Source organism: Glycine max, chromosome 14, assembly GCF_000004515.6.
Source record: "Glycine max cultivar Williams 82 chromosome 14, Glycine_max_v4.0, whole genome shotgun sequence".
In the NCBI taxonomy this organism is placed as follows: domain Eukaryota; kingdom Viridiplantae; phylum Streptophyta; class Magnoliopsida; order Fabales; family Fabaceae; genus Glycine; species Glycine max.
In genome coordinates, this window is record NC_038250.2 from 47,648,641 (window position 1) to 47,720,023 (window position 71,383).

Sequence of the window (71,383 nt, forward strand, 5' to 3'; positions counted from 1 at the left end):
AGTTCTTAAAATAAAATTTTGAGAGGTTCCTAAGTTTTTTCAAAATTTAGATTTTAGTTTTAGAACAAAAGTTTAACCTGTTAAAACCTTTGAACTTTTTAAAAATTATATTTTTATTCTCTAAAATTTTTTAAAAAATAATTTTTAGTCCTTGAATTAATGAGATTTCAAGGATTAAAAATTAAATTTTAAAAAAAATTAAAAGACTAAAAACTGAAATTTAAAAATAATTTTAGAACCATAATTGGTGAAGAAATAAAAATTAAATTTTTAAAAAGTTTAACTAATAAAAACTTAGTTAACCTGTACTCAAAAGAGTATGACTAAAGAACCAAAAAAATAAAAATAAAAGAGTATGACTAAAAAATATTCTTGTTAATTTTGTTTTGCAGATCAATCCACAGGTCCTAGGAACTCCATCAGAATTCCAACATCTGGACCTGATAACCTCAACCTACACTCCATATGATGAACACGCATCACCCCTTTCCAATTGCAATGCAACTTCACATTTCTTCCACTCAACAACAATTAATTAAATTCAATACCAAGGACCACCGTAGACGTGGATAAATTGTTTTAATTTAACTAGAAGTATCATGATCAAGTCTCTGATGTGTAGCTGTATTAAACATTTAGAAGGAAAACTTTATCATTTATAATAATTTTATTTGGCTTAAATATGAAAATACATGTGATTTATATAAAAAGAATTTCAATATGAAGGTTGTGAGGTGAAGTTTGATCCTAATCCTATGCTGGCATTTGAGAAACTTTGAAGACCTTCCATCGGTACGGAGCACACTATATGGTCGCGTGAAGGAATAAAACAACAACATAATTTCTTACCTTTTGGGAAGCTAGGGACAACCCCATTAAAAGTTAGAACTAATTAAAACATGGGGCTGCTATTCACACTATCAATTTTGTTGTTGGCACTACCAACACATGCAAAATTCCTCCTTTGTCCACTCAATTGGTAACGATGGCCCTTTACCCCTAGTTTATTTTGTTATAGGTCTTGTTCAGGGGTTTCTAAGTTTGGGGATGATGTTGAATTTGTGTTGTTGTTGTCAATGGATTTGGGATGGTGACTTTGGAATGTCTGAGAATGGTGAGCCAACAATAGAAATATGATTTTATTGTTGTACACTGTAAAATTAAATCATATTTATGTTACACACATGGGATGTAAAAAAAATAGAAATACAATTCAGTTGTACAATATAAACAACAAAATCATATTTGTTACACATAAGGGGGTAAAAAAAAAAATGGAAATGTAATTCTATTGTACAGTGTGTATAATAGAATCATATTTAACGGAAACACGATTCCATTGCATCTTGTATAACATAAACGTATTTCTGTTGCGATTTTCTTTTTTCACCCCATTCTAATAACAACTTCCTTAACATACACAATAGATGAGCTTAAGTGTGTGTTTCGGCCTAAAAGAAAAAGGAAAGGAGAGAAATGGGCTTATTGGGCTAATTAGTTATTGGACCAGATTTTTGAATAATTAAGAATTTAAAAACTGCAAGTAAAAAAAATATAATAAAATTATTCTCCTAAATTAAATTAATTTTAAATTTCAAATCACATGGAAATAGATTTATTCTTCACTACGGGCTACGGAGTACAATTTATTGTGTCATTTTTTTAACTCAGTACTATTATTTTTTATCTTAAGTTTCTAAAATTTCAATTATTTTGAGCAATATATATTGGTATTATTACATATATTAATGCAATAACGAAAAAATAATTCCAAGAGAGGGGATGTAAATTATTAATATACGTGTGTATATATATATGTATCTTTAAATTGAAAAAAATAATTATTTTTAATAGTAATATCACTACAATAAATTTACTTTGTGTTTAATCAGAAACAAAAAAAATCCTTAACAATTGTGAGGATAAATAAGTCAAAAAAACTATTTTTTTTGACAAAAAATGCAAAATATATAATTTAAAAAAAATCCAAAAGATGCTTGAATGATTGGATGGATTTAAATTGGGAAAAATAAATTTAAATATTTTTTTTGAATTATCAAATTTGGCGAATCAATCACATTTGATGAACACTCTTAATTTTAATATTAAAATTATAGTTCTAGAGGGTTTTATTTTAATTTAATTATATACTTACATGTGAACTTGTCTTTTTATTTTTGTATCGTTAAATTACAATTATACAGTTTATTAGATCAGACAATATTAATAAAGTAAGTTTTAAATTAATTCCATCAACTAAATTCTATATGCGAATTATTAAAATTTTGATTTATGAGTAATTTAATTACCTATATAAATCAATTCTTAAATACATGACTTGCATTTGACACAATTTTATCTTTTAAAAAACATACATAGAAGCCTAAAATAAATTCAACAAAACACTACAACCAAATCTATGATGTAGAAGGAAGTGATGTGGTGTCCAAATTCTGCTTTGAACTTTCAAACAAACTCCATGTTTGTTTGTTTATTTATGTATTATTTCGAGTGAACTCCTTTGTCCCATAATTGAAGCATCACCTTCCTAAGGTTGAGTGTGGGTCCTATTTTGCCCAATCTTGGCCTGTTCATGGCTTGTGATCTTGACATTTTCACTTGAGTTACTTTTAGAACCATTTATTGGTCATTTCTTTCGAAAATTGATTTGCTTCACTTAAAGTATGTAGAGTCCATTTCAGATGAAAAACCTATTATAATTTGTTTGTTGATTTATTGTATCCAAATAATTAAAAAACAACAACAACTCATATACAAACATATCGATTTTTCTTTTATTTTTTGACCAAACATACCTTTTTTTTTTCTTGAACTTTCACTTTCAAATTTGTAGAGTTTTATAACCTTTATTTATGATGAAATGTTGTCTAAAAAGTGAAGTAAAATGAAAGTAAAAGCTTATTTTGAGCATATATATATCTTGCAGGTGGTAAGGTATTACACATAATCAACATACGCGAATAGAAGAGAAAAAATAGATTAAATATATGATTCTCCTTCATGTCATATATACCTTTCTTTTCTGTCACATACTTTTATTTTTTTTTTATAAATTTTTTAATAATGAGTTATTAACTACGGTGCATCTTATTTATTGAAAATTAGTCATTTTAACTCATCATTTCTATAAACTTATCTAGTATTGCAGAAAACAAATTGTGTTCAAGAGATTCATATATATAGCCAGATCGATCCAAGAGTAAAATAATTAAATTTTGAACTGTAGGTCTATCAACAATTATAATTAGTTTTTTTTAAAGTAAAAAACATTACACATATTGATTAAAAGGTTTCACATATCACTCTTTTCTCTAAAGTAATTTTTTATTATCAATTTTTGCTTTAACTTCACTTTCTGTTGCGCCAACCTTGTGTGTAGATTTGTATAATGATAAATTAATTTTTAATCACTATAATAAAATGAGACTTTTAATTTGTAACTTTTATTTTGGTTTACACTCTTTCAAAATTTGAAATTATTATTTGTTTTAACATGAAACTACTAATTTTAGTGGTTGTAAAAAAAATTGATTTTCATTCCTTTAAAATCTGATATAGCTGTTTTAATTTTGATTTTTATCAATTATTTTAAAGTAAATAAATAACATTGACCTAACAAATTTTTTTTAGGAATATCTTATATACATGATACCACATATACAAGTACTCAAGTAGGTGCTACGTACTTGTGATGATAAATTGATAATTTAACTTTCTGTTAAACACATAAGTATATAATGAATATCACATGACATTAGAGACAAAAAAAAAATTAGATTTTTGAAAGATGAAAATTATTTTTTATTTACGAAAACTAGAGCCACAATCCGTTTATTTTATAGGGACAAAAATATATTTAACTCTGATTACTTTCATAAAATGTTGACAATAGGATTGCACTGCACAATTGTGGGGGCATTTGCCCTCACTAGGATTTCACTCAGTTTGAAATATCATATATATAATCCAATAGCCCTTTAACCAAAAATATAATCCATTATCTTTGCACCCATAAAGCTTAGGACGTGATCTAGGAATGCCCTCATAAATGATAAATCATGCCATCCTATATGAATATCTAATCATGTTTCTTTCTTAACTCTTCACTTTTACTATTATATTCTTTTAAAAAATACATCTAAAATTTTTAATGTCATTTTTAAGAGAACAAAGAGGACTGGTTAACATAAATACCAAGAGTGTGAAATTGAGGACATTTAAATTTTAAAATAAAACTATAAATAACTAAATATGATCCTTTTACTATATTGATTAGAGTGAAGACGGGTTTTAGCATAGAAACTGCCATTTTAATTTTTCTTCTTCTTTCACGTGAAATCAGTAGCAAAATGTTTAAATATATCTTGTTCTGTATTAAGGAATAACATGCAATTGAAAGCCGAAATATTTTGTACCATTTTATATATTTCACTCTACTTGTAATCTTTCACTTTTTTTTTTTTATCTTTCTCACCGTACATATTGGGAGATTAATAATTAAATGATCATTTAGTTACTTAGAGAGAGGGGGAGAGATTTTTATAATATTAGAAATAAGAAAATTACTCAATATTTTTTAGAATATGAAAACTTAAATAATATTAATGTTTTCAAAAATAATAATTATGTTTTTTAATGCTACAAATTTTTTTATATAAATATTATCTTCACTAATTAAATTTACTGAATCTGTCACCGTACATCTTCGATATAGAATTTTGTCACGGATTACAAGAAGTGGTTGTTGTTGTTACCTGCAGAGACAAGGTTTTGTAAAGGATAATACAGTTATATCTTAAGCATGATTATTTTATAGTGTCTTAATTAATTAAGTAATATGTATACCATTATATCACAAATAACTAGTTTTTACTTAATACTGAAGCATCTGACAACTATCAAACACCATCATTGTAACAACCAAAATTCTGTTAATAATATCATGTCACCTATCATGTCTTTCAGGTTGCACGTGAAGTTTTGCATTCTATATATTCCATCCAGAAACCTTTAGTATGATATTGTCCTTCCTTCCCATTTGTGTGATTTGTTGCTACATCAATCTATTTTAAATTTTGCTCAGTACAATTTCAATATGTTGATGCACCAAATTAATATCTCCAATATGAAATTGAAAAAGAATTATATATATACAAATCAAGCCAAGAGGAATAAAACTAGAAGAAACTAAAAGAGCAGACAACAGTACTACTTTCAGATTCAGACCACACCACATTCTGGCAACCTAAAACGAACTGACACTGCAAAATGGGCCTATATTGAATGAACTAGTCCTCACAGATTCCCTCAATTAATGCATTAATTAAACAATTCAATAAAATTGAACATCAAACAACCGAGAGTAAAAAGAAAATCCAAGCAACATATAGCCAAATTCAGTAACATAACTTTACTGTTACTAACATTAATCCATTATCAGTGTGAAGATATTATATATTTCACATCAAATCAAGTTCTGTACCCTCTTTTTTCCATATCCAATATCCACCACAAGCTAAAGCTAACGTAACACATCAAAGAGATGAGAGAGTCTTTATAGTCAATAAAATGAACTATATATTAGACCCAACAAAAATACATCATCATACTTAGAGAAAATTATGTTCATTATGGCATGTACAACTTGTTGCCACACTTGCATCTCCATGCCTCCGGGTAGTACTCAGCCGTAACCCGCATCCCCGGCGGCACCGGCACATGAACCGGTCTGCAGGGTGTACATCTGCCACACTTGGAGGTGCACCGAGGTGGCGATGACCCAGGCCCACCTAGAAGCCTCCTATCCCACCCCATTGATGAGACCTCTATTTTACCTCCAAACACCAACCCTTGTCCATTTTCCTCCTTGAGTTCCTGCCCATCAATCATAATCAAGTAATTAACCGATAATTAGTGTTAAATTAAGAAACAATGCAAATTAATAATAAATATTCAACTATTCATAAAATAACAATAATTAAAAATAATAATCTAGATGAACTTTTGGTAAGCTTTTTAAGCATGACATGCACTCTATTTAACAAGTTAACTTTTTTTTTTAAGAAAAATATTTGATGGACACCACCCACAATACTATCTAACACATGTTGGTGGAGTGTTTTGAATGAAATGTGGATATATCATTACTCTTTTTCTAATACACAACTGAAATTGAATCTCTTGATCGCCCAATTAAAAAACATACTTATCTGTCAACTATCCCACACTATGTTAATATATATTATTGAAGTTGAAGAATGTTTTCTAGTATGGTTTTGGTTGTGATAATGTGGGGCAACATCCAAGTCAGCAATATATGTATTGTACAAGACTAGGCTAACATGCACCATCATGACCATGATAATAGAAACTGTAACTGTGTTTTTGCGGTGAAAGCGCTGCGCTGAGAGCATTGTACTACTGTACGCGCACGTTACCGAGACTCGTGTGGCTGTGAGAAAACAAAACAAACACGACAGCTAGGTTTCCTGCCTCATTCTAACGTGCGCCGGTGATGTCAAGGCACCCGGCTGAACATGATTGAATAATGGTAAAAAGATTTCCTGCGTTCACCAATTCAACAATCGTGAATATGTATCGTTGGATGAAACACAGGATAATTTATCAGTCAAATGTTCACAAGTGCTTTTAAGGAATTAAAAGATCAAATATTTTTATTGAAATGTGTAAAATTATCTAATATATAATTTTTTTATGCTATCATATTATTTTCTCAATTAATAATTTTTTCTTTTAATTTCTTAACCAATATTTCAAGAGATTCTAACGACACTTGTTAACAAGATACTTGATATTAAAATGTGTATTTTTATAAGGCCTATGATTTTCATCCAACGATTCTGATTGATGAATTGATGAATTCCATGACCGTAGAGAATCCGGCTCAACAAGGATGGAAGCAATGGGGGAGGCACATGGTACCACCACCACGTGTGTGTTCCTAATCACAGTGGAGGAGTCCATGCATCTGACGGCTCACACTGAAGTGGGTCCCACCACACCCCTGCACCTATTCTGGTGCATGCATGTTAGCCACTATCAGTTTTGTTCCTGCAGTGTGTCTGTGTAACTCTGAGGCCAAAGGGTGTGTGTGTGTGACTGATTTTGGATACTGTCACCATCCAAACCTTGTTCCAGTTAGTTCACTTAGTTGCATATCACACTCTCACACAACCACAACCATGTTCTGAATTAATTTATTTTTTCCAAAAGGGAGAACCCTTTTTTAATTATCACTAAATCAATTGAAAAGTTGTGTCCAAAATCAAATAATGTTCATTGTTCACCATGCAGTACAGTGAGAGTTAGACCTAGGTAGGTTGATTTTATAATTACATGATGTGGTTATTTTTAATTAGATGCTACATGCAATAACTGAACATAAGCCAAGGACATAGAAAAAATAGTACGAAATTAAATGATGTGTATGGACAAAGAATAGAACCAGTAGTCTATACCTGAAAATCTCTGCCAGCTTTGGCAAACATGGGACACCTGGTATCTGAATTGTTGAAAGGACCAATTAGATGAAGATAACATAAATTTATGATAACATAGGGTTAAGTGGAATTAGAGAGATGAAAAATTGTGGAAATGTAGAGAAATTAACAAGGGTGTGTGTGGAAGAATTGCATACCTAAACATGGAATGGCAGAGGCACTAGTAGTTCTACTGAAGAAGATGAGTGTGCAAATTGAGAGCAAGAAAAAGAAGGAGATACTAGTAGGGGTGGTTCTCTTCCTCTCCATGAACAAATAGAAACTTCCTTCAAAACAACAACACTGGGAAGGTTGCAGATATAGGACAGAAACACACACACTCACACTCTCACTCTTTGACCCTATGAAGAGTAGTGTTTGAAGCTGAGTCAATAATAGGGTTTGCAACACAGGGCTTGCACGTTCCATGCAAAAAAGAGCTAAACAAATACCTAACACTTAGCCCATTTGTCTAAGATAGACAAAGTCACACCCCTTTTGTGCTTTTCAACTCTCTCTCTCTCTCTCTCAACTTTTTTATTATTATTTTGTCGCAGTGCAGTGCAGTGAGTAATAGAGGTAGAGAGAGTGGAAATTTTGGATGGAGTATTAGTAGTGGTACGGTTTATCTGATGAGGTGTGTGTGTGTGTGTGTGTGTTGTGGCAGAGAGGTTAAAAAAAAGAGAGAGAAGCAAGAAAAACAAAGGTGAATCAATCTATGCAGATCAACACTTCCTAAGCTTTACCATGTTTAGGTCTTGGATTCTCTTGCAGGCTTTCTCCATTGTCTTTCAACGATTCCCAAACCCAGAAAAACTAAAGCAACCCCAACCCCCTTCTCACTCTGATGCTTCTGCTCTCACCCCACTCACTCTGTTTTTCCTCTGCCTTTTTCTCCTTCTGTATATAGTTTTTGTTCTCTATGAGAAACTTGGGGCAAGGCTCTTTCTTAAATTTTAACCACCTTCGGTTTTTAACTATGTCTTCCATGTCATTTCATTAATAGTTCTTAGCTTTCTATGTAATGTCAAGATACTATAAATTATTGGTGCCAGCAGTTTGTTATTTGGATACATGATAACCACTAATCCCTTTCTTAAAAGGACACAGACTATCTTTAAGCATGCTTTCTTTATTTTTAATTTTTTTAGTATCAACCAATCATTTGCATGGTTCTCTTGTTTTTGAGCAATTATTAATTTATTATAGGGTATGAGACTATGTAATTATGATAAATTTCTATCGAACACTTGTTTTTTTATAAATTCAAAAATGTGATATTGATTAAGATTACTTAGTCTCAAGTTATATAATAGTTTCTCCTTTTTTATGTGTTTAAATAAGATAAATATTAGTAGCATATTTTTTTAACAAAACTTTTTAATATGTTTTTGCTTATTAAAAATTACATAATTATGGATGAAATTATTATTTTAAATAAAGAGTAAAAGCCATATAATTGTGTGATTTTTAATTAATTTCAGTTAATAATGAAAAATATATTTAAAAAAGTGTGCTTTTAATACTTAAAATAATTGGTTCAAAGCCTGAAAAAAATTATATTTAAACTGCTGCTTCAATTTTCAACCCCCCTTTGAGATATGAAAAAGCTTTGGAATATCTTGGTACTTGCATTAAAGATTCATTATGTACTTAATAATTCACATAAATACAATATTTTGGTTCACCATGCTTCTAACTTGGACTTTTTGGGAATGGAAAAAAGTACAATATGTTGAAAATGTACTGCACATCCGGTTGCATTAATATGCTCTAGCAGCTAGGTACCTTAGAATGTGGGCCATCTCTCACACGGAGGAACCACCCATGTAATTACAAGAATAGCCTCTGGGGATGCACGTGTGAACATGATGGGTACTAGTAGTTGTTAGGAACACTCAAGCCATTGATATCTGACCAATATGACACATAAGAGAAAATGATGTAATGGGCTTTGGTCAAAATGACTGTTTAAAAAGTCCATCAATTTGCTCAGATTCCAAAAGCAAAAGGGTATAGACAAACATTATGTAAGAAAATGGTGTTTTCTTTGACAGATACATCTATGAGCTCCATGGCCTCAGTTCCCATTAATGCAAAATCAAATCTGCATTGGTGCTATAGGGTCTTCAATTTCAACTGCATAGTACCAATAATTGGACTCAAAATTTTGCAACTTTCTTTTGTTAAGTTTCTAGCGGATTTCATGGGATGTCCACTTTGGATTGGATTTTCTACACTAGGTTAAACCTTATCCTTCTTAATTAGGCATTTCCTTTTCCTTGTAACATAATTTGGTGAGAGTCTTGATTGAATTTTTGATCTGGTGGTGATTTTCTTAACGTTTAAGAGTTTGGATTATTCTAATTTCCATTGCTAATTTTATGACTAGTAGGGGGAGTTTGGAGAAATAGGGTAGCTGAAGACATGCTTGAAATTTTAGAATTAGCAGTGTGTCCAAACCTAGTGTAGTGTCCACACCTGAAAAAAGACTAAAGAGGCATATTGACCCTTGATGAAATTTCACATGACCATATCTTTGTTCTCAACTTCTCAATTTTAAGAAATTAAGATTATTAGGTCTTGGTCAGTTACAGCTTACCATTTACTACAATTCACCACACAGCTATTCAGAGATCACATGTAGCAATATTTTATTCCTTTCCATTCATTCGGTAGAGATATTGAATCCGAAAGCTGTGGAGACTATTTGAAACCTAGGGCCCTTTAGGTTTTCACTTTCCTTGAAAAATAACATGCACCACCAACTATATTTATCATCTATCACAATCCATATTTAAGACCAGTTCTACCAAACGACCATTATAACAAAAAACCCTCACAGTAGTCATGTTATAAAAAAAATTTAAACACCAAAAATGTAACAATAAAAAAAATTTCATTTGATATTTTAAATATATTTTTTATATGCTTATGTAAAGGCAGATACGGAAGTAAGTGAGAATTCAATCATTTAATACCAGTTCTACCAAAAGACCATTATATATTACAGTACTAACAGCCTTCACAGTAATTAATGTTGGAAAACATTTCTTAAACACCAAAAATGGAACATTAAAAAAATGTTTTATTTGATTTTGAATATATTTTTTATATGCATGCTTATGTAAAGACACATACAAAAAAAGTGAGAGATATAACTATGGTGTAAGCTATATGGTGGGGATGGAAGTGAATTTCTGTGTGTTTGGTGGTCAAGGAAAGACAACCGGTTATGATAAGTGGTTCCAGTTTTTATACTTTTTTAAAATTTTGAATATTTTGTTTAACTTAACAGAGAAAGACGATTGTGCCAACCTCCTCAATCCTCGTCGCACAGCTTCTCACGGTGGTTTGCGCCACCACCAGCACCGGCGACGCATCGCTCTCGCCGCGCCAGCAAACTCAAATGCTACTATATATGATGAAGGCTATATAGGAAAAAGATAAATAATCACTTCAAATACTATTAGACACCTAATGAGAGAAATAAAAAATATTGCTAAGTATTTATTATAAAATTTATAATATGATTAAAAAATAAAAAATATGATAGAATATTTGAAATGAAAGAATATACATGTATTACTGTTCTATATAAGATGTCACGTACAAGCATCCATATAATGAAAACGGTTTAGATTATGCCATACAAAAGCTGTAGAAGATACGATGTGTCTAGTGTTTGTACGAATGAGACTTGTAGATGCTTCACAGGCACTTCAATCCATCAAACAGTTTCAAAACCAATCGTCTTTGAAATTGGGTAAAATGTAATTTAAATGCACCCTTACCCGTTTAATTATTTATTTGTTTACTACTATTATTGATTGGAAAAATAACAAAATAACTCAACCTAATTAAGTTAGAGATTTTAGATTAGGAGAAGCAAAACATCCCAAATAATCAAAGGCTGGGATTTGATGTGTGCATAAAAAGATGTTTTATAACAAAATGAAAAGAATTCCGTGGTTTGATTGATTAAATACTTGTTTGTAGTACAGATGGAGTATTAAAAGAAAGTAAACATTAGGAAATATTTAAAAAACTAATTTAGTTAATAGAAGATTATTTTATTTATTATAAAAATACTATAATTTAAAAATTGAATTTTTAAAATATCAAAAGTTAATTAAATTGATCGAGCATTTTCTTAATGATAACCCCCAAATAACTATAATGGTTAATGTTGTTTGAAAAAAATGAATATTAATTGATTAAGAAATTAAAAAATGTAAAAATTATTTTTAATTAAATAACTAATTAAGAAATTAATTTAATTTAATATGAAAATTTCTGATGATAACATGTGTTATAAAATGAAGAAAACACATAATGACAAGAAAAATGAATACATAGATGAGAATTTTCTACCCTCTAAAAAATTAATAAACTTAATAAAGCTTGATATTCTCTATAATAATCATTTTTAGTCTATCGACATTGTTAGAAATTTTCATAATATTTAATTTCTCTATAATATCTATATATAAATTTAATAAACCTTGATATTCTCTATAATAATCATGTTTAGTTTCTCTATTTTTAAATTGAGACATTTAGTCCTCGTATCTTATAAAATTAGTTTCTCTCCATTCAAATTAATGAGTTGTCCGTTAAAAATTAGTCTTAACTGTTATAATTTCATTTTTTTAAAATGAATTGAAATGTGTTTAATTAAAAAAAAAAGCTATGGAAAACGAATCTCATAAGCAGTGAATCTAAACCCGACCTTCACTTTCGACGTCGAGTTCGGCATCGGCCGCCATTAATTCCGCTTTAAGCGGAAAACCCAAACCTGCAACCTCAAACATCATTAGTTACTTGTCGTTGTTTATGTTCTACTATATTGTTTTGTTGAAACGTTTTCTTCATTAATTTAAAAATTTGTGTGCATATGAAATAACTAACTAATTATCTATAATATTGTGATTGTATAATGCTAAAAGCACATTTTCCTGATCTTGAGTGTCTCAATTCTTAGGATTAATGTATTTCTTGCCATTGCACATCTAATTATTACTGGGGAGGATTAACTTCATTTTACAGCATTTCTTAGACAACATATCTAGAACCAAATAACCACGAAGAAAGTCACCATAGTGTTTTCTTACCAAAAAAATCGAATGTTTAATCACCACTAAAATATAACCTTTTTCATTAAAGACATTCCAATTCATTAAAAATAAACAAAACAGAAAAATAGAAAAACTTGAGGATTAAATGTCTCAAATTTAATATTTATATAACTTAATATTTTGAATGTTTAGTCAACACATTATTTGGATGGATAGATCGAAATTATTAATTTTATAAAATAGAAAGACTAAATGCCTTAATTTTAAAATAAAAAAATCAAAATTGAGGATTGAAAAAAAAATTACATTTTAGCCTTTTTTTATTATTATAATACATATGTACTTTTCATTATTAGAAAGTTTTCCTAATTTATTATGCTAAAGAGATTAGTGCAATGTAAAAAAAAATATAATTCAATTAAACCTTAAAATGTAAATGTATATTTACATTTGAGTTTTGAAATATAGTTAGTGCAAAACATATAGTTAAATTTCCAAAAATAATTCTAAAATCATTACAAGCATAGATATAGTTATAATTTGTTTATTTGATATCCAAAAGATCAAAACTTTAAAAACTTGAAAATCAGAAGCTATATATTGAGAGTAACTTTTGTCTTGAACTTTTTTTTATATAGACAAAATGATTTTTATTATAAGATAGAATAGACCAATAGCATAAGATATGCTAGAACCCAAAATATAACATTTGCCTTGAAACATGCTAATATATTAGAATTACAATTTATCCTTTTCCACGCGTAACTAACGTGGCGGAATAATGCGCTGTTATGAAAATGTTTTCTATAGACTATAATGTTTGTTGGTAAAAGTGACTTAGAAAAATAAAATGTTGATGGATGGCTACAGATGTTTTTTTAAAAGGACTTTGGTACAAGGGTATGAACTAAATTGAAAGTTTATATTAAACGCAGGATCATAAACAAGGTTTTCCTCTCACGAATGTTCTAATTTAACCTAATTGAGATGTAGCTAGGTTCTTTCTGTTGTGAGAATAAATGTCAATGATTCAAATTGTTATGGTCTATGGTTAGCCTAATAGCTATATACACGCATTCGTGCATGATTATAAGGACAATTGCATAATGTATGCTATTATTAGAAACAACCATTGTGGATCAAGATAACGATAAGTAGCAGTTCTAGTGGATGTTGATTTCCTTCTATTGCGACCAATTGTACTTGTGTTGACCATAATTTATAACCATACATACACAAGAAGATAGAATTCTAATTAGTGATCCTCAAAAGTTTTGGTTGAGAATGAAATCAACGCCGTTAATTTAGACAAGCTAACAGCTAATTATTAACCCATAAAAAATTGTCTGTGATAAGAAAATTTAAAGTCATAACCGTTGAAGAATTTTCATAATGTTAAAAGATTCAATCTTAAGAAGACTTATATGAATTGTGTAAAAAAAACAGACTTATATGAAAGAATAATATCTCAAATAAAAATTAGTGTTTTTTTTTCTCAAAGAAATGTTCATATAGTAGACTTTATAAAGAGGAAGGAGAGAAAGGGATGAAAAAATTAGAAAAAAGGACGAAATGTATTGCGAATTTAGATAAAATCTATTTACTCACAATTCACATCCTATAGTTTAGTAAAGCAGTTGAACTGAATTATGGGGACACAATTAGTCGTATGATTAATGAATTTGATTTTTGTGCTGTGTAGATCCTAATACATTTGTCTACGAAACTGATCAAGCATATCATGGGTTGTTGTACACGTTAGAATTATTTGTTGCAAAGTACCAATGTATCCGTGCACTTTAATTAATTAGGTCTACGAAATGAAAACAAGGATCCAAAGGATGTAAATCCACAACATGACCCGGCCCCTATGCCATGGAAGAAAGGAATGGACAAAGTTGACCTGACTTTTCTGCTGTCTTGAACTTTTCGTGTGTTATTTCTTAAAAATTACACAATTTTAAAATTAGATCACAAAATTAAATATTAACACAATTTACATAGTCAGGAACAATTGAGAAAAGGACAATCAATTTCATAAATATATAGATCACTTTTTAGATTTTAATTTTAATACTCTATTCGGTACTATTTATAAGATTTAAATGTTTATTTATTTTTATAAGATTCAATCTATAATATTTTTTTTATTAATTATTTTTGGATTAAAAATATTTTTATTAAAAAAATATATATTAATAAACAATTAGAAGAAAAAAGAGTATTAATAATAATAATAATTTTTAAAAAATTATAGATTTAAAATAAATTTATTATTTTTTTAATTTTAATGAAGTAGATAATTGAGTTTTTTTATATATAGGAAAGAGGAAGTAAAATATATAATAATATATAATACGTACACAAACATACTGCAGGTTTTATATTACATATTCCCTTATCCACAAGCTTATGATTTATGAAACAAGTTTTGTTGCGTCGTGAGAGTGAATGAGTCGTGGTAGAGGAACAACATACGTGGAGAAATTGATGAAAATCCTAATTTCATTACCTTTGTAACTTTGTTGTACGTTCCCATTCTCTTGTTCTCATTCTCAAACAAGGTCCATCATCATATCAATGCCTATGCTATGCCCTTGTTGTTTAAATTTCTCTCTCAATCGATCTCTTTCACTTAGAGGCCCTCTCTCAACAGAGATATCATTGTCTCAGCGGTTTCCATCGAATCGTATATACTTTCCAAGCTCAAAATTGATCCTTGTCCCACCATACCTAGAGGCTTTGATAGTGATATGGTAAGTGTGAGGGTGAAATATTGTGCAGGTCTCAATTATTTCAACTTTGAATAAAGCTGACAGTTCCTCTCTTCTTTCTTTTTCCCTCAATTTGTTTGATTTTGACAGAAGAATCCTTCTCTGATCTCTTTCTCTATCATGTGCCACGATTTTATTTACCCCAGCTTGTGTAGGAAAATAGATATGTTTTGTACTGGTGTCGCACCAAGTTTATATTATTTGTATTTGTATGCAAATAATTAATGTTTTTGTACGCGTCTAGATATATATCTAAACTATCTATAGTCTTTTTGTCAGTTTTACTTTTATCAAACAATTAATTTTCTTTTGTGGATGAATATAATTAACTACCTAGAATGATTAATTCCAATACTAATATTTTTTTATAAGAAACAAGTGATAAAATATTTTATACTATAACTTATTTTTCATAAAAAAAAGATCGGAGTTATTCTTGATTATTTTTTTATAATTTATTGTCCTCCATTTTAATTAACCTTTAGTGGTGTTTTACTTATCTGTGAACAGTTTATTTTGTAGATGAATTAACAACCTATGATATATTCTGCATTCAATATTCCATGTCAAATCTGGCTATATGTTCATACCTACAAATTGAAGGGAGCCCTAGACAACAGCTGGCTAGTCAATTTTCCTATAGTACATCGTTGGATAGATGGATAATTAAGAAGATGGATAATGGTACAATGAGCGTACATCGATATAAATCATACAATATTACCTATATTTTTAAATATAATATTTTTTTTATAAATTATTTGTCTCTTTTTATAAGTATTTTTTTAATTTTCTTTTGCATTAATTTGTTCGCACATAAGTGTCAGTGTGATTGGATTTTTTAAGTAAACGAAAAAGAAAGTGAACGATTTAAACACTGAGAGAAAGATGCAGAAAAACAAAAAATAGTATGAAAGACGAAACAACACAGGATCCCACAATAGATTTTCTTGAAAAAAATAGAATAGAAAATGGATAAGAGGAAAAAATGTGAACAAAGTAGCCAAAATCAATTCACGGGATGCCAACGCTCTTATACCATCTTAAGAGTTGTGTTACGTTGAAACTCAAATCTTATAAAGTATTAGAAGTTGTCCTAAATGTATAAAAGTGAAAGACGATCGACAATTCAAAGAGTTTTTTTATAGTTAAAATAGACTCAAATTTGAATTATAAGATTACATCAAAATCTATCCTAAATTTATTATAGAAAACCACACTTATTATATTATATTATATTATATATATATATATATATATATATATATATATATATATATATATATATATATATATCAAGTGTTTAACATGAAAAATGTATTAGGAAAAACTTTAGTTTACATTAATTAAAAATAATATATATATATATATATAAATGAAAAATAATTTTCATATAAAAATCAATTTTATAGAATTGAATTAATTTCAAACTCATATCTTAATACTTGAGTATTGAAATCATAGTGATATATGAATGAGATCATAAAAATGATTACCGTAGTTGGAACTGATGACGTCCTTGCGCTCCTAATAGGGTATTTCGTTATTACTTGCAAAGTTTATAGTAACTTCGTCTTGAGCTTTGGTCATTACTCTAGGGTTTTCCATCATCTCTGACATGGCCCATTCTATAACTGCTGATGATGTATCTGTTCCAGCACCAAACATGTTCTACAGTAGGAAGATCATGAGTTCAAATTTATTAGCTTTGGAATTTATACTTGCATGTGTCATATACGTATACAAAGCCTTCTGATAATTACAAAAGCAGCCTCTAAGAAGAAATACTTGCACAATAAAATATACCGGCTGGCTTGATTTTTAGACACTCAAAAATATAAATACCCTAGCCTATTGATACTTTCTTGCTTCTGTTTATTTGTTTTTTCTTATCACATGACAATACCCTATAGAAAAAAATAATTTTCCAACCTAATAAATTTCTCTCTGAATAGTTTAAAAAACGTACGTACTCCTATTTTAGGTTAATACAGATAAGAGGATTAATTTGTAAACCAAATTTTGTTAATTTTGGTAAAAAGAAAAGTTGAGAAAAAAAAAAAGGAAAGAGCTCAGGTGTGCCACCTTTCGTCTAAGAACGTAGTGACAGACCCATCTATCACAGTTGACACAGTTATCATCATAGCTCTTTTTATTTGCACCAGCCGGGAATCGAACCCGGGTCTGTACCGTGGCAGGGTACTATTCTACCACTAGACCACTGGTGCTTCTTTGCCCTTATTCTACACAATATATAATTTATAAGAATATTTTGTTTCTGAACTAATTTTTGTTTAAAATATAATATGAACAGGTGTGCTTCATCCAAATTTACTTTGGTTTCTTGAGCCTTTGACTTGACATATATGGTAATTAGAGTCTTCAAATTGATTTCACCAAGTAGAAATAAATGTTCAAAATCAAATCAAAGGAATTTAAATGAAGCAACTAAAATTTCATTGTATATAAATGTTCAAACTTGAAAGTAAGTGTAACATTACGCACGCGAGTTATAAAAGTTTAAAAGAATATCTTTGAAAAGAAAATGATACGGGAAACGTCGTCATAGCATTGGTATCAACGAAGGAAGTTTAATAGAAGAAGAAGGCTCATGTGCAAATAATTGAACGGCTATGATCGCTTGCTCTGAGTATCAATTGAATCAGTGATTTGCATGGCATCTGCATGGGGATCCATGATTTCGAAAGAAATCAAACAAGTAGTAACAAGTATTATTATTTCTTTATCATTTCATTGTTTTCTTCCAAATTCCTAACCCGCTTTTACAGTTCTACTCAGTTCAGTTTATAGACCAGTGACATGGCCTAATACACCTTAATTACCTTACGTTTAAGATTTTGACATAAATATAAAATAAAATATGATTAATATTTTTAATTTTGTCAAATATATAATGTAATTTTTTAATATTATTTTTTTATCTCTCTAATTAATTGCATTTCTAGAAATCTCTTATTTACTACTAAGTAACAACAACTTTTACTATGGGCACTTTGAATTTAAAGGGGGTAATGATTCAATCATGATGTGGTTTTAGTTAGGCTAATCTCCTATTCAAATCTTAAGTCCTCTAGATTAGGATGGAGAAGGGTGAGTGTTCAAAAAGAGGGGATCAAGCTGGAGATATCCACATCTTCTTCTCTAGATTTTCTGGAAGATTGTAGTGGATTGGACTTGTGAAGGGTATGATGTTTCAGAAATGGGAAAAAGTTTGTGACTTGGTGATTGTGAGAAGGAGAAACAAATGAAGACATAGATTTGGCTTTGTTCAATTTAAGGGTGTGGAAGATGTGCGAGAAAGTTAGAGAAGCTGTTGTATTCTATTAGGATTCGCAAGTCTAAAATACATGCCAATCTACCAAAATTTAGGTATTCTATGAAAAATTTAGGATTGGCAAGTCTAAACAGAGGAATACATATTGCATTTGTAATTATTTGCACTTCTGGTGATTCATTGTTGATTTAAAAAAAAAACAACAACTACTTTTACTGAAGGTATTCTATGAAAAAAAATATTATTTAATTTTTCTTTAGTTTTTCAAACAACAATTAATTTATAAGGAATTCTTTTTGTTAAAACGTGAGAATAACTCTCATTTTACAAACATATATAATTGAGTTATATTCGAATTCACATTTTAAGATATTATCGGAGCTTATATTAACAATTATTATGAGGTCATTTGTTACCAACGGTGCTTATGAGAGAGATGTGTTAAAAATCTTACATCAATTAATGATATAATTAAAATATAATATTTTTTTCAAAAGTGTTCCAAAATATTTGAAGTTTTAAAGAAAAAAATCATTAAAAAATATATATCGTTTTAGAAAATCAATCTTATATTAAATACTTTTTTTTAAGATTACCTTTAATCAATACTTATTAAGAGTAGTGTATAAGAAAAGTAAATAAGTCGTTACTTACAAAGATAAATTATGTGTTAAGAGAAAGTTATCTAATGTTTTCTTTAAAATTCAAAGAATTAATTACATCATTTGATATTTGTGTCAAAAATTTAATATATAATCTAAAACGGAGGAACATAGTATATAAGTAAGATATAATTTTCATTTTTTTTGATATAAAATATGATATTCCTTAGTTTAAAGTTAAAGACTAATCTCTTAAAATAATAAGATTCATTTTGAGATATTTAGTAGGAGATAAATTTTTCATATCTTGAAAACATGATTCATTAGAAAGTCGAGTATTGAAAATGTATAAAATATGTTGAATTAAAATAGTATGTAAAACTTTCTTTCTAATGGAGAAAGTTGGATTCCTAAAATCATAATTTCCTCATAATCTTTTTTTAATTATATAATAACTATGAGAATCATAATTTTTCGTTTTAAGGTTCCTAAAAAGAAAAAAAAAATTGGTCTACATAATACCTCCTAAGAGGTTGACATCTCTTAACATTTTTTTTCCCATATGCATATGCATCGATCAGAAATTAAATTCATAACTATATCTTTAAGAGACTGATTGATTTTTGTAAAATTAAATTAAATTGAAATTCACGTTCGAAGATACTTCATTTTTTGTATGGCTTTGCGCGTGTCCCATCCTGCAATGCATGTACATCTACACACACCTTTTCTCTCTCTCCATTCTGTGAAGAAAAATCTTTCAGTTTTTTGAAACAGTATAGATTAAGATTCCCTTTCCCAGTTCTCGGTTCTCACCCCTTTCCCAAACACCCAAAATAATAATAAAAAACATCATAACAATAAATAAACAATGACTTTCTCGCGTTTCACAGAAAGCTAACAACAGTAACACGCACGTATGTAGGTATGTGTATGTGTGTTCATTCACTCAAGTTTCAAACTTTCAAATGTCAGAGAGACAGAAGATGGTGCCAACCAGCACTGAACTCCAACCGAGAGCACCTTGCAACCTTGTACTGTTCCTCTCTGCTCCTCCAACTACACTTCCACTTTCTGGTTAGACTTTGGCTTCACATTGCTGTTTTCCTTTCAAACTCAAATGGGTTTTGCCTCTTTTTTAGGGGTGTTTTTGATTTTAGTGTTCTACTGGTGTTGCCTAGTTTGAATGTAACAATGTGTCCTTTTGAGTGCTGAAATGTGCACTGAGAGGAAAAATCTGACCTTTGCACTTGCTGCATGAAATTTAATAGTAAACAAATTTTTTTTGCATTTTTTAATCTGGGATCCTATTTGCCACCACTACCAGGTTTTTGTGCCTGGAATCTTGGCTCTGGTTGGGTTATTGGGTGTGTGCAATGTGGCTAGAAAAACCCTTTTCATCAAATGCATCTTGAGTGAGTGTTTTTCTTATTTTTTTCAATCTAGATTTTGTGAAGTGCTTTCTTGTTTTTTGAAGCAAGGATCACTGTTGGATTCGATCTGTATGAGTTCAAGGTTTGATCTTTTTTACCATGGAGTGCTCAGATACTAAGCCTGTGAAACCCAACTCGAATAATATATCGGAAATGGTGTGCAAGTTTGCCAAAGTTTGTAAATTGAAGTCTATTGGGGTGTTCTCTTCCGAAATCCCCAATCTCCCTCACTTGCAAAGATCCATTTACAATGAGACCCTTCTGAGTGAAGACAGCAGTGAAGAGAGCAGATGCTATGACCAGAAAGTGCATCCCCACCCCACTGAAGTTCCTGCCAAAGAAAATGCTTGTGCTGGTTTGGAGGTCATGAGGAAGCTGTTTGATGCTGTTTCGGCGCTGAAATTGGCATACCTTCAGCTTCAGCAGGCTCATATCCCTTATGACCCTCAGAAGATTGTTGCAGCTGATGACCTTGTTGTTGCTGAGCTTGAGAAGCTTTGCAAGTTCAAGCGCGAATATGTGCAGAAACATTGCAAGAAAACAAGGTTCAATGCCGCTCGTTCTTCTCTCTTGATGGCTGAAATTGTGGCCAAAGAGGCACTTTTGGGGAAGCTGAAGTCTCAGAACAGTGCCAAAGATTCTGATATTCTTCAGTTGTGGCGGGAGCTGCAAGATTTGGAGATGGGGAATAGAAATCTGAGTGAGAAGATCAAGCAGATAAGTTTGGAGAAAAGGAGAGCAGGTGTTTTGAGTGTTACTAAGTTTCAGGATGTCTTCAAGGCTGCTTCAAAGTCCATTCATGATTTTGCAAAACCGTTGATTAGCTTGATGAAAGCTTCGGGTTGGGACCTTGATAGGGCTGCAAACTCCATTGAGAATGGTGCTGTTTATTCCAAAAGGTGTGACAAGAAGTATGCTTTTGAGGCCTACATTGCGCGCAGAATGTTTCATGGGATCGCTTTAACATCTTATGATGTGAGTGATATTATGAAGTTTGATGACCCTTTTGATGCACTGATGGAGAATCCACATTCTGATTTTGCCAAATTTTGTCAAGCAAAGTACCTTCTTGTTGTGCATCCGAAAATTGAAGAGTCATTCTTTGGCAATTTGGATCACAGAACATTCGTAATGAGTGGCAAGCACCCTAGAACCAAGTTCTATCAGTTGTTTGCTAAAATGGCAAAATGGGTTTGGGTTTTACTTGGATCTGCTGTGTCAATAGATCCTGAAGCAACCTTGTTTTCGGTGAGCAGAGGAAGTGTGTTTTCCAGCTTGTACATGGAATCTGTTGAGGAAGAAAAGGAGAGTGCAATACTTTCAGATGAAGAAAGAGTGACATATAAAGTTCAGTTCATGATCATGCCAGGGTTTCAAATTGGAAAGATGGTGGTGAAGTCTCGAGTTTATGTCTCGAAACATTCTTTAAGCTAAATGGTGGACCTTTTAACTGGTAATTCAGCTAACAGAACCACATAATTTTTGTACTAGAGTTCTTTTAATGGTACCTTAGCTAGTCAAGATAACCATGGCTACTAGGTTATGCTAGAACCTCAATCCACCATCTCTATATTTGTAATCTTTCCTATTAATGTGAGACCTGGGATATGTAGTCGTTACAGTGGTCTTATATTTCTTTCTTTCTGCACTGTATTTATTTTTAACCTTTCAAATTTCTCTCCAAACTGTAAATATGTGTGCCGTTCATGAATGCACTCTAGTTTATTCTGTGGTCATCACTCATCAGTGGTCTAACATATTACTTTTGGATTTTATGTAATCTCCCTTACCAAGGTGAAACTTTAATTCTGATAGGAGATTAACAACCAAAGCACCTAAGAAACTGTATCTAAGTTTTGTCCTTAGTTTATCTCTTTTCAATCATACTATATTAGGGTAATATCTTTTGTTACTAAACTGATGTTGATGTATTAATCTTTTGTAAAGATGTTTGTTTACTATGCTTATGCATGTGACAGCATGCTGTTAATAGTATATGTAGGGACATATTGGAGACTCGAAAGGGCAATGGAATAGGATGAATTGAGATTTTTTATTTTTTATTTTAAAAGATGCCGATTGCAGTTTGCTAACTTGTTTTCATATTTCCAAGTACATACTAGAGTCTTAATATGGGTTCATCCTCAATGCTAATCTTGATTGTTGCCAAAAAGACAAAAGAAGCAAAATCTTAATTCAGTTTTTCTAACCAAATCAGGAATCGGATCTATAGGCAATAGTTATAACCAAAGGTGGTGTTGAGACTTTTGGACAGTCAGTTATTTCCTCAAAACTGAGGATGAATAAATCAAGATAAATCATTTCATTAAATATTTCATATAAACTGCATTCAAGATTGCACAAATCCAATTTTATGGGAACACTCAACTGAAAATTATAGTGAGAAAAAATTAATATCTATTTACTCTCTCCTTAGGCCTTCACTTGGAACTGTCACCTTCCTCACTATCCGGAGAAAACAAGTCCTTACAAAGCTCTCCATAAAATCTACTAACTAAATCAATGAACACAGGACACTTGAGGTTCTTCCAACAGTATAGAAGTTCCTCCACATCCATCAGGTCCCTGGTCTTCCCTTCTTCCACAATCATCTCCACCAAATAGTTCTCAAAACTCCTGCATGCATCTTCCACCTCTTGCCTCAAAGCCTCCTCCCTCTTCTCCACCTCACGAGCCGTTACAAAAGCCGGGGTAAGCGGCGATGGAAAGAGTGGAGTTTCATGCACATTTGAGGGACTCCTGAGTCCTTGCAGCATGTCTGCGTGCTTAGATTTCTTTGGAGAACGAAACATGGATTGCAACAAAGAGGGCATTGTTGGTTTTCTTGGGAAAGAGGCCTTAGGGAAAGTGGACTTGTGAGCACGGAACTTGAGAGCTCTTATAAACACAGGTTTCTTGGACCTAAGTCTAAAGAACAAAAATAGTTTTTTGCATGGCCTGAGAAGCTTGGATTTAAAGACACCCAATGCTTTCCCTTTCATCTCTTCACAAGTAAGAGAGGAGTATTGTTGAAGAAAGTGGAGTGCTTTAGTGTGGTACTTTAGGGTGGTGGCTTAGTTGCTTGTGATTACTATTCTAGGTGGATGAGGATGTTTGTTGGAACCTAAGTTAGTTGTTGCTGCTGTTGTTGTTAACTCGGAGAGAATGAGGTTGTGATGTTGGTTAGAGAGAGGGGGGAAGTCTATTGGTGTGTTGAGAGGGTTGTGAGGTCTTTAATAAGTTATGCTTATTGTATAGTTAGTTGGTGAGTGTGGGTTTCACGTCTTAGAGTGATGTGGTATTGGATAGAAATGGCATAGCAGTAGCATGAAATATGTTACCTCACAATATACGCGTTAAGGGAATGAAGCAGTGCTGTCTTTAGCTGTACTATGACCATTGATTTAGAAAAAGAAAAAAATAAACATTTTATTTATTGTCATCACCATTCTGATCTCTCACATGTATATGAGTATATGGGGAGGTTCAATCATGAATATAGTAGAATTCTTTATTGCTCTATGACTTCTAGGATAATGTACACAAAGTATGAGAAAATTGTGTAAATTACATGATACGTTATACATTAGATATGGGAGCGAATTTGAATGTTTTGTTTTCCCACAAGTGAGCTTATGATATAGTTTTTATTTTCTTCATAAAATACTCTTTCTAACAATTAAAGAAAAGTATTGAAACAGATTTATATATATATATAACTTTTGTTGGATGGTGATATTATTGATGCGAAGTGTCACAAACTTTGTTCCTGATTAATTTTTATCAGAAAATTGATTACCTTTAATAATATTTTCTCTTTCAATCAAATCTTTTTCTTGAATATAAAACTTAAAAGATCTGAATCTAATTCTAATCACACCAATGACATGTAGATAATCCTTTTACAACTTAGAGCGGTGCTATTTGTTACGAACAAAAGCTGCACGAAATGCATGGCCTGGACCAGTATTCTTTTTTTAAACTAATTCTTAATTAAAAAATGTAAAACAAGATTTAGAAGAAAAAAACAAGAGCTTCGTGAAGTTATAAGGATCATGTTTAGTACTTATTAGCATTTTCCTTATTAACTGTTCAAATACATTGTTTAATTAGAAATTTTTCTAAAAAAGCTTAAGCAGACGCCCTTGTCTTCTAAGAATATGTTTAGCTTTTATAGCAAAGGATATTAGGTGAGATATAATTGGAGTTAGTGGAGTTGTTGGGTAAAAGGATTTCCGGCTTTGTCTTGAGTGTTGTCTCTCTTCTTATTTTATTTCCCTGGCATTTTGTTGATCGATGAACCAAAAATATAGAATAAAGGTAGTTATGAGACAAACGAAATTATTATATTAAACAAATGCTACTTTTTAGCAGAATTGCAGAAAATAATAAAACGAAAAAAACATGATAATTATGCTGAAAACTGTTGTTGATGTAAATGAACCAAAAAAGCTTATTGGGCTTGAAATGAAGTGTACAAACAAGCTTGATAAATTTATCACAAACTAATTTCTAAAACTTTATATTGTTGTTAAGATTTTTCAAAACTAAACAAATTCAAATTCATGTATTTTTTTTTTATATTTTATCATGAGGAATGATATTCTATAAATTAAATCAATGAGTTCATCATCTTTCTTTTATCACTTAGGAGTCGTGCGAAATAAAAGTCTCATGCATGATTTTGAATGAGAAAAAGAAGTGAGGATTGAAGATCCTATTTCTATACCAACTCAAGATATGCTTATTGGTCAAGACATCCTATTTCTATACCTACTTTTTTGAATTTTTTTTGGTAAACCTTCAAAATTGTCCTATTTATATTGTGTACCTTTTGAAATATTGAGTTTTTTGTTTCAAAATATTTCAATTTTCATTGATGAGACGTTATATGATTTCGAAATTCAATTATTATATTCCTAATTCTATTTTCAGTACATTTATTTAATATTTACATGTATTTAAAAGTATATGTGATTTTGGATTCAATCCAAGATTTATATGTATGGAGTAAACATTATTATTAGGAGAATCTTTTACTTACTCAATGAAGATGATAATATGAAAAGTAAAAAAATATTAATATAATAATTAATAAATACTCCTAGTTATAATGAAAGAAGAGTTAACTTTACAATAATAAAAGCTTACAATATAACTTTTAGACATGATTATCAAACTCTTGAGTTAATTGGTTAATTCTCATGAGTTTATGAATCTACTTATCCTATGCGAGTTGACTTGTTTGTAAATTTTCTTTTTAGTAGACTTTGGGTAGACTCTATAAACGGTAAGTAAACTCGGTAGACTCTCGAGTTTATCACAGAGTCAACAAATTAGCAAGTTAAAAAAAATTAGACTAAAATGCAAGTAATTTTCAATTATTTTTTGTCTGTTTAGTGTTCAACATACCTTCATTTAGTATATTGGTCTCGAATAAAAAAATTCTCATCTTTAATAACATCAAACTCTTGTTCTTTAATAACATCAAATTCTCGATGAGAATGATCTACCAGTACTATAACATCTTCAAGTTATTATCTAGTAGTATGATGCATTACTAGACTTGGTTATTTAAGTATTATGAAATTTATGATTTAATATTTCTTTATTATATTATTGAAATGTTTAATTGATAAGTTATTTGTAGACATTTTGTTATTATTTTTATATAAAGTAAACTCTTATGTGTCTATGAGTTGGGAGTATATGAAACTCTCACGAGTTTACATAAACTCTCGAGTTTGATAATCTTGCTTTCACATGTTCCAAGATTTTATTTATAAACTTTTTGTTAAACTGATTCTTTAATAGCTATTTTTTTGGAATTGAAAAAGTTTAGGTGAGTTAATGTTCAAAGAACACTTACAAAAATACTTTCAAATTACCTACCAATAATTCTTACATCGGTTGTTGAGGGAATCGAATTCATGTCCTTTTTGGATGAGTCCCTTCCTTATCATTTGGATCAACCTTTGTTGGTAATAGCATAAATTTTTATTGTAAGAGTATTACTTGGTTAATAATTATTTATTAATTTTTAGTTTAAAAAATTCTATCAATACTGATGACATTACATATATAGTTCTCCAAATAGTTTGGGCTGGGTTACACAAAAACTACAGGCACATATTGGGCCTGTAGGACATGGACAAACAGACCATTGTATCTGAACATGATATGATTCCCTTTATTTCATAATAAAAAATCCCAAAATGATAAAGAAAAGGAAACGAATCTAAGACTTTGAGAGATGTTTAAGGCAGCACTGGGGGACTATGGATAAAAAGGCAAAGAAGGCCATCATTCCTAAAGCCAAGAATTGGGGGATAAATGAATCAGCACCCATAACAAAAAATGGTTCTCATCATGATTACTTGTTCAAGGTCAAATACATACATATAAAGCGGCCAGACAGAGCGTGGAGAACCGGATCATGAGATTCAATCCTTCAACTGCCAGCAGAAATATTGGTAGGCACTCAGAGCAGTCCAGACAAAACAAAGAAAAAAAATGCGTAAGCAAGCAAGGAATTAAAGCATGCAATCTTGTTGCATAGTAGTATAATGACTTGTTATGTACATAGTGTGTAGAGACTTCAACCATAATGAAAAGCCTATGATACATAACACGCTTTTAGCATGCAACTTTTTGTCATACCGTGTATCATGGATTGCCAAATCTATGTGGGACAGTTCAACCAATGCAGCCAATAGGTGACATCTTACATTTTAGTAAAGTTTTAAATATGTTTTTATCCCTAATAAATATTTAATTTTTATTTTATTTTTTAATAAAAAAATATTTGTTTTTTTTGTTGATAAAACAAAAATTTTGTTTGTAATAATAAATTAGTGAATTTTGTGTTTGTTCATTAATATTTTTATTTATTTATTATTATTCTCTTTGAAAAAGGTTAATAACAAATAAAAATATTATCAATGAATAAACATAAAATTTGTTATTTATTGTGGACTAAAAAGTGTCAACAATAAAAATTAAAATTGTTACTTTATTAGAAACTCAATAAATACAAATTCATTAGAAAATAAACATAAAATTTAATTATTTATTAACAATTGAAAATATATTTTAACTTTCTTAAATATTGAATGTGAAGAACTCAAGATAACAAATTAATCAAAATTGCACAATTAAAACAAGAAGAGGATCAAATTCTCTAAAATAATAGAAAGACAAAATTTAGGGAATGATGATAGTAAAATGACTATATAAGTGAAATTCAGACTAATAATAATGCATATACAAAATTTTTACACTACCATCCAACGGACTTTTACAATAATTAATTTAAAAATTGTATTTAATTAGTTGTGAATGTAAAATATTAAACTTTCAGTACTGTCGGTTTCCAATCAATTAATTTCCTAAATATATTTTGTGCATCTCCTTTTTCATAATGATGAATAGTGTGCGTTACGGAATGTTTCTTACGTACAACTATATTACACTTGTTATAATGGAATTGATTAGCTTAGACGAGCGTGAATATAGAAAAACCAATAATATTGTAGTAATACAAACAGTACGAGCTTTGTGCACGTTTGCTCGTAAGCAATGCTGACAGAAAGTAATTTGGTGGACAAACTTGGTCCCCTTGCTTTCATGCTGGGGACTTTAATTTGGACCACCAACTTTATTTTTTTATTTTTTCCTGTTATAAACCAATCTTTCTGGCTTTATTCATCTTCCATTTCATCTTGTATGAATTGGAAACACAAGAAAAACTTAGAGAGTAAGTGTTTGTGTTTGTGTCATATCTCTGATGGGTAACAACAAGTTCAAGTTGTCAGATATGATACCAAATGCTTGGTTTTACAAGCTGAAAGATATGAGCAGATCAAGGAAGAGAAATGGTTCTCATGTTATGAAGAGTAAAGTGTCTTCACCAACAACATCACAAAGGTCTCTGCCAAGATATTCACAGTATTTTTCCACTGAGCCAATAAGAGCTGGTAAGCTATACAACACTCCCATTCACACCAAAGACTTGGACTTGCCATTCACTGATTCACCTAGAAGGTCTTCCAAGAGAAGGGCTAGGAGAAAAACCATCTACAAGCCTTCTCCCACTGTCGTTCCCTCTTCCGGCTATGACTCCCCAAATCATTGGATCAAGCCATGTCAAGTTCAGTCACCAGATTATGATGTGTCTTCAGCTGAAAGCTCTTCTGAGTCTGATCTTCATGAATATGCTTATTCTGAGTCTGAATGTGACAGCTTTTCTGTTCCTGACTTGCTTAATGGAGTAGACACTAATTGCAGCTGCAGAGTTAGCTCTTCCACTAATGACATCATCATTGACATGAACAGTGAGTCCTTCATTGGGAATCCTGAAAAGCAAGATGGGTTTGATGCAATTTCACAGCTTGGTCTTGCTCCAATATTGACAAGGCCAATGAAGTTTGATGATAAGGTCATTGAAGCAGCTGAGTTGAGAAGTTCAACGGATTTGGATCAGCTGCAGGATGATCAGTCTTTCTCAATTGAGATTCTCAAAGAGGAATGCAATAGAATTCAAAGGAGGAGAAAAAGCAGTCATAGAAAGCCCTTTGCTAATTCTGCAGGCATAAGGCTTAGGGTCCATTCTCCAAAACTTGCAAGCAGAAAAATTCAAGCATGTGCAAGGAGTGTGTCACCCATTTCAAGCAAAGCTCCAAGGAGTACAGGCTTCCTAGATGGATTTGCTGTTGTTAAGTCCTCATTTGATCCACAGAGTGACTTCAGGGAGTCAATGCTGGAGATGATTGTGGAGAACAATATCCGCGCATCAAAGGATTTGGAGGACTTGCTTGCCTGCTACCTTTCCCTCAATTCAAGTGAATATCGTGATCTCATTGTTAAAGCATTTGAGCAAATTTGGTTTGACATGACTCAACTAAGAATGTAAAGATCTTATTGTTATCCAATGCATATTTATTTATAGTCTTGTAACTATCACCACTCTTTTGATCAACTGCTGTTCTGAATTATCAGGATGCCATATTTGGTATCCTAATATAAAGAATATCCTCAAGTTTTGACAACCTTAAATATGCCAAGAAACATTGAATGTGTTTAGAATCAATTGATTTTCTCACTTGCTTTAGAATTTTGCTATAGATTGTGTTAACTGTCCCCACTTTCCACTATATGATTCAAAATCTCTAGCTGGATTACCTGATATCTGAAAACAAATGACAAAACCACTTGCTGAATTCCCTTCCTACTTCCTTATTAATGTTGTCACTATTTGAGTTTTTTTGGATATTCTGTAGTGTCAAAATCAACTATCAGTTAAATGTCTTTTGGCATGCAAAAAAAGTTTGTACAATCTACAGCATGAACGTCAGTTTTTTCAAGTTCATTTCTGCAACCTATCATACCAGACTCCACAAACACAAACAAAAACAGCTCTCTATTTGTAGTTTTGGTGTTTGACAAATTACTCCAATTGTGGCAAAGTTAGTTCTGAAGTATAAACAAGTTACTCAGGAAAATTAAATTGACCAAGTGTTCCTTTAGATAAAGATATGGTTATTCACAACTCTAGAGAAATAGGTAATGACTATTTTTTACAGAAAGTCTCTAATTATATAGGAAATTTGTGACACAGAAGCCCTGTAGCAGATTCTCATTTCCTTTAACAATGGAGTTAGAACTTAGAAGTTTTATGAACCGCAATTAGTGGCAAGCGATCATACAATTATGGTTGCTGATATGTCATGAATCAGAAAGGTAGAATTCCCTATAAGAAAAATTGCCATCCACACTGTCAATCAGAACATTGGATACATCAATCAAATGCACTAGATAACATCGCAATGATGTCGACAATATTATGCATTTGGGGTCATATGAAAGCAAATTGAATGAGATACGAAAGTTCCTCATAATGTAGCTCTCTTTCCTAGCTATTTATCAATTAATAGCCCTGAATGACATAAAATATGGTAGGTCTTCACAAAAAGCTACGAGTCTACGACAATTTTAAGATCGTTAGCGACCATAAATGTTTTCTAGTCAACTTTTCAGTAATATTTCCCTCAATACAATAATATTCCAATGATATTGGAAAGTTAGGTTGCTCCCAGACAAGTAGCATATACCTTCTACACATTAAATGTTTACCATCTTCGGCAAACTAAACTTATGTGGTACCCTTGTACTCTTTACTCGAGCAATGTTACACCCTTACGGAAGATCCTCTTCTTAATTCAACTAGCTTTTTATAAAGAAGATATTAAATAAAAAAGTAACTCCATATCTCATCAACCAGGTCATTTTCTCAACCCTATAAAACAGAAGGCTTTGCATGCATTACTTCTATTTATTTTTTCAATCTTCAAGAGACTCATTTCTCAAAAAAAAAAAAAAACATTCATCTCTTAATTTTTCCGTTCCTTCCACTCCTTGGAGAGTTCTCATTTGGAGCAACACATGCATGCTGTGACCATTTTGTGGTAACATCACAAGGTGCCTGAAATCCAATATTCTCCACAGCACCAACTGTCTTGAATAACCTTCTTTTGTTCACCTCTTCAACCAGTGAACGGTGCAATAGTTGGCTCCTTATATCAATCAATGACCTGTTCCTTGTTAATCTATGATGATTGTTTATCATCATCTTACTTTTACTAGTGAGAGGAACCTGTGATCCTACCATGAGTTTGCCCTGGTTGAAATTGCTTAAGTCTTCACCGGTGGAAATCTTTTTGCCCTTGTTGTGACTGGTTGTGATTGGAAGTTTATCTTTTCTCAAAGATGGCACGTTGTACTCTTGATGATCATCCACAGAATAGTAATTCAAGTTGGAATATGTCCCTTGTGAAGAGCATCGTGAACTGGTATCATCATGCAAATCATCTGCAACAATAGTTTGTCATGTTAGTGTGTTATACAGAGAGAGACCAAAAATAGTGAAGCCATATACTTATTAAAGCAAGTATAGGGGGATATGGGAAATTCTTTAAATTCAAAATTCAAGATATGATATGTTCTTTTGTTTTGGCACATAGATATGATATGGTCTAAACACGTTAAATTAAAAAAAAAAATTACATAAATGCATAATATTTACAAAAAGACATTGATGATTTCTTAGAAATACATAATTATATAGTACACGGTTCCTACGGATAAAAAAAAAATTATATCAGTAGCAAATATTTGAGTCTTAATCTGTTGCCTTAAATTTAGGGCCCCTTAAGCTGCTGCCTCCTTGACCTTGAAGCAGCACTGCTAATCATAACATGAAGCCATAGTTACATATATTTCCTTGCCCTATCTAAATATATTATTTCCCTCATGAACAAGTCAAGAAAATTACATATTTTTGCCTAACTCGTGTCAAAATGTCAAAAAAAAGCATCAATAGTCCTATTCAAAGAGAAGTCTTGACTTATATAATTGCCTATTATTTAATATAGCTTTAGTTGAAAAAAAAAATATAGCTTTAAGAATCCAGAGAAGAGAAAGTCATACACAAGTTTAGTCCCAATCAAAGATTCAAAGTATCAGAAATTCAGAACTGTATCGCAAATATACACGACAATTTTTTTAAAAATAAATCAGAGGTTCCCCAGACACTGTCATTTTTAGAGTATTTAGGCTTCATGACTGTATTAGATTTTCAACTAGACTTCATTTCAAATTGTTCACAAATATTAAAACTGAAATAAGAGGGGATTAGGGAAGTGGGTGGAAGACATGTTATCAGACATGCCGTACCAGTATACTCTTTTCTAAAAATATTATTTGTAGGATTTCATAACACCACGTTGCCCACAATTAAACCTACATGCAGCAGTTAACTAGTTATGTCCTAAAAAAAATTGCTATTCCATTTTAATTCTAGCACTCCCAACGGTGCCTAGTGAATTGCTAAAGCAGTAAAACCTCCCACTGAAGAAATTATCAGATAGCCTCAAACCACCACGTGTTCATAATCTTAGACCCTGTTTTGATACAAGGCTAAAAGTCCTTGCGAGAGCATCTGTACTGAAAAAACTCTACTTTCAGAACAGAAACTCTCAAAAACACCTATACATTGTATCCAAACAGACCCTAAATCAATTTTTATATGACAACTAATAAAAATTTTCAATGTATAAGAAGGAATTAATGACACTCAACAATGTGTCATGTGAAGATTAGTGGCTCTTTCCTAGTCGCAGACCATGTAGTATTTAATCTGTGGAGCTATTAAATAGGACAACCACAACATGATTAGAAAAATGGACCAAGAATACATACCATGGAGCCAATAATATCCACTTGATATTTCCTCACCTTTACTGACTAAATCTGACATTGATTCTTGGAATGATGAACTAGAAGAGAACGAGCGAAAATGATGATGAGGTCCATCATCATCACAATCATCATCTAGATAATTGAATGTGTGGAAGGCATCTGAACAGCTACTTTGCCTTCTGTGAGGTAGCAGAGCAGATATCTCTCTATCAATCATGTTTGCAATCTCATAAGGCTCCCCATCCTCAATCTCCAATTCTTTCACCATCTCAGTTGCAACATCAATAGGGGTGTCAGATAATATGTCAAAGGGAAAAAATACATTCCTAACAGAACCTGCACAAATAATATGTAAAACATGAGTAATAGATAGTTTAGTGTTCAAATCTCAAGTAGCGTGTACTTGGAGTCTTGGTCAATTTTAAGAGAAATTTTTCCTTAAAATAGACCAACTAGATATTGTAAGTTAAGCAAAAGATTACAAACCATCCTTATCAGAAATTTGCACTTTGAGAAAGATAGTGTCATTTTCAGGATTCAGCTTCCCAATCACTTTCATTCCAGTCCTAGGAAGATCATCACTTAATTGCAGTTTCTCCATCTCATTGACGTTCAAAAATGGTTTCTGAATTGCAAATTTCATTGTTGATGATGGATCATCAGACACAAGAAAAGGGTCAAGCAACAATTCTTTTGCCGACGGTCTCTTTTCTGCAGGTACTAAGCATTTTCCAATAAACCTTTGTGCTTCCATGTCTTCAATCCGGAAAAAGGCCATTGGTAGTTTTCCCTGAAATATGAATTGTTACTTTTAAATACAAACCTAGCTTTACATATATCCTGAAAACTTACACCAGAATCTGAATTTACCGATGTCACTTTCTTGTAGATTTGTGCTGGATTAGAACATTCACTATACGGATATTCAGATGTGAGCATTTCCAAAACACACATGCCAAATGAGTATACATCAGCAAGTTCATTGTATTCTTCCTCATACAATTCTGGTGCCATGAACTCAGGGGTGCCTAGCATAAAAGAGGAAAAATTTAATTGACAATAAAAATAGTAGCAGTTTCTTAGTACTTGTAATTAAGTGTGCAACACTTATTGAAACCAAAGTGAGTACCTATAACACTATGTGCTAATTGGGAACCGTGAAGAATTGCAGCCAGTCCCAGGTCACCAATTTTTACTTGTCCAAGATGACCATTGACAAATATGTTATCACATTTGAGGTCCCTATGGATCACAGGTGGATCATGACAATGTAGATAAACAAGACCTTGTAAGATTTGGCGAGCCCAATTCTTTATAGCTTGTATGCTGACACGTTTATAGTTCTTCCTATATCTGCACATGCCCGAAAATTATCAGTTATTTTTTTAGGTCGACCTAGGATATCCTCAGCCAGAAGCTAAGGACTAATCTCTTAATTTACAATGCTTACTGTAACTTTCTACGTTAACATGCTTTATGAAAACTATCAGTTATTTCATAGAGCATATAAAAGCATAAAGTTGCAATATACATTTCATGCTCATGATTATATTCTCATTTCTTTTATGATCCCTTATATGTGTCCATTAAATATAAATTGTTAAAATTTGGAATCGCTTCACTTGTATCAAACAAAATCTTTGTGATGACTTACACCTAAGTTGCCTAACTTTTGTAAGGAACTACATAATGGGACTGGAGTAATTGCCTAAGTTATAGTTGGAATGGAAGTTAGTTACTCTCTCAGTGACCCAGATGTGAAAAATTCTGTGATAAAGTTGAAGGCCCTGCTATCAATATCAATCCAAGAAGTGTAGAATCTTAAGATGGATTGATGCTTGAGGGTACTGAGGAGATGAACCTCTGAGTAAAGCCGCTGCAAATCGTCCGGCGTGCGAAGCACCTCATTGAGTCTGACCTGGTTCCATGCTACCTCAATTCCAAGCACCTCATCAATGGCTTTGTACACTGTCTTCATTGCCCCTTTTCCAAGAATATCTCCAAACTAATAATCAATCACAAGCAGGGCACCTTAATCATTTACAATCCATCCATTACACATACAGTTTTAGAAACACAGTATTTCTTCTCAACTTAATACAATTTTAGGAGATTACCAATCAGTCTAATAAACTAATTAGTACTTGGCTTAAATTTTACAATACTAACCATGTGCACAAAAATGGCAAAAAAGTATAGCACACAAAAAATGGAATGAAAACAGAGGGATTAGAACTTACCCTGCCATATCGACCAGTTGGGTCGATTTCCACATAACAATTTTCTCCCATATTTGATTCTTATCTATATATACCAACTTAACAACTACCTCTTATGTATGTCTTTCACACTGCAACTTAATTGTGCAGAGAAGAAAAAAAGGGATAAAATGAAAGCAGAACAAAATTTCTTTATGGTATATTATCCTAAATCCTAGGCTTTCCTTCATGATTTACGTGAGAGAAGACCCCAAAAAATAGCCAGAAAAGTCTAGAGTAGTCAATGCTCTGCATCATTTTGCCCATGCTCACAACCGTACATGATAAGTGGTTATAGTCCTTAGCAACCATTTGATTTTTTTTTTCTCGTTTCTTGTTCTATTTGAAAACGAAAGTTTCAGAGGGGAGGGAGAGAAAGTGGTGCACGGTGTGATTGGATGGGAGAATAAGCAGATACTATTTAACAAGGAAAGTGACAGGTTCGTGTCAAAGTACCCCTCTTTGATTCAGGGTATTAGCAGGGGATTTGTGGCAGATAAGAGTTTGGGGAAGGGTCAGTTTTGGGCATTCACAAGGCACAAAGAATGGTTGGAATAGATAAGAGAAAGCACTAAGGCACGGAACTTGAAGAATCTGTGGACCCTCTTTGATGTAATCATTAGTGGGAAACAGGGGAAGGCCAAAGAAACAGAGGAAGAAGGTGCAAAAACAGAGTGGGGTGATGCAGGGGAGGTAACAATTACAGGGGAGAAATGAAGTTGTGAAGGTGAGGATTTGGTGTGGTTTTCAGGGTATTGAAAGTAGATTTATAATGAATAATGGTTGGTGATATGATGTGAATATGATAATAATACTCATAAAGAGAGTAAAACTATAGAGCATGATATCAGCTTTGGTTGGTGGTGGGAACCCCTTTCTGACTTACTTGGCAGCATTTTGGCATTGTGATGTCATGTGTGCTTGAGGGTGGGGCCAGTGAGGGCAGAAAGACAATTTGTAAAGTGCTCTGTCAGCATTTAACTTCTCTAGCTTTGATTTTGGATTATATGCATTCTCCAATTTTGGTTTTATAAATATCAATGTTAGTGCAAAATTATACCTTTTTTTCATTAATGTTTAATTATATGAATTTAATTGAATATATTAATGGAATAAATGTTTTTTTATATTATCATTCAATTATATAAGTGGAAATTGTTGATTTTCTAATAATTAATCCTATATAATCAATTATATAAGATTATTTTAAATTAATTGACGGTGGAAAAATAATTAATTATACAAACGCTTTTATTATTCTGACAAATTATTATACTCAGACTAACACATTACATTTTATTCTATTTTTGTTTGAATGAACTTTTAGTTTTTTAATATAGGCCACAAATATTTTTTTCAAAAGAATATTATATTTAAATTGGATAATAGCATTATAAATGATAAAACCCTTCCTAACTATCATATCTTAGACTTCATTTCAATTATGTTTGAGATAAATTGTTTGAAAAATAGTTTTTCCTAAAAAATAATCTATGAATAAATTAAAAAGATAATTGTCTAAAATTGTTGAATAAAACAAGCATTTTTTTTCTTAAATTTTTTAAAGTGGATAATAGGGTATTTAAAATTAACTATTTGTGATATTGAAAGTTGTAAAAAGAGGGAACATAAAAAGAGTGTCCTTAAAAAGATTCATTTATAATTACTCACTTTTATTAAGAGATTCATTTATCTTTTAGAGAAATAGAATGCAAATTTTATAATTTAAAAGAAAATTAGTGCAATCTATGTATTAATATAAAAGTGAAGATTATAAATTATCCTTAATATTATCATCAAATACATATTAATTTAAACTTTAAAGGCTTTAGGGTATGTCTGATTAATGTAATTTTTTTTTCTTTTGCTAACCAATCATATCTTTAGTATGTCTAATGAATAATTAGACAAATTAACAAACTTATTATTATATAATATAATAGTTTAGAAGAATGTAATTTTGGGATGACAAAGTTGATTTTAGTGAGTGGAATGTGGAATAATGTTACCCCACCACTAACTCTGGTACGGTTATGCTACGCTGCTAGTCCTATGGCCATCAGACTTTTATGGTAGGTGTGTCACTCTGTTATCCATTTTGTCATGTTTTATTGTCGTCGAGAGTGCGTGAAAATTCTAATTTAATACATAATTTTTTTTATGATGATTTAATACATGATTAAATATGTTTTTGTTTATATAAAATGAGTGAATTTTCTTTGGATCTATGTAAAAGTGCTTTTATTCGTTTTTCTAAAGTCTAAAATCTATATTTGTGGTTCTTATTATCATAAAACATCCGTTAATTTGAATATTGGAAGAGATAATTTTTTTTTTACCAATAGTCTTATTCAATTCAAGCATGATTAATTTTTTTAAGATACCTGTAGATTGTGAAGAAAAGAAAAAAAAACATTTAATATATGAAATTTTCTCTGATATATTTCAGATGTCTATCTGAATTCTGAAGCTTAATGACCTATATTCCACCATGTGTTTTTGAACTAAAGTGATTTTTATACGTAATATTCATTTAAAAATCAATATCTCTAAAAAAACTAAAGTGATAATCGTTATACATTTTTATAGGAACTAAAATTCAATTTTTTTATACAAAGATTAATCTTTAAATAAGCGTTACATATAAGGATCAAATAATTAATTTAACTTAATTTTTTACTCTACCATAACATATAAGAACTTTTCATATTTTAGATTCTTAATAGCTAATACTAAGTGGATCAAAAAAATAAAATAGTTAATAATAAAAGTGAAAGTTTGATACAAATTGTTTTGTTCCTTTTACTTTTCATTGGGTTGGTTTTGTAGAGATAGGACCATTGTTACTATGGGTCCCCTCAGAGATCACAAATGTATTTACAATTAAGAAGGAATTGAATTTACCCTAAAAAGTACCATATAAGATGTAATTTCATTCATATCATTTCATAAGATGCCATAACAACTTTGATCATGTGTTGGATAACTGATGGTCAAGATCCGATTATCCACCTTAAGTGATCCTAGATAAGACTTAAAAAAGGCTATTCCAATAGCAAGATCGAAAGTGAATAAGATCTGGGAATTTTTTTCCCCCTTCAAAAAGAAATAAAGAATAATGACACTTTTTCTATAAAAGAAGAGAACAATGTATTTTGTTATTGACTCGTACGTAAATTTTATTCGATTTTAGTTATTGCTATCACATGACCCAAAACCAATTGTAACCAAAGTACCACCTAGGCAACTAGGTCAAATGGCATATAACATAATTGAACAAATGGAAAAAGAAAGAAAATACAACGAAATAAAATAAAGAAAAGGAGTGGAATATTAATTAGACAAAATAGGTCATCCATTGATAATATAAAAATAATTTTACATTATTATATTTAATCATAAACTATTATATATCTTAAATTTATTTAATTCTATAATAATTATCTTAAAATTTATAATAAAATGGTTGATTAACATCATAAAAGTTTTAATATACGAGTTCTCGGTTTGAATGTGTTTAAACTTTAAAATAGTGTTTTGAAAACTAACATTTTAACATCTTATACATATGCAGAAAGTTTAATTTAATTTTTTACTAATAAATATCCCGTATATTATATAGATATTTATAAATATAAATGAATTATAAAATATAAATTTTAGAATATTTTAAGAGATATGGTTTATTGTTAGAAGATTATTTTATTAGAAATAAAATATAAATTAAAAAAATAAATGCTTTGATAATGTAAAAATAAGTATATTGTTAATGACAAATTATCATGCATAATTAGTTTATTAATTTTTATATTAATTATCTTATAAATCATGTCTAGGATGTTTTTGCATGGTTAACATTAATAATAAAAAAAATTAAAGATACATGAAAATTAATCTAAAAATAAATAAATTTGATAAAATTGTTGTATACATTTGCTATCCATAATAAATAAAGATGATACCAACTTTTAAATTACACATTTCTTGCATACTTCAACTGTTAATGATCTTTATCGTAATTTCACACTCTCTAATTTCACATTTTTCTAATTAATTACTCTCATTCTCCTTATTTTACCAAAAGATAATAAAAATGTGGATAGACATACAAATACAATATTACGTGTTTGTCTTTTCGTTAGTATAAATAATATATATAACTCTTTAATAATTTTTTTGTGACTTCATTCCGTTTGTTAGCAGACAGGCTTGTATTGTCTGACTTGATTTCGTCTTTGTTTCTCCCATATAAAGAACAGAAATTGTTTCCACCATTTCTAAGTCAAAACATATCAACAACAAGAAGGATAATAATGAAGTTAATTAGTTAATTAACTTGGACAACTTCAGAAACTTAAGGATCTTGAACTCTAATATCTTAATCTTAGAACCTGTACGGAACCTAGGGCTAATTAGTCTGTCTCTTGTTACTTACTAGGGATATATTATTTAATGGTCATTGATATTATTTAATAGAATTGTTAACATTCGGGGATAATATTTCTTTTTGTTATCTTCGCATGGAGTTTTATCACATTCACGCACGTAATCAATAATATACCATAGTCAGTTAATTTTGTACCAGAAGGAATCTATTAGTTTTCGTAATATATTTCTAATTAAAATATATATAATTCACACAATCTATTTAATCAATTAAATTAAATTTTTTTAATTTTTAAAATATTAATTGGTAAATGAAGTAGAGAAATACAATTCTAAAAATATTCGTTAATTGTCTTCAATGTATTGGACCCTCAAGTCTCAACTCTATACAGAGAGGACCAATAACATAGACTCATTTAAAATTTAGAAAATCTATGTTAGCTCTAAGTATCTGTTTATATTACTTAAACTAAAAAATCATTCTTTTTTTTATTTAACATCATTCCAAAACAAAGGATAAACAAGTATTTTATCTAATTAAAAAATGAAAGAAAAAAAACCTTTTCTCTCCCATGTTTTATCCTCCACAGAACTCCTTTTCTCTTTCCTATCAACATGTCTTCTTCGTTGCTCTACCCATGGGAATTAAGCCCTGCTTCAACAATTTTGGCGATTCTTCATAGGTTTATGCTTGTTGTAGATCTTTTTGTTTTCTCCATGATCAGAGATGGCAGCAACAAAATCAAGTTTTATTTTCATGTGATTGGTTTTCATTTTATGGTTTGTTTGGGCTGGGAAAAAAAAAAAACTCATGCATGTTGATTTTGAAAAACATGTTCGTCTTTGTGGTTAGATGTCATTTTACGATATCCTCTTGCGAACTAGTTTCGGGACGTTTGCATCTAACAGAGAAAGGTGTACATGTAATTGTTTAAAATGATTACTAACAAGTATTGCAAGAATTAATGCACTGAAACATAAACATGAGGAAGAGAATTGGGAATTTTTATTATTTGTCTTTTTAAAATAAAACATAAAATAAAATTACATAATCATTCTTTAATTTATGCTGCTGTAAATAAATGATACAAGTTTTTTTTTGTTAAAATGAAAAGATTAATAATCCTAACATACACCTTTTAATTTTTAAGTAGATTTATGTTAACAAATCCTATCTATCTATCTATCAACCTTGCTCGTTTGCTTCATGTCCAAAAACTATTGACTGTTCATTATGACTGCCATGCATACATTGAATAATAACTTTTTCAGAAGGATGAGCAATTTGAAGGACATGCAGATTCACACGCCGAAAATTTCACCCTACTTGTCACCAAACTAACTTTGAATTTGAAAGCCAAAAGTTGTGTATTTCAATAGAATTCTGTCATATTCATTATGAGCAAGGGACGAATGATGCTATTCGAGAAATATTTAGGCAAGTGGGTGTTTCCTATGTATTGCCACCAGGACTAAAATTCATGCAGAGACATGAATCGGTTGCTGGGTTGAAGGTTCATTTTTAAGCAGATGTGTGGTAATGATTTCATGGAAGCGTATTAGGTGTTTTTTTTTGTTATTATAATTATAATTAAGAAATACGAATAATAAATATAAATTATTCAATTATATTTTAATGTTAAGATATTAAAAGATAAATGTACATAGTTTTATAAAAAAAAACATTTATCTCTCAAATTTGAAAAAAAATGGTTTATTAAGTCCCTCAAATTTTGCTGTTTAGGGACTAAAAACATTTTTTTTTTCAAATTTAAAGAACTGAAACTATACTGGAAACAAGCAATTATTTAGTATATCAGTCAATTAATTGATAGTGTTATTTTTTTAGAGAAATTGATAGTGTTATAATAGAATTTGCAATTGAGACCAATGACTGTTATTTTTAAAATTTGAGTATGAAAACAGATTAAAAAAGCTATATAAAGCTATATTGAAAATGAATCAAAATTAATATAGAACCAATTTTTTTATTCAGTTTTAAACCATATCCAAAAAATGATAAAAAAAAATAATTTTCCAACGTAATAAATTTCTCTCTGAATAATTTAAAAAACGTACGTACTCCTATTTTAGGTTAATACAGATAAGAGGATTAATTTGTAAACCAAATTTTGTTAATTTTGGTAAAAAGAAAAGTTGAGAAAAAAAAAAGAAAGAGCTCAGGTGTGCCACCTTTCGTCTAAGAACGTAGTGACAGACCCATCTATCACAGTTGACACAGTTATCATCATAGCTCTTTTTATTTGCACCAGCCGGGAATCGAACCCGGGTCTGTACCGTGGCAGGGTACTATTCTACCACTAGACCACTGGTGCTTTATTTACTGCTTTGTTATGAAAGGTTTAATTTATAATCTATTTTTAGAGTACATTATAAATTCTTTCCTAAAATATAAGAAAATTACATAAAACTTATACATGTCTCTCCGGATTTAAGAAAATTATGTACACTTTTCTTTTATTTTTAAAACTTATACGTAAATGTTACCTAAACATTTGATAATAATTAATCATGTAAATTGATAATTTTAATTTAAAAAGATAAATATATTTTTCATCCTCATAAATATGAAAATGTCTATCACTGCCAATTTTTTTTGTCTACTTTCCGTTCTCGCAAAATTTAAATTTATTGTTTTTTTACTTATAACTAGGTTCAGGCCTACGTATTGATGAAATAAAATTAAATAAATCTGATACTTTTTATAACAACATACACATAAGTTTAGATGTACACAAACTTATTATTAGACCAAAAAGTAACATTTATATTTTGTGAGGATGAAAAATAGACAAAAAAATTGGAGTGATAGATTCTAAATATTTTCATATTTATGAGAAAAAAAATATAATATTTTTTAACAATTTTTTTTAAAGTGCATAACTTGTTATTGTCAAATATTTAGATGATATTTAAGATATTTGTATAAAGTTTAAAAACAGAAAAAAAAACATGTGTAATTTTCTTAAATATAAGAAAACATGGCTTTACAAAATTATTTTCTTAAACTTTAGAAAGAAAGGTGTGTTTAATTTGATCTTATATTTAAACTCCATTCCGCCATCACATAATAATATAATAGTAATATTGTTTTCGTTCATACGCATTACTATTTACCAACACGAACAGGGTTGATAAAGTCGTGTAGTGTCCTCTTCATCTGTGAAAGACTTCCCTCATAAGATTTTCGCTTGAGGAATGAGATTAGTAATTTTTTCCCAAATTGTTTTAATTTTTTTAAGTCTCTAATTAGTAATAAGTTTAATTATCACATTATTTCTCTCTCACACATCTTTTAAAAAAAATTACAATTTATAACAACCAAAAGTAGTACAAAGAAAAGGTAGGATTAAAATTAAATTTAATCTATGTAAAATATACTTAATTCTATTTCAAAATTTACTAGCGTAAAACTTAGTAAACTTCAATTTGAGAAAGTATTAGATACGGAGGAAAGCATTGAGATATTTGGTATACTTTATATAATATTGTTCATTTTTGTAACAGGAGAAACACTACACTCTACCCATTATTTACTATCATAATTAAATAGTCACATCATTCTTTGGTTTAAAAAATTATTATTATTATTATTACTACTTAGGTGGGTCAATGAAGATGGTAAAACTCAATGACATTAGACCGAAAAGAAATTAACATAAGAATTCTACTCGGCTTTAATTGTACTAAAAAAGCAAGTTGGGAAAATGACGAATTTTAATTGTACTAAAAAAGCAAGTTGGGAAAATGACGAATTTTAATTGTACTAAAAAAGCAATATAGAGTACAAAATAGTATTGAGCAGTTCTACTCGGCTTTCTCCTCGCATCAAACTCTGCCTATAACTCTAGCCAGCCTGATGAAACATTCTACCAGGGTCCCTCTTCATGACAGTGACAGGTTCCTTATGTACAACGATAAAATCTTCACTGTAGCTAATTCTTCTACTTCGAATCGTATTTTTGACAGGATTAGGTTCAACAAAGCCTATGTCTACTGAAAATATTATCATTATGAGCTACACAACATGATGAAAACTACTACGCATGTTTCTCGGGGGCATCATCACGGCAATTTGAATGGCCATGGACTCCACCAAAGACACTGCTGTCATGAACAAAAATAGGTAAAACATCACATAAATTGAACAAAACTACTTCGTCTCAATTTTATATAAAATGAAAAGCAACACATTGCTAGGCAAAATACTAGCCAGGCTTGAAGACTGCATAAAGGTCATCAATCTGTTTTCCACTTAACACTAGAAACATCTAAATTCCAGATACATTGAGTGAAATCACAGAATGATTCAAAACAAGTCATTGTACTGTACCAAAAATTACATTCACGAAGGAAAAAAAAAACATAGATAAAGATCTTGTGTAATGCTTCTACAAAAGTTTTCAGAGTATTTTTCTTTCAATCAACTTGTATTGGTTTTCTTTTCACATAATGACTAAGCCATCTTAAGAGACACTCAGCCTTTTCCCCAGTACACTACTGCTTTAATTTATCCATTTGATCTTATCTTATTCAACACTAGTATCACAATAAACCGACAATTCGACACCCAATCTATCATATTATATCCGTGTTCAACTGGCTGCAAACAAAACACAACCAGTAATGAATTGGGTGAATAACTGATATTTCCCCAGTAGCTTCTCATCATACGAGACAAAGCATTTCAAACATTAAAGCCTTTCTTCAATTCTGAGACAATCAAGCAAGGCCATGAATAAAATCATGGGCAAACACCCGAATTCCAAAAAAGTACTAAATATACTTCCTGCAACTGACAGAAAATTTTGGGTATCCATTCAAGTAAGATTTTTGGGTATCCATTCAAGTAAGATATCTAAACTTTCGGTTTTATACTTCAAAGCTACAAACAGAAGAGAACTATAAACTCAACCTCAGGAAATCACCTGATATATACATCCCTAAATAATGAAAAATAAACACGGATGTAAGAGCCAAAAAAAGTAACGAGAATATACATGCACTTTTGTACAAAGGACCAACTTAAGTAAGAAAAGAGAGAATAAAGATAACATAACACCCAATCTAGTTTAGTCTAGTTCGTTAGTTTCTAAGGTTACTCCCAGCACTTTTCTACTTATTTGGTACTCTCGTTTTTATGTGTTCAACAATCTCTAGAAGAGACCCAGAGTTGAGGGAAGCTATCTTCATTTTTGAGAAGAATGCACATTGTTCTTACTTCTTACTTCTTACAAAATCGCCATCCTTTGGTAGCACCTGCTGAAAGGTAGGCAAAGTCTTAATAGTTTCCATGTATTGATCATTACTGTTAATGCTATTACAAATTCACCATCCTTCACTGGCACTCAATGGGAAAGTGGAGGAAAGTCAACGTCATTCTTCAAACGATAAGCTTGCTCTTCAATCCTGAATCTCAAACCATAGACACCCCCTTAAAGGAGAGGAAAACTAGGAGTACAAACTACAATTATAGTGCTTTAAGCTCTAAAGAAAGTTGCTGCTTGCTATGATTTAATATCATAATTAATCTCAGTAGCAACAAATAATCATCAATAGAAAAATTATATTACCTTTTGGAATCAACTACTGACAATGAATCAGACTTCTCCATCACCTCCCCAGTGTTAGGCACAGTGCCCCTAGGAGTAGAAATGACTGACTCTGGGTAAATGCTAGTTTCATTTCTTGGCACTACTTGAAGCTGAGGGCTCACATGTACAGATTCATGTTTCTCAGATGAATGAACGAAACCATTAGCATAATGTGATCCCCATGTAGAAGGTTGAGGGAAATAGGTCTCAGATGATCTGATTTTAGTACTACCAAGACCAGGATATCCTTCTAGAGCATGTTCAAAGGTTCCTTCCGCAGACAAATTCATCTCTTGTGGAGCTAGGGCAAAGCCATTGTTACGGGTGTGTCTCTGCAGATGTCCATGAGTACCTGGTGCTTGACCCCTTCCCCTTCCTGGCATTGGCCTATTGTCCCTGTAAGGACGAGAAGTCTGCAAAATTATGAGCTTAGCAATTAGATGACTGGGGAACACTAGAAAACTAGTCTGTGTGTGTGTGAAGTATGTGTCCAAATTTAATAACTATAAACTTTATAAATACCATATTAGGGAAGTATGCGCCTGTTCCTCGTACTTTTCTCTTCTCTTCTGAACCAAAAGAAGTCATTGGCAGAGAAGGATGATTTATGACGTAAACTTGTTGTCCCATTACACTATTTGAGTTTGCCTGAGAACGAATACTGTGATTAATCTGTACGCATTGACGAACAGTTTCCCATGGATTCCTATTTGGAAACTTCGGAGACCTAGGAGGACTAGGCACCACAGGAGAGACAGGATAACCATTACACATATGACCATATTGCAAGTTCCCAATGTGACTGTCATAATCCCCTGTAAGGTCCAACAATGACTTTGAAGCTTCAGAGACTGCCATATTCTTTTCATCAGTATGCGATCTGGGTGAATTGCCAGCCACACCTTGCTTCTCTTTCTCATCATCAATAACAGAATTTAGAGCAGGTTCACTATCAGAAATATTATTTTCAAATTGCCCATTTGAACAATAAGACCAACCATTAGTGCTTGCACTATCCAAGACCCCAGATGTTGCAACATCCTTAGAATCTTCGCAAAGTTTAAGACTTCCAACTGCATTTCCATACCTAGAGGAGTCAAAGAACTCCCCTGCATCTTGTACTACATATCTTTCTCTTTCATCTCTGCAGTCATAATTATGTTGATTTTCAGGTTTCCTATCCTTTCTGGATGCTGTAGATAAGCTCAAAAATGACTTGTTTACATTCCCCGGAGTGCTTCCATGCCTTTCCAGTGTGTTCGTAAAGAACCTAATAAGCTCCTCAGTTATTCTATCTTCTGGTAACATAAGAATCCATCCAAGTTTACGGGCACCATACTTAAAAGCACTGCGTATTCGATAGAAATTACCTGAAATAACAAATGTTACCATCTGAGTGAGACATTAGACAAAAGCAAGTCTCTTGTGACACTATTTTTTATGCATCTTTGTGTCCATGGATAGTATATAAACAAGCATAAACAAAGAATACATAATCTCAGTAGTGTTGCAGTGGCAAAGTTTGTAAAGGTAGTAGAATGCTGTCACTGATTTATAGTACAGTAGAAGAGAATACATTGTGTGCTTACTTTATAAGCTGGCACAATCTCTCAAACAAGAATGGAGGGATGTTAACTGATTTACAGCCTGCAATCTAGCAGATAACTATATACATGGTAATTGAGCATGCCTTAGCAATTATGTTAGCACATTATAATTTTAAAATAGAAATACAATTTTTGGTCCGTATAGTTCCCTTGATTCTGGTTTTGATTCCTATACATTAAAAAGTATGGCTTTTGGTCTCTATAGTTTGATTTTATTTTTTTTTGTTTAGGCTTTGGTTCTCATAGTTTAGTACCATTTAGATTTTGGTTCTTATAGTTCACCAAACATTTGTCTTGAAAGTTCTATCGTAAGTCTAGTGGCATATTGTTGGCAGCAGGGACAAAGCCTAAAAAAAAACTATAGGGGCCAAAAACCAAACTTATAAAGTATAAGGATCAAAATCATAATTGAGGTAAACTATAGGGATAAAAAATATGTCAGCCTTTAAAATATAATACTTTTACAATATTGGTTTCATCTATATATAACTGTTCCTAATTTTCATAAAAAAAAATACAAAATGAAAGGGAAACATAAGCACATTAAAATATCATACACAAAAAGCATGATGTAGGTGCATCAAGAGCATAAAAGCCAATTTTTAAGCGTCTGCTTTTATCAACTTGCTAATAGATGCTAATTTGCCAGCACAGATCATTGATGCACTAAACTTTTACCAATTATCATTTCTTCTAACAAGTACCTCTATAAGAATTGTGCTGGTGCAACTTCAGAGAATTGTTTACACTGCAATTTTAGTCTTGAGGGTGTCTACAAGGAAAAGGATACCTTCAAATTCCAAAAAGCCATTCCAGGGGATGCGTGAGATCTATGTTGGCATAAGAAGGGAGATGGGAATAGCTGATTTAATGGCGCTTTTCAGATGGCCTTTCTTACCAAAAATGAGGGGGATGTTAATGATGATGACTCACTCACCAAAGGAATTAAGATTAGGTTTTAAAAAGTGAAGCATTAAACTATAACCCCTAAAGAAGTCTCCTTTGATCATAGAGACATTTCAAAAGAATGAAGAATCAGTACTTTGATTGATGACCTAAAAGGCTAAAACTTCTAAAAATATATTGAGTACTTTGATTGATACATGCAGGAGAATGTTGAGATCTGTCCACAGCAGCAATATTAGGGTTATACAAGTTCTTTATGAAGTGAACAAAGAGCAAAGTTTCAATGGAAAGGGCGGCAGCTCAAAATCCTTCCATACTCTATCCTTCCCTCCTTTTTACAAGGTTATATCATCAAGTAATTGCTGGACTTGCTTCATATGTAACTATTCAGATCGATCTATTATATAATATTTAAATCTCCTCAAAAGACGGATAATTATCTCTCCATAAAGTCAATTATATAGATTCTCCCCTTCTTAAAAGGATCAATTGAATAAAAAAAACCTTTAAAAGCAAGATAACATGTTAAATCTAGGTAAAAAATATCATTAGACAACCTAGCCACATAACATTAAAACACAATTCAATAGCCATTCAGACTAAATTAAACAATACATGCCTTTATTGACACTGCGGCCAAGATTGTTGTTTTCCTTCAATGGATCGATGATGTTAAGATGTTTCTGGGGAAATGCGCGCAAATTTAAATCAGCCCCCCTTGATGGTAGTGAGAATGACTCCACACAGCTTCTAATGAATTCTTCAGTCAGTAGAGTATTCCCTCCATTTTCAGGCACCTCAGCTTCACATAGAAAGAAACAGATAATAATAAAAAAAAGAACATAAAGCTACTTAATGATACGAAAAAAACTGCCTACCTACTATATTAGGCGGAGAAGATTTGCCAACTGGTCCCTTCAAACTAACACAATAATTGTCCCAATCAAATTTGCTGAAGTAGTCCAAAAATCTGTAGAGAACCTGGAAAAAGGGCAGAGTGCACAAAATTCTTACTGAAAGGATGCATCACCATCATCATGTGATGCAGATTTTCTTTTCCATCTTTTGAAGAAAAAGTATGATCCAGGAGATTTGATGGAGAACTTACTGCTAGAGGACCATCTAAGGATACATGAAACTGATGGAAAATATACAGAACCAGTGTTTCCAAAGCATATGTTGAAATCAGACCATGATGGGCACCCAGTACACGACTCTCATAGTAGCACCAAGCTTTAATAAGGATAATACTACGTTTGAAGAGATGATCCTTGGCAACAAGTCGATCAACCTATAAATTATAAGAGCAGAACTTACTTAAATATCAGATACAACGGGACATAATATAATATATAACAATAATATATAAAACAAAAGGAAGAGTCAAACTGGAGTAGAGCACAATATTCCAAACTATGATGAGTTGCATATGATGCTGCGACACAAAATACTTGTTTCTAAAGTCTTGAGACTCAATAAAATAAAGAAAATTAAATAAAAAATCATTCTGGTTTCTCAAATGTTACGTGAAAATGAGGGAAAGTAAAAACATTGCAATACAAATATTATCGCGGCCTCAAGAGGCCACTTTCAATAATACCTTCTCAAGAAAACACAATGTACTGAGTCCTCCTAACTGATTGAAAGAGATGTCTACAACAATATCCTGTACAATGCATTTAACAAGCTTAACCTGCAGAAAAAGAACCCAAACATATGAAACTTAAATATATCAACACATAAAATCAAAAAAGAAAATTAATTCACAAATATTGCACCAAAGACACAAATTAAGCATCTTCAATAAATAAAAGATTTAAATATAGAGAAAATAATACATAGAAAATAAGTTAAGTCAACATTAAACTAGCCAGCTGAATCAGCCTAGCATGTTAGCAAAGTCCACAGTCAACACAGAGTCACAGATACAACAATTTTGCTGTCCACATATGTTATGAGAAAATACAGAGATTTAAAATCAACAAGATTGCCAGGAGCTGCTCTAGATCTAGTCAAAGCTACCAAAATAAAGTAAACTACTTTTACATAGACTAAGGCAAAAGTTGGGGAAGGGAAAAGACATTCCATAACTTACTGAGCAAAAAGCACAAACAAAACATTCTTAGCACTGCCAGCTTCAGAAAAGAGAAATAAATAGTAAGGGAAGAGGCAGTTATCTGAATGTTTGAAAACACCTCAGTTTCAATAGAGAGGGAAAAATGCTTGGACCCATAAATGCAGATTCAACATTTTTCAGGCTCATAATAAAGTTAACAGTTCTTTATTTCCAATTTACTTTGGCAATTAGCATAAAATATTTTCACACTAAATTGCATTCAATTGCTGATAAGGCATCAATTGAGTGGAAAGAACCTCTGCATCAATGAAACGAACATCCTTTACTTCATATTCAGAAGCTTCATTGATTTCCTCTCCATGGAGAACAGCACGGACATCAGATACCAGGCCATCCTCAATGTTTTGACAACTGAGTGCAGTCAAATCAATATCTCCATCTGGAAGATATGTTTTTAACGGAACTGACCCATATGGAAAAACCTGTAACAGAGAAAATTTAACATCAGTAATTTTATACCACATTAGAAAGAGTCCAAACATCACTGCCTGAAGTCAAGAAAATTTGTTCATCAAATCTGCACACCAATCAGCTGCACTTAATTGAATACCCTTTCAAAGAAATAATAAAGGCATGAACCACCAGCCTCGATTTGTATGACAGAAATATCTTAATTTTTTTAGTACATGGAAGAAAAGAAATATCTTTGTTTAATTCAAAAGAATTAAAACAAAAACAAGAAATCATTGTATACACCCGATACAGCCAGTGCACTGAAAGGTGCCACTAGGTACTAGGGTTGTCAACTCAGTGCCTTCAATGAGGAAGGAGTCAATGGTACGTTAGGCACACTTTTTCTAGTTCAAATAAGGCATGTCTTTAGCACCTTACTGATTATAAAATAACTGAAAAACCCAAGTCATTTGAGTAGTTAACCATGTGCTGATGAGGGTAGAAAAATCTTCCTTTGTTAATTGGACTTTTTTTCTTTTATTATTACTGTGAACATTATGCTTAAGTAGTTAATTTCAGAAATGTCAATGGAAGAACATGGCATGTAGTTGTTACCCCTGAAAAACTATACAGGCAATAGAAGAAACAAAATCAAGGGAACTATAGAAATTAGAAGAAAAAACAACCAATCAAATTTAATTAAATTATTGTCAGCATGGAAGTATAAAAATATATGTCTAATGATGGGCTCGGAATCATTAAAAAAAAAGAGATAATCTTATTGGATTTGGAAAAAAAATCTTATGTTAGGAAATCAGCATAAAATAAGAGATTTGAATTGATTTGCAAATCAAATTCCATTTTAGAACACATTATTAAAGATTAATTTAATTGATTTTGCATAATTAATTTACTTTATCACCTTTACTATTTAGAATAAGTTAAATAACTAATAAGGGCAAAAATGGAAATTAAAAAAATTAAACTCAAATCAGAACAAATCTACTCAAATCCATCCCATTTAGGTGGATTTCAATTTTTACACAATAAAAATGAAACAGATTTTTTAAATGAAATTCAATTGCTATGGTATAACTTCATAACAAATTTTATCCCAAAAAATTCTAAATAAAGGATTTTCATTAATAGATCAAATCAACTCTTGATTCTTGAAATATTTGATTTCAAATATACTCTAAAAGTAGCTATTACAAACACAAACATACCAGAGGCTCTCAAACAATAATGGGAATAGAAGAAAACAAAAAGAAAGATACAGACAAGAACAAAAATAGTTGCAGGGTGCAATGCTTTTTAGAAGTTATTTCTGATCCCTAAATTAGTTCGTGGGTCTCAATGGACCTAAAAGTCCTGCAACAGAAAACTATAGTAACACTCCATGCAACAACACTGAAGCACATAACAATCACTAAGGCAGCAATCAACAACCACGGTTAATTATGCTCACCTCCTTTTCTTGGTTATAGTTAAGGGTTTCCTTGTATAAGTTTCATACATAAACTAAGAGAGAGAGATGCATAATTTCTTAAGCAAATAAGGGTACTGGGGTGTAAGAGCAGTGCATAAAATAAAGGATGTTGGTGCTATTTTCAAAACAAGGAAGGTGTTAATGATTGTCAACCTAAAAGGAGGTCAATGTAATTTTTCTTATTTATATTGAAAATTAATGCAAAATAGTCACATCATACTGTTTACTTCTTTTACTAATGTAACGCCTTTCTTCAAAGAGGTGTGTGCTTTTTGGCACTTATTATAAGTTTACACATTGCAAACAATAATGCATAAAAGGGAATGTCAGAAAACTGCATTTTGTCACTGATACAAAAACATCAAACAAATATATGCAAAAACCTCCTTCGTTTCAAATATTTATTGGTTTAGAGAATACATCGGCTTTATTTTATCTATAGATTTTGAAGACCAAGAAGGCATTAATTATTTGTTCCAATTCTTGTCTCTTGATATCTACAATAAATGAAATGAAGAAGCGTTAATGGAAAGATTACTTCAGAGATGTAATATAAAACCATTCACATGGGATAACTAGTTTGTGACATGGTACCTAAACTTTTAGTACTTAGTGATCTAGAGTTCAATTCTTTCTGCCTCTATTTTTCTAGCAAAAGTTAAATTTTAGCAGAAGTGGACCTATGCATTATCCACACTTCAAGATCAACATGCTCCTGTGAGGGGGGCGTAAAAGATGCAGTAAAATCATTCTTGGGTCTTTACTTAACAGCATATAATTCTGGGATAATAGGACATGGTATCAAAGCCTCTATGTCTAGAGTGCATTAATTGCCGCCATATTTTCTAATAAAAAGTTCAATTTGAACACAAGTTGGTCAGCTAGTGTATTATCCACACTTCAAACTCAAAGGGTTCGTGTGAGTACCCGTGTAGATATGTAATATAAAAAACATTCATATACCTTCACCCAACAGCTTAAGCTTTTGGAATAATTGGTTAGTGATAGATAATATTTTGAGTATCATAATAAAGTGCAATTTACACAAATATAGTTATTTTTCAAATAATTGAGCTATGTAATGTTTATCTTAATCCTTGTGCAAAATCCTTAAACAACAGATATTTTGAAACAGTGGTAGAAAAGCACATGTAATGTCAAATGTTTACATGTTCATTTAAGAACCAGATTTGCTATGGTACCCTTATGGATACGGTCCCCAGGCTAAGTTGTCAAGCACTTATCGATTGTTGATATCAAAATAAACATCTAAAAATATATTAAATATAATACAATTAATGGCTAATAAAATGCTTGACAATTCACCCAAAAAAGGAAGAGTAATAGAGTAACACCCTTCAACAACTAACTCCCTCGTCAAATCACTGATTTTCTCATTAGGATTAAATATATTTTTGGTCCCTGTAAGTACATTTATCTAATTTTAGTACCTGTAAGTTGGTATTTTTCTAATTTTGGTCCCTGTAAGATATTTTGCTCAGTTTTAGCCCCTATAAGTTTGTGTTTTCCAATTTTGTTCCTTGTAAGATTCTAATTTTTTCATTTTATAGTCCCCATAAGTTTGCACTTATAGGGACCAAAATATGAAAAATACAAAGTTACATGGACTAAATATGAACAAAGTATCTTACAGGGATCAAAATTGAAAAGGCATAAAACATGTGTCTTAAATCAAAAGAGAGAAATGGATATTTCAAAAGTGATCACAAGACATTTAAGACATAATAAAACACTTCAATTTATCTAACCGTTGCAACATTCCCATTCATATAACAGTTTAATAATAAGTACATAATTGAAAAAACAAATTGTAATGCAGCTAAAAATATTCAAAGTGCCAGCAAAGAGTCCAATGACTGACATTAATACAATTACATCACCCAAAAGAATCGAACAAACAAACATAACTACTATTTTGAATTGTTCATGCTTACTTTGTCCCATGGTTCCACCTTGACATCATCAGAGCAAAAGAATCAAGGACACAACCAACCACACTAGGAGATATAAGGTTGGTTGGATGGTTAAGAAAAAAGGAAATAAGGGAAAGGTCGCTTGTTCAAACCCCTGCTAACAAAGGAAACTAACAATTAACATTTGCCAATAAAAAAAAAAAAAAAGACAACCAATCACACTACATTTTCCTTCACATTTAGCTGCCCTAATCCCCAGAGCCAAAAATGAACTTGGTCGCGAATCTGTCAACTAGCACATTTTTCCTCTACCTCGTAACCATAGGCGGAGAGAAACAAGTTCATTCCATTACCAATTCACCATTGCAACTACCACACACATTCCTAACGGAGAAGCTATCATTTATCAGACTTATCACCAATGTAGCCCTAATTCCAAAAAACAACACAATCAAAACAACACAAACAACTCCAAATTCGTGTCCAATACCTTCACAGTCATCAAAACCATAACAAAACAAAAACCTAAACACCGAACAAGCACGCCACAATCAATCATAATCAATTCTATTCAATTAAAAAACAAATATACAGAAACGAAACCAAAACGACGACAAATTGAACATTGACGAGAATAGAAGAGAGAGAGAGAGAGAGGCATCACCTCGCAGCGCGCGCCGTACCGAATGAGTCTCTGGACGTAATCGACGACCTCCCTGCGCCTGCGGTCGGCGGCGAGCGTGGGCCGTATGCGGCTGAGAATCTCGGCGGTGGTTTTCTCGGCCGCCGCCCAGGCGTCAGCCGCGACGGAGGACGGATCGGGATTCGAAGGCGGAAGTGGCGGTGACGGAGGCGAGGACGCGCAGGGGCGATCCTCCCCGAAAACGACGCCGTTCACAAGAAGATCGCCCATCGCTGTCGTAAAAAACGGTCACAACCCGACCCGGAATTTACAATCCGGGGCAACGGAGAAACAAAACAAACCAAAAAAAATAACGGCGTGGTGTGAATCTAGCAACAGTGGCGCGTGGCTGGTTTTTGAAGACGCGAAAACGAAAAGCGAACGAAGGAAGAGAAGAGAAATTAAAAAAAAAAAAAAAGATTATGATTTTATGAATATCTTCAACAAAAAATAAAATAAAAATGAGAGAGAGAGAGAAAAAAAAGAGAAAGAAAGAAAAATAGGGCAACAGGGCTTTTTTGTCTTTGTTTTCGTAGTACTCGATTTGAAGAAACCCACTCCAGCAGGCTTCTATTTCTGATTTTGATGCAATTATAGTAATAAATGGATCAAATCAATATTTGGGCCTTGTCTTGTGAGAAAAAAAAAATGTGAGGTAAGATAATTTGGTGTATATATCAACAAATGAAGAAAATGGTTTTCATTTTGTATTCCTCCCTATTCACGAGTCAACTTGAGGATTTCTAAACTAATGGACAATTTGTGAGTTTATTATTATGGGTGTGGGGAGGTTTTCTATTTTTCTTCTTATTTCTTCTTTTAGGGTTTGTGATTAACTTACACGGAATGTATGTTGGGAATGTGGACCTTGACCTTGGCCTTGGTGTAGAGTATAGGTGTAGGAATTATCACGAACAATTATACCTAAGAAATTTGACTTTTGTAGGTATAGGCTTTGTGTAATCTATGGATTAATGATTTGTGTATATATCCTTTGTACGTATCATGTATGATTGTTTTTGTGTAAAATGTACCGTACTTTGTAATTTGGCTGTTGTTGCATTGAAATCTAAAATTTGGCTCTTGTTGGGAAGAAAAATAATTTTATCAATAAGTATATAGATTGAAAAATATCTCTATATAAAGACACATATCTGGACATTAAAATTGCTTAAAAATAACAATCATAAAGTTTAATGTTGTCGGAAAATAGTGTTGAAATTGTTCTAATTTTATATATATAATAAAAACTTATCAAAAAGTCAAACATTATGAAACATAGTTCTTGGTAATACATTATGGCAATGATATCATCTAGAATTAATACAACTATTCACAATGCAAATGATATAAGGTGGTTAATCTAGAAGAATATATATATATATATATATATATATATATATATATATATATATATATATATATATATATATATATATATATATATGAAGATGAAATTATATTGATATAACTTTGATAATTATTACATTATTTTTATAACTTGATATATAATATGATTTTTATTGACAGGCAAAATTTGTTAAAATTAAACAACAACAACAAGATAATCAAATAATCTATATTTTAAAATAATTATATTATATGAATTTTAATCTATATGAATAAGATAACAAATAATTTTTAAATAATATGAAATTTTACATATTTAATTTATGTGAAAGAGATTTTTTAATCTAACCTTAAATTTTGAGAAAACGTTATCTAATTAAAAATTATAAAATAATATAATAATTATTAAAGTTATATTAATATAATTATATATATATATATAAAAGAAAGATGTTAGTGATACTTTCTCTGACATTTTTTTTCTTCTTGAAAACTCTTTCTTAGTTAGATTTTATTATAAATCATCAATTTTGACAACATAAATTAGGATAGAGAATCATTAAATATGAGAGCAAAACCTATCAACAATAATAATTTTGAATAAATTCTAATTAATGATAAAGAGAATCTTAGAAATAAAGCGGCAAAATCATTTCTCATTTAGATAGTAATTACATGAATATTTTTATAAAAAAAATAATCTTAAATTAATGGAGATGAGCGAAAATTCTCTCATTGAAATGGAGATGTGTTGCAACTAAAACCTCTAAATAGTAGCAGTTTATGTAAACCATGAAGTGTTTGATCGTGAAGCAACTAAGGAGAAAGGTGGGATTTCTTGTCGTGAAGGATAAGTTGAAGTCTCTGAAAATTTTCTAGCAGTTTTAAGTTGGTAGATTTTTTTTGTTTTTTACAAATTGAGTTGGTAGATGTTGGCCATGGTGTTTTCATCAGTTTTGATTTGGAGGAGGATTGTGAGAAAGCTTTCAATAGGGATCCATTGACTATCTATTATGTATCGTTACTTAATTATACGTCCTTGGACATATGAATTTTCTGTGGATTATGTTAAGATTAAGAAGACCTTGGTTTGGGTTAGATTTGTAATCCATTGCATCTTTCATCATAAAACCTCTACAAGTTGATTACAATACGTTAAATAAAACATGCTCCAGGGGCATTTTGCGAGGGTGTATGTGCGTGGAGATTGACCTAATAACAATTTTAGTGGTTGGCAAGTTTGGGCTAGCTTAATGGGAGGTGGTATAATGTCAAATATGAGGGTTTGCATTGCATATATATCCTTTGTTCGTCTTGTGAATGTTATAGGCATGTTAGTCTTCAATGCCCAACAAAACTGGTAGTCAAGGGTGTAGAAGCAAGACCATGGGTGAGATCCAAACCATCACAATTAATGAACAAAATGTGAATGTGCTTGATATTCAACAATTTTCCAATGTGACAACCTCACATGAAGATTAGTTGACTATTACTAGAAAATAAAACATGGACTGAAAGGTAATAAAATAGGAGATTCCATTAAAAGCAAGAATATAAATGTGTTAGATGGGAAACTTACACTCAATTGAATATAATCCAATTATTAACATTAAGTTTTTGAAAAAGATCTGGGATCAATTTTCACATGACCATATCATTAGATAAGATCAATGAATTTTAAGTATAACTAAGTTCTGAATTGATGATTAATTTCATAGTTAACTTAAAAGATCGAAATTTATATGAATATTTTAGAATCTCATTCGGAATCAAAGACTCTAATTACAATAATTATAAAAAATGATGGAAAAATTTAACCCAAAGCATCAATAGTAAATTGTATGATAAATTTGATGTACGTTTCAATTAATTAACTTTTTTTATTTAAAGGGCCTTTTTTTTCTTTGTATTTTCCCTTTTTTTGGTATGAGTATCAGCTTATAGGTATTTTGTATAGGAAGGATAATTGTGAGAGGTATTTTTTTTTGTAACTTCATATTAAAATTTAAATATGAGATTATTAGTTAAGTTAGAATAATTTTTTCCCATTTGATTTCCATGCTAGACGTTAGTTTTTTTTTTTTTTTCTTTCCTTTTGCTATAAACTTTTATATAAAAATAATCATATCATAGAATTAATTATGTCTTGGGTCTTATAAAAAAATATTTTTTAAACTTTATACACTATTAATGTAAAATATTTTTATATAGATAAAATAAAATTTTACTTTATCAGTGCATCATATTAATGAATAGACAACATGATAAAATTATGATGCACTGATAAAATAGCTAAGTTTTATTATATATATAGCTGTGTAAAAATATTCTATTTTTTATATAAAAATTAAACTAAAAAAAATAATAGAGATAACATTATCTTTAGAGAAAAAGAAAGAGGATTGGAAGTTAATTTTAATTGGAATTCAATATTCAATATAACAGTACATTTGTGAAGTCCCCAGCATGTGCCATAATACATATGCTATAAATCACCTCAGCTACTTTACAGAATCACACAGCTGCAAGAATCAATGCCTCTCTTAAGATTCTTCGGCTAGTCTTCCATCAACAATACCTACAAGCTTTTTAATTAACCTACCCCACATTGCAAAGTCTAAATTTGGAGACATTATTATATAGTCTGGAACTATATATTTCCGACTAATCTCCACATTAATATATATAAACACATTTTATAATTTATGAATTACATTTTCAATTTACTAAAACAAGTTAATAATCAACAATTATTTTTAAAAATGGTAATAATAATACTCTCTGACACTTTCTTTTTTTTATACATTTTATATGATTTATTAAAATTGATTAAAAATTACCAATTTTAATAAATTTTACATCTTATTTAATAATTTTTTTTATTTAAATATGAGACTTCCCAAATTCGTAATCTTTAACAAATTTTAATCCATCACAATTTTTTTTTTTCAAAATAAAATGTGTGTAGCTAACATTCCTATTTCCTTTTCCTCCTAAAACTGACCCCCTTGGAAGGTCTGACCGAACTGCCAATCAGATGGTGCCACGTTGAAGCTTGTGACAGTTCTACCGTCACTGGCGGTGACTTGAAAAGAGAGGCTTTGTCCATTGAGGTAGGAGTTGCTCTGCCAATTTTGCCCCCAGTTTCTTGACATGGGTTGCCAGCTAGTTCTGGACCCTTTGATGGACACTGCATGGACATCCCCTGCACCCGCGACGTTGGTGATCAAAACCAGGTTGAAGTAAGAGTGGCCATTAATTGTGAACCTTATTCCCCCCTTTTTCACACAGGGCACTCTGTCATCATCACCAAATAAGAGATAAAAAAAAGCTTTGTAAGTAGGTTGGTGGGAAACTAGAACAAGGTAAATGCAATCTCCTATTCTATCATCATCAAATAATTAAGGATTTCAAGTACAAGGAAAAAAAAAAGTTTAAAATAGATGATTTAAGGAATTAGTGTCTGTGCTCCAATTTGATAGTCTATAGAAAACTAATCATAATGGATGAGACATTTTATTCATTAAAAGGAAAGAGATTAATTGTGTTATGTAGCTGGTAATTTGAGTAGAGAAAGGGAGTTGAAAACTTGAGCATGATGAAGAAATGTGATTTTGAAAGATAAGCATGAATCATAGATTCATAAGTGTGTCATTCTGTTATTCTTTTAAAATTTTGGTCACTAAATTAATCTCTTGAAAATATCATTATATAAGTTGTTTTACAAGTTTTGTGCATGGATGGATTACAGTTTGAACACTTCAAAACTTAGTTTGGAAAATGCAAACAGAGTTTCTCATTCATAAATATAGCAAAACAATTGAGTTATTTTCTTAACATAATTTTGGGTTTCATACTGTGATTTGAGTATAAGTTGAAAAAAAGAGAGAGTTGCAGCTCTGTTGAATCAAACCATAGTTTGCCAACATAATCCAAACACATTGTTAAGATTATTTTTATCAGCACTTTATTCTTTTTAAAGAATAAATATAACTAATATTTATATAGTTTTGATTAATTATCAACACCCTTAAAAAACAAGGGTACAAACATAATGTGGGAAGATTAAGTCCTTCACGCAAGCTCAAATTCATGGACATATAAGCTGGAAATTGAGGTTAGGTAAAAGCAACTACAATTTTCAATGGTGATGAATAGGCCGGGAGTTACAATTTACAAAGAAACAAGTGCTTGATCTTTATTAGGTCTTGAATGAGGGTAGAATTGTTTTTCAAAATTTACTCTTGAATTAATATAGTTAGTATAATTCATAATTGTATAGCTGTAAGGGAATCAATAGAACCTCTAAGCTTTGAGAACATTATCATGTTTATGGCTTCACGTACCTTCTAAATGCCACAGGCACAATTCCAGCTCTATACTGAGCAATTTGAAGGAAGGCTGGTTCTGCCATATCAAAGTGTTGCAGAGGAGGGTTGCACCAACCACCATTATTGTTGGCCAAAGCAAAGTTTGGAGGACAGAAGTTTGTAGCAGTGACAACAATGGTGCCAGGCTTGCACCATCTTGGATCATCATCACACCTCATTTCATAACATGCCCCACAACTCAAGCCATTGTTGAACAAAGCAGTGCTCAGAGCTGCAGTGTTGGTTCCATATCCCTGACTGTACAAATTCCCATAGCCACATGCACCTCCTGCATGTACCAAACAAAAAGGGTTAAGTAAACTTTACCATCTGTGAACTGAGAAAATAGAACAAAACTTAGATACAGTTCTTTAAATGTTTTATTGTGTTATTTTCTAATTAGATTTTATTTTATTCGTAGGAATCAAAAGCAGGTACTAACAAATTTATAATAACTCATATATATTGCTCAAAACTGAGTTAAATCCCTTGGTTCTCTAACTAGAATTAGAGTTTGATCTTGGTATAACTTGTAATGCAAACCTACGTTATATAAGTTATAGTAGTAAAACTCCAATTCAAATCAGAAAGCAATAGTAAAATCACTGAAATTTTGCCCTAAAAGATATTTACTAAGATAGTCAAGATCAATAGATGTCTAAGAAATTGAAGACAAAATAATATTAAATAAAAGTCTTAATTTGTCAATGTTTCATATTTGTAATAGTCTTGAATACCCAATAATTTTGTTTGGAGATAGTTATTCATAATTATTTGGCTACACAAAAATTTAAGAACTTTTGAAATAACCACATCATTCCATAATATGGCTCCATCCTCTATACAAACCAAAAAAAAAAAAAAAAATTGCCAGCAAAGAAAGAAGCTAAACTCACCCATTGTGCCAGAAGCATCACCACCACCATAGAAGGTAGCATGACCACCCTGCCAGCCGCCATAGTCAGCAGTGGCACCGTGGAAGTGCATTTCAACAAAGAGAAAAATGACAAGAACAAGAGCAAAAGAAGATGCATGGGGTGCCATTGGAAGTTTCTTGGTTTAACAGGGGAGCCAAAACAGAGGAATGTGTAGTTAATTTGCTCTGCTGTGATGTTGAAAGCAATACGGGGGGCTCTATTTATAAGCATCATTTGGTTTACAAGCACAATGGTAGGGTTGTTTCCTTAAAGGCACAGAACAAGTGCTAAATCAAGTGCACATGCTTTGGTTCTAGTTGGGATTCCCAACCGCTAATCTAGTAGGCCAGTCCCCAGCACATGCATCCCCAACGGCCCAACAAACTTTATAGGCCTATTATCATATTTCTTTTAGCTACTACTTTAGGCTTCTTCTTTTTTTTCTTCTAATTTTCTTTATCTCTCTTTTTGCTTCTTAGAAATTGTTAAGAGCTTATGTATCATTAGGTTGATTGGCAAGAGTCCTAGAATGGGGAGAGAGAGATATCTTCAAAAACTAATTATAAATAGTTTTATTTGGTCATAGTTACTCAACTAATCTGAGTATCAGAGATCTCCCCATGAGATTTGCCTAAGGCAAGAATTTAATGACTCTAGAAAGAATCGAATTGGTATCCATACAAAAAAAGAGTAACTTTGAATCTTTAATCACTTGTATCAATTTGTATCATTGATAGGTGGCATTAGGTGGTGCTTGGTGTTTAAGAGTACGAGTGACAGGTGCTATAATTGCATTCCCTATTAAATTGGGTAGGGTAGGGTTTTAATTAAGGAAATCATAAACTCAACATTATCTTAGCACATGAAAGGGTATCTGTCTATCTGGGCAACCAAAAGCAGGAGCATCTGAGGGCATTTTCCATTTGCAAGATATATGCCTCCCCTTTTCCACGCGCAAAAGAGGATAGTATCCTCTATGTGCTTCACAGTTTGGCACATAGACATGATTACATAGGGTATGTGTCATTAACTATTCGGTTTCTTGAATACAATTAAAGTGCTTGGTTGATAATTTAATAGAAACAGCCTTGCCCCCAATCTGTTGCAATTAAGATTAGAGCCTTTGGCAAATCCTGGTAGCAGTGATACATGGCCTAATGTATACTCGTGTGTGTTCAAAAAGCAACGAAGAATGATTGAGTTGATGTGCATGCTCAGAATTTTTTTATTAGATGAGATGAAAATTAGTTGTTGCACTCATCATACTCGATCATTGATTATGCATTTGACACCACAAAATGCATGCGGATAAACCATACTAGCATAGAGTCGTACAATTTTTTTCTCTTGAATATCTAATGCGCAAAGACTTGTAGTGACTATGATTTTTTTTCTTTCACTCCTTAATTCTTACTGTTGATATTTTTCTTTATTACATCATTAATAAAATCCGATCTAGCTAAGGTTTCTTGATCCAAAGGCAAGGAGGTAGAAGTGTGGGTACATGCAAAAATATTAATTTGTTAATTTTTGTTAGAAATGTTAGTTAAGAGATTCAAACATGTGACTTTTTTCTATTCCCTAGACCTTCTTTTCCTTTCTTCTTCCTTTATCCTTCCGAGCCATTGACCAACCTTATATCTCTATTGTTTTCTTATCTATGTTTTCATTGATTTTCAAAGACATTTCACGAAAATTTTAAGTCAGATATGTGACTTGCAATGGGATGTGGCAGCAGATATTGTGGATATATAATTTCGTCACATACATGTCTTGCATATAGGTCACATGCAAATGCAATGAACAAGAAGAATTCACTAGGGTTGAAGCTTGAAAGCCACATTGCCACTGCCTAAAACCGACCTAAATGAAGGCATATACGGTTCGTTTTGTGATAAAGAGAAAAACAAGGAATCTATCATAATTTGGCATTTATAATTAATAATACTCTCACGCATCTCTATTTTTTTTTTCATTTAAGATAACATAGACAAAAAAAACCACTTAATTAGAGATTTGTTTTATTGAATTGCCTCCTAGTTAGGACTTCAAAAAATTCTCAGAGATTTTTATTTTTTTAATCAATTCAATTTGCATTTATCATTTTTCGGTAAATCATATTAATGTCCCACTCCAAAGGAAGAGAGAGTATGACCCGACTCAACTCAACTCATCATATCATTTTAGAATATTGAGAGGCACATGCAAGTTTGGACTTGGCACTTGGCAACCTACCATTTTAGTAGGCACATGCAAATTTAGGCTTGTTGGCAATGGATCTATGGCATTTTCTTTTTAAAAATGATTTTAGAAATGAATCCATCATCTAAACCACGATAAAAATTGTTTTCTGTTGTTATCACAAAATCGAGCGTATACGACACTTTCATTTTTTGAATGTTGTTCGGTTAAAATAAATATTGTAGATGAACCTGTGACAAAGTCCCTTATAACACGAATAAAAATAGGTGGACATCTCTACTCGATCTACTTTACAAATATAAGAGAGATAAAGAAATTTAAATATAATAAATAATATCTTTTCTCCTAGAAATTATATGTATTTTTTAAGAAGATAATTATGCCGAGTTAGATAGAATTATAATAGATGATAAATTTCTTATTTTGAATATTTAGTATGATTACATATTCAAAATTTATACTCAAAATTACTTTTTAAGATAAAATAATCTTTTTCAAGTTAATCCACGTTCAATAATTAGTATCATAAATAATGTTGTAATAAAAAAATATAAGAAAATTATAAATATTAACATAGTATTTGAAATTATGCCAACCTAGATATAATAATAATTACATATATAATTTTAAATTTTTAATAAATATCATATCAAATCGAACGAATTATTAACATGTCTGACTCACTATATCCTTGACATCAATAATTCATCCGAATTTCACAACTACACTTATATATCTCGTATATGTACCTAGTTAATCAATATGAAAGATGAGAGATTGAGAATAATAAATCTCAACTCTCAACTATATATATATATATATATATACAGAGACATACACCCTCTTATAATAAAACAGACGTACAAGCAGTTTTGTTCGACTTTTGCTGTGGGTTTAGGGATCAATGTCAGTGCCCCTTCACAAGGGATTGTCCCAAATATGGTCACATTGTCATAGCAAATAAGGAGATCTTGTGGTTGTGGGAGACATTTTGTTGTCACGTTTTTTTTCTCTAGGACGGGTGTGAGTGTGAAGGGTAGGGCTCATAAGTGATGGCTCATAAATTTTTAGTGGGAGTAAAAAATAATATATAATATTTTTTCAAAAAATATTATAAGTTTTTATAAAATACATAATGTTATATGACAAAAAAATTCTAAAATACTAAAAGTTTTTTACAAATTATATTTATCCTCTATCCAATTTCATACTTTAAAAATATTTCTCTGATTTTTTTATGATTAATACATTCCAAAAATAAGAGGATAAAATAGTAAAATTAGAATACTTTATTTTCCTTTTTTAATTTCTTATATTTTTTACATTCATTTTTTTAAAATATTTTATGGTAGCAATACTAATTATTTTATTGGGAAAACTTTTTTTTACTTGCAAATTTACCAATAAAATAAAAAAATATTGTGGGAGCAATTCGCCCCCACCCCGCCTCCCCCACACGCTACTACATGCATCTCCTAGTAAGGTTCATCCCCTGGTTGATGAGCAGATTTTTATTTATTTTTTTTAAAATAAAGAAAAAATTCTCCGCCATTTTCAACCTTTGGAGTTTGTAGAGCTAGTGAGCTTCTAAAATTGCAGTGGTAAAATATAGATCATGCAATATAATGAAAAGTTCAACTACCTCAAAGTGAATCAGATTGCTCACTTTAGAATGGATTTTCTTAATTAAAATGTAAAATATATTTCACATAATTTTAGAACATGAGTTAAGGGTTTAACTTAACCTTACAAAATTGACTTGTAAGATAAAGGTTGCCTCCACTTATATATTTTTTTGACTTGATCATTAGTTTTTTATGTGGGATTTCCAACACACCCTTTCATTCTGATGATTGGACATCTCAAATAGTAGGTGACACGAAAAATCCAACAATATATTATCATGATAGACTCCAATACCATTTTAGAAAATGACTTATGGATTTAACTCAAACTTACAAAATCAGCTAATAAGGTGAATGTTGTTTTCACTTATATACACTATTTTGAACCATCACTAGTCGATGTGGGATCTCCAACATGCAATACAATGGACATTTGCAACATATATTGGAAAATAAATAACTATCTTTTCATCAGTCAAGTCCACAAAAAATTTTCTCAGTTTAGAAATGAGTTTTCATAAATATATAGTTCTTTCTCACTTGATTATACGGTGAAGATCCATGAACAGAGACTGAGTTGGGGTACCTACAAGGGTTTTGATGTTATTTAGTTCGAGATAAGATGACGTTGTGTTTAAACTTACGCAAATTATTTTAATATCTAAATAGTTTTTTGAAGGGTTTGCTTCCATCGTGCATTGGCTAGGCTGACACTAGTAGTGGTAGGTTTGACACATAGGACAACACAACAAAACTAATAATTTTTGTCCCCTTATTAATATTCAAGTGAATGACACAAATCAAAACAATAAGGGAATACATTAAACAAATTACCCTTTCTCATTGAACAATGCAAAGGAACAACATCTTTAGAGCTTGCACTTAGACAAGCATGTCTCTCCATGCTTGCACAAGGGTTTCTCGTATTTGTTATTTTAGCTGCAATATGAGGCATGTGACAACATTAACTCATTGGCAAGTACACTAATTCGTCCAACTGGTAATTTAAAACGGTAAGTCCAAGTATCGCTTCTATAGGGATTTTGTCTGTACTCAAGATGATGCATATTCAATTTTTGTATAATTAATGAATAGATTTATGAAGAGCAATTTGAGGCATTTTTGTGATTAAGCACAGAAAGATACAATGAAAATTATAATAACATTAAACAGATAATGAGAGTTATTACATCAAGAGAGTTTGGTGGAAAGCTCCCCAACAATGGGTGGTTTAGCCTCTCATGACAATGAGAGGCTTAACTATACAAAAGGATAATACTATGTGGAGGAATGGAAAAAAGATGAGCGTGGAGGAAGTTAATGGCTCCCAATGATTGTCTTCTTATTCTCCTTCAAGCTCTAGGTTTTATATGCTATTCCCAACAGAAGTTCCCTCCTTTTTTTCCTCGTTTCTCCCTTAAACACCCTCCTGATATGAGTTTTCGTGATTTTCACGAGTAAGTCACTAGGTGCTAAGTGCATCTTCACGTGACTTCAGGCTCGCCAAGCAGCTTCCTCACGCTAAGTAGGATTTTCCCGTGCTAACCGAGAATCATTAGGCTACAACTCTCTAAGCGAACCTGGTGTGTTAAGCGAGAATCATTAGGCTTCAACTTCTCTTATAATCCCTCATCTGTGTTTCTATAAAACAAAAACCACCAAAACAATATAAATCTAATAGTTTAGGCATCTACTACACAAAAACTCAAAGGATGCCAAAATTCCAATGATTCACACAAAAAGAAGCAATAAAAGAGGAAAAAATTGATAATTCCTATATGTCTTAATTACAGAATATGCTTATGCACATCAGTTATCATACAACTAACCCTAATCCTTATTAGGGTGTTATGTATAACCATATCTCATGTAGCACATACATACTAATAGGAGGAAATTAGGGTTAAAAGAGTAACATCCCTAGTGGGCACAATTCATTCTAATGAATTGACCCATTAGTAGCAATTATGGTTAGACCTAATTTTATTATTTCTAGTGGCCTTGTTTTAAGTGTCACCCTATAAGTTCTCTTAATAATGAACTTCAATATTTAATATCTAGTGCATATACCAACAAGTAGCATTAGTGTTTAAACCAACATTATGCTTTTGACTTTGTATAAAGCTTTTCTTGTATTAGAAGTGTGGTTATATAACAAGATACACTACTAGAAAGAATGTTTTCAACATCGTTACTTTAACATCGGTTTTTGATAAAAACTGATCTTAACAAAAGAGTGGTGATATTTTTGTAAATAAATTGATTTTGTTACAATCGGTTTTTGAAAAATCGATGTTAACGCGGTGATGTTAACATCGATTTTTCAAAAATTGATGTTAACATGGTGATGTTAACATCGATTTTATAAAAGAAATCGATGATAAAAATGATCAGGGGTTATGACTCACTGGTACCAATTTTCTCAATCCTAGTCCTAATGAAATTCATTGTCCGAGTTAATTACCGATTCCAAAAATTAACTAAAGCCTATGATCAAGGTCAAAAGATGTTCTTTGCCTTAAATCAATACCCTAATGATCATGGATCTATCAATTTAAGTTAAAGGATAAAATCAATTCTAGAGATGATTGATTAAATATTAACTAATTTATCGAAAATTACTCAAACAATTTGATCATGTAATTTGGTAAAAAAAAATATTTTCTACCTAGATCCACCAATTACATGCAAATGATCACCGCTATACAAGAGTACTAAAATGGTTTGTTCCAAATAAACATTAATGCCGGGAGATAAATAATTAACATAAAACAATGAGAAATTTCATTAAGGATAAGGAGATGAGTACAAATGGACAGTTACATCATATAATAACCTCAGACTAGAGGAATTAGCCACTTATGAGCAAAACATAACTAGCAATCATATAAAAAGTAAATATAGACATGCCAATAGGTAGAAATGATGATCACAATGAGTCTTAGTAGTATTGTCCACACTCTTCAACTCTTAAAAGTCTTCAAAGTTCTCTCAAATTCGTAGAAAGATAAGAATAAAGTTGAATAATGATTTTACAAGATAGAGACCTACGTATATAGCTTCCTAAAGATAACTATATGAAAGGGTGCATTACGACCATGGTGAATCCACCGTGGTCGTTGTTGGAAGTGGCGTTGAAACCTTTGACTGTTATGGATTGATTACAACCCTCTTGGTTAACCACTACCCTCATGAATTGATCACCACGACTGTCATGAGTTTACCATAGTTGTTATCAAATCCTTGATGTTGTTCTAGGAGAAGTATTATCATTTGAATATGGTCGTGCTAACTACCACGATCCTGATGAATGGACCATGACTATTATTAAGTGCAGAGTCTTCAAATATTCATAAATTTGTGCAATTTTTAATTCCTTTACTCGATTGAGATGTTGTACTTTTGTAATACGTACAAAACTAATGTTCAAATGTAAGTTTTAAGAAAATACATGCAAAGTGACACAAAAGCTCGCACAAAATATCACCCAAAAAAATGATTTTTCACTATGTTAAAACTAATTATTTTAATTTTAACGGTTACAATTTTTTGTATGTATTGAATTTTTAAAAATTATAAACAACTTATCAACATTACTTTTCAGAATCAAACCCAGATTAACATCCAACCAATTTCAGAATCAAACTCAGATTCATATCCAACCAATTTTCATTCCTTTTCAAAAACCAATTGGCACAGTGATACAAACACCATCACACCAACAGAGGATGAAGAAGACACAACAGTTAAGGAGGTGGAAACCACAAAAGAGGGGGTGCACACTGAAGTGAAGCCCAAGAGAAAGGTGAAGAGGCCCACTTACCTTCACGATTTTGCCTGAGAAACTGCCAAAACATAAGCTTCTGCCAAATCTTCTCCAGATCGCCTTGCTTGGAATTGTTGGTCCTGCAGAGCAACTTTTATCAAGAATTGGTTATTGTAATATTCCTAGGATCATTCTGTACTAGGAATTCTATAAGAACCTTGTAATAACAAGCAAAAGGCAATAAGAATTTTACAAAAGCTTCCCTCCCTCTGTCCTGTTCTACTCCTTTCTTTTTCTCTGGAGGTGCTAGACCTCAAAATCTAGCTCCTGATACTTTGTTGCTAACATTTTTTGGTGCTCTCATTGTCCGTGCTACCATGACAGACCCTCACTCCCATGACAACTCATCCCATAACCTTGAGGATATCCTCCTCCGCCTGGGTGACACCATGCACACCGTCACCTTGAAATTGGATGAGATTCTTCACTGCGTCTCTTTGATCTCCCCCCCCCCACCCCTCAGCCTTCCCCAAACCCACATCAACCAACCCCTGCACCTGCAACACTGCACAAAATGAAATTAGAGGTTCCACGGTTCGATGGAACCGAACCTCTCAGCTGGATCTTCAAGATTAATCAATACTTTGAGTACCATGGTACTCCAGAACGTGATCGGCTCACCATTGCCTCATTTTATATGGAGGGATGAGCTCTTGCGTGGTTCTAATGGATGACCAGCAACGCTCAATTCACCTCCTAGCCCGGAGATACGTCGTGAGGTACAAGCCCTTCAACCCTTGACCTTGGTGCAGGCAGCAGGCTTGGCGCGCTTGCAAGAAGAGAAACTCGCGGACGTCCGTCCGCCGCCACGTCCGCGTCCTTCGCCCCCACCACCATCCCTTATCCGCACGAACCCTAGCCACACCAGTGACAACCCTCGCTCACCCCCTCTTCCACCTTTGTTGCTCGCACCACCGCGCCAACCACCTGTGATGAAGCGCTTGACATCGGAGGAGATAACTTTACGCCGTGAGCGTGGGTTATGCTTCAACTGTGACGAGCGATATCACAGAGGCCACCGCTGCGCCTCTCGCGTATTCCTTCTCATCACTGAAGAAGAGGAACCCTCAACAGCTAATATTGACCCTAATGACCCACAACCCAACCCACCTGATGCACCTAACCCGTACCCGACCCAAATACGCCTTCGCTCGTTAGCAGGCCATCTGGCCTCCGAAACGTTGCATTTTGAAGGTGTCATCACTGATCTCCACTTGGTGCTCCTCGTTGATGGAGGCAGCACCCATAATTTTGTCCAACAGTAGCTTGTCACCAAACTGGGACTTCCTTGCCGGTCCACGCTACCATTACGAGTCATGGTGGGTAACGGCCACCACCTGGAATGCACCACCATTTGTGAAGCAGTTCCCATTTCCATTCAGGACATCGAGTTCACTGTGGAACTTTATGTTTTACCCATTGTCGGCGCAAATGTTGTGTTAGGTGTCCAATGGCTTAAAACATTAGGCCCCATCCTCACTGATTACAACTCCTTGTACATGCAATTCTTTTATCAGAATAGCTTGGTGAAGTTAAAAGGGGAAAGCGAAGAAAAATTGGGCCTTCTAAATCATCATCAGCTCTGCCGTCTTTACCACACACAGGAACCTGTTTCATACTTCCATATCACAGTCCTCACTGAACCTCATACTTCTCCCTCAACTCCTCCACCTTTCCCTCAGCCTATTCAGGACTTGCTTCAGAAATTCTCAGCCTTGTTTCAGGAGCCTCAGGGTCTGCCGCCGGTCAGGGACACAAATCATCACATTCACCTAATCCCTCAATCCACACCGGTGAACATGCGTCCCTACCGCTATCCCCACTACCAGAAAAACGAAATTGAAATTTAGGTCAACACCATGCTTCAAAAGGGATTGATCCAGCCAAGCACGAGCCCCTTCTCATCGCTAGTCCTTCTTATGCGCAAGCAAGATGGCAGCTGGCGGTTCTGCATTGACTATTGAGCCCTCAACACAGTCATCGTCAGAGACAGGTTTCCAATTTCGACGATAGACGAGCTCTTGGATGAGCTGGGCGGTGCTTAATATTTCTCGAAACTTGACCTGTTACAAGGTTACCATCAGATAAGAATGCATGGCCCCGATATTCCCAAAACAGTTTTCAGAACTCATCACGGTCATTACGAGTTCAAGGTAATGTCGTTTGGTCTCTATAATGCACCATCCTTGTTCTAGGCAACTACGAACAACATCTTCCGACAATACCTTCGTCATTTCATCATCGTCTTCTTTGACGACATTCTTATATATAGCAATTCCCTTGAGGCTCATCTTCAACACTTGTAAACAACATTTCAGGTCCTCCTCGATAATCAATTTGTTTTAAAATTATCCAAATGCTTCTTTGCGCAAATGCAGGTCAAATATCTTGGACATATGGTATCTCAAAAAGGAGTGGAGCTTATGGCTTCGAAGGTGGAAGCCATACTTCAATGGCCAGTGCCTCAGTCTACATGGGTCGTGCGTAGCTTCTTGGGACTCGCGGGATTCTATCGGCGTTTCATCAAGGGGTACGCCACCATTGCTGGCCCCTTAGTCAAGCTCATCACGAAGGATCCTTTTAAGTGGACACCTCAGGCGCAATTAGCATTTGACCACCTTAAAACAGCTCTGTCAACAGCCCTTGCTCTTACCAAATTTTCAGCTTCCTTTCACTGTGGAGACCGATGCATCTGGCATCGACATGGGTGCAGTCCTCTCACAGAACAA

General features: G+C 31.9%; 7 protein-coding genes and 4 non-coding genes across 19 annotated transcripts; 2 read left to right on the forward strand and 9 right to left on the reverse strand.

Moving 5' to 3' along the window:
- Positions 1–5,408: 5,408 nt before the first annotated feature.
- Positions 5,409–8,502, reverse strand: LOC100815621 (EPIDERMAL PATTERNING FACTOR-like protein 6). 2 transcript variants are annotated; one of them, XR_005888194.1, is made up of 4 exons: positions 7,679–8,502; positions 7,500–7,543; positions 6,399–6,584; positions 5,409–5,895 (listed from the first exon to the last, which is right to left on the reverse strand). XR_005888194.1 is itself a non-coding variant. In XM_003544880.5 (3 exons), the coding sequence occupies exons 1-3, from the start codon at positions 7,947–7,949 to the stop codon at positions 5,650–5,652; spliced, it is 561 nt and encodes a 186-aa protein (XP_003544928.2). In that variant the 5' UTR covers positions 7,950–8,488; the 3' UTR covers positions 5,409–5,649. The 2 variants fall into 2 exon arrangements, 1 of the variants encoding a protein (XP_003544928.2); XM_003544880.5 differs by lacking the exon at positions 6,399–6,584 and having other exon boundaries at positions 7,679–8,488.
- An 8,938-nt stretch (positions 8,503–17,440) lies between these two features.
- LOC112999447 (small nucleolar RNA snoR114) lies at positions 17,441–17,521 on the reverse strand. Its single transcript, XR_003264634.1, has one exon. It is a non-coding gene; the product is annotated as a small nucleolar RNA snoR114 (small nucleolar RNA).
- Positions 17,522–17,529: 8 nt separating this feature from the next.
- Positions 17,530–17,600, reverse strand: TRNAG-GCC (transfer RNA glycine (anticodon GCC)). Its single transcript has one exon. It is a non-coding gene; the product is annotated as a tRNA-Gly (tRNA).
- Positions 17,601–19,984: 2,384 nt separating this feature from the next.
- LOC100797307 (protein GRAVITROPIC IN THE LIGHT 1) lies at positions 19,985–22,321 on the forward strand. Its single transcript, XM_006596400.4, has 2 exons — positions 19,985–20,346; positions 20,747–22,321. Exon 2 carries the CDS (start codon positions 20,802–20,804, stop codon positions 22,134–22,136), a length of 1,335 nt encoding a protein of 444 aa, XP_006596463.1. The 5' UTR covers positions 19,985–20,346; positions 20,747–20,801; the 3' UTR covers positions 22,137–22,321.
- A 662-nt stretch (positions 22,322–22,983) lies between these two features.
- LOC102660853 (transcription repressor OFP17) lies at positions 22,984–23,930 on the reverse strand. The gene has a single exon (XM_006596401.4). The coding sequence runs from the start codon at positions 23,702–23,704 to the stop codon at positions 23,144–23,146; it is 561 nt and encodes a 186-aa protein (XP_006596464.1). The 5' UTR covers positions 23,705–23,930; the 3' UTR covers positions 22,984–23,143.
- A 4,193-nt stretch (positions 23,931–28,123) lies between these two features.
- LOC100797854 (transcription repressor OFP1) lies at positions 28,124–30,768 on the forward strand. Its single transcript, XM_003544286.5, has one exon. It carries the CDS (start codon positions 28,489–28,491, stop codon positions 29,611–29,613), a length of 1,125 nt encoding a protein of 374 aa, XP_003544334.1. The 5' UTR covers positions 28,124–28,488; the 3' UTR covers positions 29,614–30,768.
- On the reverse strand, positions 30,454–35,989 carry WNK13 (with no lysine kinase 13). 7 transcript variants are annotated; one of them, XM_041008729.1, is made up of 8 exons: positions 35,198–35,989; positions 34,697–34,962; positions 34,087–34,310; positions 33,828–33,985; positions 33,444–33,747; positions 32,958–33,293; positions 31,891–31,940; positions 31,461–31,568 (listed from the first exon to the last, which is right to left on the reverse strand). In XM_041008729.1, the coding sequence occupies exons 1-8, from the start codon at positions 35,246–35,248 to the stop codon at positions 31,509–31,511; spliced, it is 1,449 nt and encodes a 482-aa protein (XP_040864663.1). In that variant the 5' UTR covers positions 35,249–35,989; the 3' UTR covers positions 31,461–31,508. The 7 variants fall into 7 exon arrangements, with proteins under 7 accessions (XP_006595486.1, XP_006595485.1, XP_006595487.1 ...); XM_041008730.1 differs by having other exon boundaries at positions 32,994–33,293; positions 35,198–35,988; XM_006595423.4 differs by lacking the exon at positions 31,891–31,940 and having other exon boundaries at positions 30,454–31,568; positions 32,994–33,293; positions 35,198–35,985.
- A 5,788-nt stretch (positions 35,990–41,777) lies between these two features.
- On the reverse strand, positions 41,778–41,858 carry LOC112999448 (small nucleolar RNA snoR114). Its single transcript, XR_003264635.1, has one exon. It is a non-coding gene; the product is annotated as a small nucleolar RNA snoR114 (small nucleolar RNA).
- An 8-nt stretch (positions 41,859–41,866) lies between these two features.
- On the reverse strand, positions 41,867–41,937 carry TRNAG-GCC (transfer RNA glycine (anticodon GCC)). The gene has a single exon. It is a non-coding gene; the product is annotated as a tRNA-Gly (tRNA).
- A 1,424-nt stretch (positions 41,938–43,361) lies between these two features.
- On the reverse strand, positions 43,362–54,946 carry LOC100816328 (uncharacterized). Of its 2 annotated transcripts, none has more exons than XM_041008814.1 (9): positions 54,347–54,946; positions 50,103–50,288; positions 49,330–49,422; positions 48,838–49,020; positions 48,608–48,710; positions 48,349–48,531; positions 45,739–46,586; positions 45,196–45,629; positions 43,362–43,729 (listed from the first exon to the last, which is right to left on the reverse strand). In XM_041008814.1, exons 1-9 carry the CDS (start codon positions 54,593–54,595, stop codon positions 43,663–43,665), a joined length of 2,346 nt encoding a protein of 781 aa, XP_040864748.1. In that variant the 5' UTR covers positions 54,596–54,946; the 3' UTR covers positions 43,362–43,662. The 2 variants fall into 2 exon arrangements, with proteins under 2 accessions (XP_040864748.1, NP_001356195.1); NM_001369266.1 differs by lacking the exon at positions 43,362–43,729 and adding an exon at positions 44,386–45,031 and having other exon boundaries at positions 54,347–54,761.
- Positions 54,947–58,601: 3,655 nt separating this feature from the next.
- Positions 58,602–61,209, reverse strand: LOC100816848 (expansin-A8). The gene is made up of 3 exons (XM_003544882.5): positions 60,981–61,209; positions 60,061–60,373; positions 58,602–59,011 (listed from the first exon to the last, which is right to left on the reverse strand). Exons 1-3 carry the CDS (start codon positions 61,126–61,128, stop codon positions 58,708–58,710), a joined length of 765 nt encoding a protein of 254 aa, XP_003544930.1. The 5' UTR covers positions 61,129–61,209; the 3' UTR covers positions 58,602–58,707.
- Positions 61,210–71,383: the final 10,174 nt, after the last annotated feature.

Excerpts from the sequence above, each read along its gene's own strand:
- LOC100815621 (XM_003544880.5), bottom strand. The coding sequence starts at position 7,949 with ATGGAACGTGCAAGCCCTGTGTTGCAAACCCTATTATTGACTCAGCTT. Across the intron at positions 7,544-7,678 it reads CTCTGCCATTCCATGTTTAG|ATACCAGGTGTCCCATGTTT; the intron begins GTATGCAATTCT and ends TCAACAATTCAG. Across the intron at positions 5,896-7,499 it reads AAGCTGGCAGAGATTTTCAG|GAACTCAAGGAGGAAAATGG; the intron begins GTATAGACTACT and ends ATTGATGGGCAG.
- LOC100797307 (XM_006596400.4), top strand. The coding sequence starts at position 20,802 with ATGGAGTGCTCAGATACTAAGCCTGTGAAACCCAACTCGAATAATATA.
- LOC102660853 (XM_006596401.4), bottom strand. The coding sequence starts at position 23,704 with ATGAAAGGGAAAGCATTGGGTGTCTTTAAATCCAAGCTTCTCAGGCCA.
- LOC100797854 (XM_003544286.5), top strand. The coding sequence starts at position 28,489 with ATGGGTAACAACAAGTTCAAGTTGTCAGATATGATACCAAATGCTTGG.
- WNK13 (XM_006595422.4), bottom strand. The coding sequence starts at position 35,248 with ATGGGAGAAAATTGTTATGTGGAAATCGACCCAACTGGTCGATATGGC. Across the intron at positions 34,311-34,696 it reads ACATCTGGGTCACTGAGAGA|ATATAGGAAGAACTATAAAC; the intron begins GTAACTAACTTC and ends GGGCATGTGCAG. Across the intron at positions 33,748-33,827 it reads TCTACAAGAAAGTGACATCG|GGAAAACTACCAATGGCCTT; the intron begins GTAAATTCAGAT and ends TTCATATTTCAG.
- LOC100816328 (XM_041008814.1), bottom strand. The coding sequence starts at position 54,595 with ATGGGCGATCTTCTTGTGAACGGCGTCGTTTTCGGGGAGGATCGCCCC. Across the intron at positions 50,289-54,346 it reads GGTACGGCGCGCGCTGCGAG|GTTTTTCCATATGGGTCAGT; the intron begins GTGATGCCTCTC and ends TCTCTGTTACAG. Across the intron at positions 48,532-48,607 it reads TTCTCCGCCTAATATAGTAG|CTGAGGTGCCTGAAAATGGA; the intron begins GTAGGCAGTTTT and ends TTCTATGTGAAG.
- LOC100816848 (XM_003544882.5), bottom strand. The coding sequence starts at position 61,128 with ATGGCACCCCATGCATCTTCTTTTGCTCTTGTTCTTGTCATTTTTCTC. Across the intron at positions 60,374-60,980 it reads TGATGCTTCTGGCACAATGG|GAGGTGCATGTGGCTATGGG; the intron begins GTGAGTTTAGCT and ends TGGTACATGCAG. Across the intron at positions 59,012-60,060 it reads GTGCCTGTGGCATTTAGAAG|AGTGCCCTGTGTGAAAAAGG; the intron begins GTACGTGAAGCC and ends TGATGATGACAG.